The 68,324-nt window shown below is 32.7% G+C and overlaps 3 protein-coding genes across 3 annotated transcripts; all 3 read right to left on the reverse strand.

The window, feature by feature from the left end:
• Nucleotides 1-10,679: 10,679 nt before the first annotated feature.
• Nucleotides 10,680-17,582, reverse strand: LOC132740229 (mucin-5AC-like). The gene is made up of 5 exons (XM_060728089.1): nt 17,209-17,582; nt 15,559-15,616; nt 13,430-13,585; nt 12,518-12,627; nt 10,680-12,172 (listed from the first exon to the last, which is right to left on the reverse strand). Exons 1-5 carry the CDS (start codon nt 17,209-17,211, stop codon nt 10,718-10,720), a joined length of 1,782 nt encoding a protein of 593 aa, XP_060584072.1. The 5' UTR covers nt 17,212-17,582; the 3' UTR covers nt 10,680-10,717.
• Nucleotides 17,583-31,965: 14,383 nt separating this feature from the next.
• Nucleotides 31,966-39,503, reverse strand: LOC132740230 (E3 ubiquitin-protein ligase TRIM71-like). Its single transcript, XM_060728090.1, has 2 exons — nt 39,026-39,503; nt 31,966-33,529 (listed from the first exon to the last, which is right to left on the reverse strand). The coding sequence occupies exons 1-2, from the start codon at nt 39,364-39,366 to the stop codon at nt 32,182-32,184; spliced, it is 1,689 nt and encodes a 562-aa protein (XP_060584073.1). The 5' UTR covers nt 39,367-39,503; the 3' UTR covers nt 31,966-32,181.
• Nucleotides 39,504-46,326: 6,823 nt separating this feature from the next.
• LOC132740231 (uncharacterized) lies at nt 46,327-59,194 on the reverse strand. Its single transcript, XM_060728091.1, has 2 exons — nt 58,848-59,194; nt 46,327-48,582 (listed from the first exon to the last, which is right to left on the reverse strand). Exons 1-2 carry the CDS (start codon nt 59,186-59,188, stop codon nt 47,247-47,249), a joined length of 1,677 nt encoding a protein of 558 aa, XP_060584074.1. The 5' UTR covers nt 59,189-59,194; the 3' UTR covers nt 46,327-47,246.
• Between the last annotated feature and the right edge of the window lie 9,130 nt (nt 59,195-68,324).

Raw genomic sequence — 68,324 nt, forward strand, 5'->3', positions numbered from 1 at the left:
GACACCTTAAAAATTGCTGGTGGATAGATGCCAGTGCTTTTAAAAAATAGCATAATTATCTTTTATATACCGGTACATGTGCACTAGTCAGTAGTAATCCTGCCTTCTAAGGTAAAACAGATATTTTTACTTTAGATAAACTGAAGAAAAGCCCTACAAGGTCAAGATTGTGAAATCTTCACTAGATCACAGTGAATATACAACTATATTTAGCTCCATGACTAAATACAGCCACCCACAACCTCCCACTCCCCCCCACACACACACACTGCTCGTCTTCAATTTTGACCTATCCAATACAAAACAAAATCACTTTATTGACCTGAAATATTAAACTGATGAAAATAAGAACCTTCACCCACTTTTCCCTCTATCTTCTGCACTGTCACAGGGGAGACAACTAACTGGTGCATTTTTTTTAATTACTCCAAAGACAGATCACTGAGTTGTGTATTTCCAAAAATGGCATTGTTTATCATTGAGATCGCTATATATATCCATCACATTGTAGTCATGGCAACCGGTGCAGTCTAATATGGCTGTTGCGATTAATGGCGAGTCAACTGTTTCACAAGTCTTTGATTGCTGACTGTATTGATTTACAATGTATTTAGAAACTTTTGTTAAATATGAAAGTGAAAAGATTGGCAAAAATTGTTACCAACAATGTTACAAAATTTATTATTTATATAATATTGTGTTTTCATTTTAAAACTGTCCTTTATAGTCAATTGTAATCATGGACCCTCCGTCCCAAGGGACAAGTGGACTGTTACAATGTACTTCTGTTCGGCTGATTAAGAGACTGTCAGCTGTTTAAATTTGTTGTTTTGGACACATCCCTTGCCAGTTTAGTACCAAAACAAAAGTACCCCATTGCTGCCCCAGCAGTGCTAGGACAGGCACAAGGTGAAATGGTATTTCCCCATTTCTTCTGCTCTGTCCCAGGGATTGATGGTTCATGGTTGTTACAATTGACTGCAGCGTTGCACATGTACATGTATTTGATATGAAGTGATATTAAAGTTGTTATTAATAGTCAATTTTTTTAGCCTTTCATACCAAATTTGTCTTGTTTTGAATATTTGAAACATACCTTTGCTAATGTTAATAATTTGATATCAAAATAACAAGACTGAACAGTATTTACAGTTATTCTTGCTACAAAAATTAAAACATGTATAAAAGTAAATTGTAATTGATTGACATTACGGAGCCATTTCTTTAAAATCGACTTTCATGATGTAAATTAAAAAATATATGTAAAACTATGGTAAAAGTAGAATAGCGAGGAACCATACAACATTTACAAAGTTCCGACAATCCCATTTCCAAAGTGGACAATACGTTAAATTTTTTGTTGTTGTTTATAACATGATTACAAACACATAGCTCTATATGGCACACATTTTGTTGTTAACTTTTTCCAAATTTATTTCTTATCATTTGTTTATTGGTATTTGAAAATGAATTATGATTTTAGAGGATAGGTTTTTCCAATCATTACTATTGAGTACCATCATACTTGTACACCTTATTTTCCTCCCAATATGAAGAAAAATAGCCTGTGTTACATTATTTTATACAATGCAAATATAACACCTTCTGGCTTTGATTATGTGAAACCCCTGTTTTTGGAGAATGATGGGGGGGGGGGGTGTCCCGAATGACCATCTCACTTATACTGTTATCTTTTTTGCTCTGTAGAAAGCTGTGTTAATCTTGTTTTTACATCCCTATTATAAGCAATGGAATGCTCTGATTAAACATGACAAAATAGTCACACAAAAAATAAGCAATGAAATTAGAGTGAAATTTTGTTTTTAAAGTGGCATTATGCCCATCCAAGTGTAAATAGGGAAAATACAGGTGAAAGTCCAAATAACTTTACATTTTTTTCATAAATTTATTTGGTTTTTATTAACCAAAGTGACTTATACAAAATTCAATATGTATTATTAACTTTCATTAAATTGAGTGGAATTGTCTTTAATAGACAGTTTTAACTTTATATATTTTAAATTAAATATTTTTCAATATCATTTGATAGTCAATCACCATAATGATAGTCAATCTTTTCTAAAATAATATATACATGAAGACTTAAATTGTACTTTAAATTCATTTATAGATTAAGTAAATGAAATTATAAATATCTTATATGACAAAAATGATTTGGTAGATCAATTATGTTTGAATTACACTTATTTCATGATTCTAATAATTGTCAACTGTATGATATAAATTGTTACTGTTAATTTATACAATCTTTTTAGACATTGAAGAGTTATCTTTCCTTACCAAAACCAAGATGTTTGGTATAGGCACAAAACTTAAATGAGCCACGTCATGACAAAACCAACATAGTGCGTTTGTGACCAGCATGGATCCAGACCAGCCTGTGCATCCACGCAGTCTGATCAGGATCCATGCTGTTCTCTACATGTTATTGGGTCTGTAAGCGAACAGCATGGATCCTGATCAGACTGCGCAGGCTGGTCTGGATCCATGATGGTCGCAAACCCACTATGTTGGTTTGTCGTGACGCGGCTCAAATGTTTATCTAGTAAAAGGATTAACTCAATTTGGTTTTTTTTTGTGTAAAACAAACATGGTTAACACTAAACTTAGTATGTGTACTTGTTATCGATAAGTTATACACAATTTGTTAATTTCTTTGAGGATACATCAAGCTGACACTTTCATTTGAAGTATAGATCCTTTACTCCTGTGTTATATTGTGGATAGTAAAACATTGCAGCTAATGCTGATAAAAACATAAAAAAAAAATTTGTTTTTAGACGCATTAGATGATTCTCATTACTTTTTTGATTCATTTGAATTGTAACTTATAGTAATTTACTATTACATTAGAATTGAAAGTTTCTGTGCAGTTTAAGGTCTTTGTTTTCTATATATAAAGCACAGTGATGACGTGTAAAGGTGTATATTCTTGTATTGAAGTATGTTAGTGCATATTTGTAATAAACCATGATGAAACCATGTTGTATTTTATTATTTGAGCAGCGCCATGACAAAACCAACATTATCGGTTTGCGACCAGCATGGATTAAGACCAGCCTGCGCATCAGATTCCATGCTGTTCGCTATCAGTTTTTCTAACTGTTATAGGCATTGTAAGCGAACAGCATGGATCCTGATCAGACTTCACAGATGCACAGGCTGGTCTGGATCCATGCTGGTTGCTTCCTGTATTCACACAAAAGTTAACTAACCTACTCATCCGTGTGTATTTACGCTGGTGTAACACTTTGGTAAAGGTTGCCTTGCCACTTAATATCTCACAATTTATTAACTCTTTTTTTTTTGAGATCATAGATCATATCTAAAGGTCACTGTCAAATGTCCAAAACTCTAGCATTGAATTTTGAAATGTATAGCCAGTATAGCCCTTTTGTGAACTAAGTGAAAAAAGCAACAAGAATCTTCACAATTTCTGAAGACAAAAAATTAAAACTCATCACTTGTTTTCAGTATCATAACTGGAGATTACTGTTGCTTGACAATGCCTTTTGGTGAATATTGACCGAATTTATGCTCTTCGTTAACTTAAAAAAATCCTTGTTCAACTTTTTAAAGTTACATTCAATTTTAAGCTATAAAACAATATTGGATATTCACTTAAATGGATACTGAGGCAAATTAATGGCAAACATATTAAAATGATCTTTTGTGCTTAAATCACGCTAAAATGACATTTTTAAAGTCCCAGCACGAATTTCTGTATCAATTCTGTATATTTTGGGTTTTAAGCGTAACTATATACATCTATATATGTTGAGCCGACAGAATCAACGAGTAGTTTAAAAACAAGGCATGTGACTTGAACAAACCCTGAAAATTATAATAACAGATAGTGCGATATTGTATAATCGAATCAAGTCTAAGTCATTCATTTGACATGTTCTTTTAACGTTTCAGAGTTCACTGTGACAACTATTGTGATCTTAACGCCTAACCCGACTCACATGGGTCACCACCATTTTATTCTTGACAAGAAAAAAACTTTTGTTCTTGTGACTGCCTAGTGTATTCATTTTGAGGACATTTCCTAAATAATGAAGGAAAAATTCAAAACGAACAAATGATTATAAGCATTTTCTGAGGCATAATGGGCCTTTAAAACTTACAAAATGTAACAATTGGTGTATGGTCGAGGATATGAACAACTGTGAAGATCAACAATCATAATTATATCTTTAATCAATTTTGGGTGATATTCCAAACTTTGTTCTCTGTTACAGTATAGAAACGATATACATGTATTAGGAAAAATTGCGGCGCTAATTTATACTTGTATTTATCTTCTTATTCCGGGTACTAATTAACGAAGTACCAAATGCTTTTGTTCAAACAAAATTTATTTGTAAAAAGATATCAATTTTATAGCATGCCCATTTTATACAAGTACATCATCTTTTCTTAATATAAAATATGTTTTTTATTTATGTCCATGAAGACTTCTGGTCATTATTTAAATCTATTTCAGTGCTTTGAATGAGTTTATGAATTCATCTGTAGGGTAATCACGTGGCGCGTCCTCTGTCCTTTAGCAGCACGTGGTCTCACTCTTCTGTCACGTGCATCCAACGTGGAAAATACCATAGTGTTATACTTATTTGGTCTTCGGAACCCGTAGTTTTCACTAACAAAATTACCTTCAATAGCATTTTCGATTTCCCTGTCTAACATTTCCAGAGGACTGATGTTTGAATCTGATGGCAAAGTTGCTTGTCTCAAGCGATCATATATATACACCGGCTCATAATCTTCACTTTCCGGGGCCATGTGTCTGCTCCATGTATTTATAACTCCCCAGTTGTATGTTGATTTTACCCGAGGCGGACCGGAGAATATTTGTGGTGGAACATTTCTTGATTCGCTTCTAAGCCCGAAAGCAGCATCTAGATCACAAAACCCTGTCGCCAATGGGATCTTGCTGTCATCGGTGCAAGAGCTTTTTGCTTTAACATATACCGATTTCGATTCGTTTGGACTGAACTGTCTGATTTTCTTACTTAAGTTTGCCACCAATGTTCTTTCGTCTGCTTTTGTAGGGACCCATCCTTTCATTACGAACAAAGATGAGTTGTCCCAAAAGTAATAAACAACCCGCTCAAAATCTGGTCCTGGCTCTTTGCTATTTCCGGCGGCAACGATATACATATATAAAAACATGTATTGACATACCGTAAGAATGGCTCCATCTTTTGGCTTCATTTCTGCAAATCTGTCAAAATCTTTTTGTGGAACGACAAAGTTAAATTCTCCTCTGACTTTTTTATTTAATTTCCACAGCTCGTTAGAAGTATCGTTTTCTACAGGCCTATGGAAACAATTTTTCAACAAATTCAATAGATTTGGAGGCATTTTTAGCGGTTCTGTGCGAAATGCGACAGTTGTTAATGATAGTTACGACGTCATCTGTTTTGACGTTACAGCGTTGACAACGTTATGTAATAGAGACGTCGGGTTAAAGGTCACCGTAGACTAATTGCCATCCAGTGCCGTGCTTGAGAAAAATGTTTATCACATAAACCGCGGCGCAGGAGTGTAATAAAGCCATTTAATAAAAACGATATTACACTAGTGTAATAACACTTTGACGTGATGTCATTTGCGCTATATATAAACATAGCGTTAAAGCGCGCTAATGTTAGCGTTACACTATAGACGCGTCGTTGAAAAATTACTCATTTTAACAGTTTACTGTTCTTATTTTATAAATGTGATAAAAAGAATATTATATTCGTGTAGATTCAATACTAAATTTATTGAACTCGTTGAATAAAACAATATTATGCTCGCCAGAGGCTCGCATAATATGATTTTATTCAACTCGTTCAATAAATTTAGTATTAAACTACACTCATTCAATATCCTCTATTTACTAATAGTTGGTTCGATAAAAGTTGAATGCTATTTTATAATAGTATATACACACGGGCTATTAATTTCATATTTCTTATATTTAAAGTGTTCATGTAATTTCAACGTCTGTACAAGCTAAAGTAGAGTGCTGAGTATGAAAAGTCGGCATTTTTATGAAGTTACGTTTAAAATCAATTTTTGTTGAGAACAGGTTCTTGTCGTCATTTTGTTTAACTGCTAACATCTTTGTTGTTATTTTGTTTAACTGCTAACATCTTTGTTGTCATTTTGTTTAACTGCTAACATCTTTGTTGTCATTTTGTTTAACTGCTGCTAACATCTTTGTTGTCATTTTGTTTAACTGCTAACATCTTTGCCGTCATTTTGTTTAACTGCTAACATCTTTGTTGTCATTTTGTTTAACTGCTAACATCTTTGTTGTCATTTTGTTTAACTGCTAACATCTTTGTTGTTGTCATTTTGTTTAACTGATGCTAACATCTTTGTTGTTATTTTTTTTAACTGCTAACATCTTTAATAAAATAAAAAATTTCAAAAGTTGGAAAAATAATCTTTTATAACTTTTTTCACAAGCATACCAAAATGCCCAAGTTTGCCGGGGAAAACATTTACTTCCCCCGGGACCGCTTCAAAAAGATCACCTCCCAAAATTTATTTAACAAAAAAAAAAGCTCTGCGGCCCCCAAAATTGGGGGCCCCTTTTTGGCCAATTTTGGGATTACAAATAACTTAAAAAATAAAAAAAAAATCAAAACAAAACAATCAAAAACCAACAAAAATGGGAGGCCTAATGAATCTCTAAAAAAAGTGCCTATAAAAATTTTTTATATTTAAAATTTTTCTCTTTTTCCCCAAAATCTTTAAATTAGTTTTTTCCGATATTTAAAAAACCAATTTATAGTTACGCAATCATAATTTATTTACACGGGACAGATTTAATGTACTTTATAATTAGAAGAGAAAAAAAAAAGAAACGCGTTCACAGCCACCAACAAGTTTTGACAATCCGTTTCAGTCTGTGGTGTGATTTTTTTACTTTGTATCATTTTTTAACTTCAATTACACACTGGGTGTTCAAAATTGCAATTAAAATGTCAAATAGTTTCTTATTTTCTCAATATCCTGTAACAAAAGGGCGTTTCACTTTGGTATTTAACTCGTGCAAAACCCACTATTAAATATACAATGGAGGGCAATGTTTATCAGATAATTTACAACAAAAAATATACAATTTACTTTTGACACTTATTGAAGTACAAGGAGCCAAGTATCAAATATCGCCAAATATTGTCATTATAAATTGAATGATAAAAATATCATGTGAGAATTTTACACGGTAAAATCATACTACTGTTTTGTTAATATCACAAGGTTTTCACCCTCAAATAATAATGTATTAGGTTTTTGTTCCTTGTTTTCTTTAGGCCGATTTGAACTGCGTATTTGAATTAAAGACGCACGCATCCACATTTTGTTATTTTTTATGAACATTTAAAATTACGTTCTGCATTGTAACAACATTGTCAAAAATAAACATATAAGATACTTAGCTCTTGAAACAGATGAAAGTTACCTTTAAAATGTCAAAATATGAACCAACATTGCCCTATTTCTGTTAGTAATGGGATGACAAAATACAGAAAGAGTGGCATCGTGCGCAAAATATACAATATGCATCTAAGATATTGTGAAAAAATATATTCCTTAAATCCTTAATAAACAATTCGAACGTAATTTAAAGTAGATTGTTCTATAATTGACACATTTTTCATTAGAATTTAAATATTGATATGAGCCGCGTCATGACAAAACCAACATAATGGGTTTGCGACCAGCATGGATCCAGACCAGCCTGCGCATCCGCGCAGTCTGATCATGATCCATGCTGTTCGCTTACAGACCCTATAACAAGTAGAGAAACTGATAGCGAACAGCATGGATCCTGATCAGACTGCGCGGATGCGCAGGCTGGTCTGGATCCATGCTGGTCGCAACCCATTATGCTGGTTTTGTCGTGACGCGGCTCATATCATCTAGATATTCTTATATAATATTTCTTGAAAATATGTTCTTTTTTAAAAAAAATGTTTATATTAAAAGTTTTAAGTGATGAACATTTATATGATGAAAAATTATATTTTTTTCTAGAACATGTTATTATCTACTATATAGAGGATATTCAAGTTTTTACTATAAAAACATGATTTATTTTCATCGAGTGGTATGAAAATAAATATTTCATGAGTGGCGGTAGCCACGAGTGAAATATGGTAATTTTCATGCCACAAACTTGAATTTTCTGTTTATTATATACAATTTTCTTTTTTTTTGACATTAAAATTTGAAAGACTTTCCCTTAAATTTTGTGAACTGGCAGAATTTAAAAGAAAGTAGTCCTGCAAGACACCAGTGAAAATACGGAAAATATGTTTCACTGCAGTGAAAAATAAATTTTTACAGTGAAAATACGGAAAATGAAAATACGCATTTTATTTCATCAATATTTCTCAATATTTCATTTATAAGTATATAATAAATACATATATATAATATCGGACCATGTATCTCACAATGCAAACAACATCCATATACCGGTATAATTCCTTCATGGTTTGTTGTTATTTCTGATACTTAATACTATCGACATTACTATTGACCTCCATTATATATCAATTTACTCGTCTGATGGCGCGCAGCTTTAAAACACCAGAATGGATTCCTTGAAATGAATTGCTTTAAGCAAAATTTCAATTTTATCCAATTTTTTTTTTAAACATGGTGAATTAAAAATCATTTTTCAATTAAAAAAAGACATGTTATTGAAAGATTTTGTTCCGAAATTTTTTAACTTAAGTTTTCCCTTTTTTGTGGTATGACCTTTTTTTAACCCAAAAAATTACAAAAAGGAACATCTAAGTTTCCATTGGGAAAAAAAATATCGAAATTTTTTTGGGTTTTTTCTGCTTTTAGTTTGGGGTTACCAACAAAAATTTTTTATACATATCCGCAAAATTTTAAACCAGTGTTTCCAAAAAATTTTTATTTTAGAATAAAATTTATGGGAAATTTCAATATAATGGCTTTACTTTTCAAAAATTTAAAAAAGAAACAGCAACAAAAAAACATGAAAAAGGGGGCACAAATTTTTTTCTTAAGTAAATTTTTTTTAAAACTTTTAAAAATATTTTTTTCATTAAAATATCACTAGGTTATATATATAACTTGTCAATTATATCCCTGTTTTTTGATGCCTCTTATTACTCCAAGTCTACTAAATATCTATCCAATTGTACATGAATATGTTATTTAAAAACGCATATTCGTTATCATCAACATTTGAAACAGTTTAAAATTTTATTATGTGAATTCTGACCCTGATTCTCATTCTTCATTCTTTGTGAACATGCGGACCAAATGGCTTCTTTTAAGGTAGTATTCTTTTAAATTATTTGACCCATACTCTGTGTGATGTGAGTCCTAACGCGGAGTGAAAACAGTCATGTGCCCGACCATATGCCGCCCGTAATCCAATTGTTGAAAAAAGTAAGGCCTGTTCCAGTCATTTGGCTCTGAATGGAAGAATTTCTTCCTTAAAAATCTGTCTCGATGTATCGTCAAACCAATACGGAGTATTTGGAATTCATTGTTCGTAGATTAAAAGGGACGGTTCAAAAAGAAAACACCCTTTTTTGAAAGGCAGCTTTCCGGGGGCTCTGACACGAAACCAAAAACGGAAAGGGTGGGCGGGGTAGCTTCCGGGGGAGCGACTTTAAAATTTCAAAATGTTTTTTTTTTTGTTTTTCCAGTTGCCTATACATTCAGAAAAATACAAATTTTGAAAGATTTAAACAATAAGGTTTTTCTGTTTAAAATTACTGATAAACAAATTAAAAAATTAATTTGTGGAAATAATTTTATTTTTATTAAAGTCTCAGAGGGATTTTTAAAACATAGGGAACTTATTTTGATTTAGTAATTTAAAAAATTTTTTTTTTGTACATTTTAATTTTAAAATTTTTGTATTTTTAATTTTAAATTTGATCCCACCGATTCAAAGGGTTTTCCCCAATTTCCCGGTTTGGGCTCCGCCGACGACGTTTGGGAAACCTCGACGTTTCTTTCCTTCCCAATTTTGACATTAAAACCCAAACAAAAATAAAGTAAGCAACACCAAAAGGGAAAAAATTAAAACTAGACATTTTTTATGTTTTTAAAAAGGGGACAAACTGAAAAAAAAGGAAAAAAAAGGTACGAGGGTTGACCGCAAAACTGTTTAGTCCGGTTTTGTTTATTGCAGTTTTGGGGTCAACCCTGGATTAGATTTTTTTTCAATTTCATTAGAATTTCATTAGAATCTTACCATATCTATACATGTACAACATGTACAACATGTATATATGCAAGAAATTAGATTGAAATAGAATAGCAATGAACTGCAGTATTTTGTTTGTTATTCATGGCATGTAACTCAGGTTATCTGAAATAGTTTACTTTTAAGATATTCGATCTACATGTATTTGAAATAATTGTCTATTTTTAACTATGATTTCACAAGAAAGGTTGGTGTGTTATCAATCGAATTAAAAGTCAAATACATGTGTATATAAATATATTTCAGCGGTTATAAAAGAAAAAAAATGTCATTTATAATAAAACGAATAGCTGGGATCATAAACTTGTTAAATGACATTTAAAACTCAAAGTATCTTAGTTTGGAACCAAACGATTTATGGCATTTGGTTGATAACATTGCGTAACACCGAACCTTCAATAAACAGCTTTTATATTAGATAAATAACATTACTTACAGGCTCTGGAAATAAAAAAAAATTATGTGTGTATTATTTTTTGAAAATAAAGTCTTACGAGTTTCACCACTTTCGTTTTCTGAAGAAACTGTAGTAGTCGTAGAATTAGTTGCAACATCGGGAGTCGGAGTTGTAACTGTAATACGGGGTGTTTGCGTGTTTTGCTTTGTGGCTATTAAAGAAGATGTACTGGAAGATGTTGAAGTTATTGGAACCGGCATTGTTGTACTTGTTGAAGACAGAATTTTAGTTGAAAATGTAGAAGTTGAACTGGATGTAGTTGAAGCTACGGTAGATACAGTTTTCAAAGTTTTGGCTGCAGTTGTTGAACTTGTTAGAGGCATGTCTGCAGACGTTAAAACTGTTGTATCAGGGCTTGTCGTGGATGTTTTGGTTGTTATAGGTTCAGTTGTAATAGGACTAGTAGCAGTTGTAGTAAGTTTTGTTGTTGTCGATATAGAAGTTGAATCTGTAAAACCGGAAGTAGATATAGTGGAACCGGATACGGAAGTAACTGGGACGACATTGGTCGTAACGAATACTGTTGTAGGGGAAGTAGACATTGAGGTAGTTGTAGGGGATGAGGTAGTGGTTTCTATTGCAGATGTGGAAGTTGGTTCAGTCACCACAACGGAAGTTGGTACAGTAACAACGGAAGTAGATGTAGTATCAGTTGGAACTGTTGTCACTATTGCTGTACTAAACTGGCCTCTATCAACAGGAGATGTTTGTACGGAAGTAGATGGATGTGAGTTTGTTGTTTCTATATCTTTTGTTACTGTTGTTGAACTTCTACTTGTTGTTGTTGATTTTGTTGTGGTAGATGACTTTGTCGTTAAAGGTGTTGTTAAAGGTGTTGTCCCTAGACCGACAGTGTTAGTAATTGTTTCTGTGGATTTTCCGCTTGTAGGTTTCTCACTTGTTGCACGTGTTGAGGTGGTTGACGTGGATGCAGTTACACTAGTAGTTGTCCCTACATGTGGTTCTGTCGTCATTGTTGTTGTTGTTGTCAACTTACTTATTATAGGAGTAGACGACATGGTAGACGTTGTCACGGCAATGGTTGTGTTGGGAGGGGTGGTAAGTTCCGTTGGTTGAGATGTTATTTTACTGGTTGTTGTTGTTTCAGATGTTTTTGTAATAATCGTTACACCGGAAGTTGAAGCAGCGTTTATAGTTTCTTGTGCAATTGTAGCGGAAGTTGTTGTAACATTGTCAGGCAATACACTAGCTGTTATGGCACTGGTTGGCGTATTGTCAGAAGTTATTTTAGCACTAGTTGTTGTAATGTTTGACTCGGTTGTTAAGCCGTTAGATGTAATGATATCTAGCTTTGTTGAACTCCTTAAAAGCTCACTTGCAATTTTAAACGTTGAAGAAGTCACTGACGTCGTGGAAAGGGTTGATGCCTTTGTAGACGTTTTAGAAACTGATGTTACAGGTTGATCAGTCTGAACGAAACAGTTAAAGGACAAAAAGTCATGTGTTTAAACATACGTCAATGTAGTCAAATACATGTTTAACGTAGCAGTAATGGCGACATGTGAACTAACATTATCGTGATCCCAATAGGGCTTGGAACCATGATCCCTGGTCTAAGAAATAGAAACCTTGACCACTAAACCACCGTTCCCGTTAATGTGATGATTACATAATTATTGGTGAAATGATTATATTAACCTTTTACGGTAAAACAAAAGTGAATGTATTATATGATAAGCTTATTAATAGAATTAATGTTGAATTCTTTATCTACACAATACAGTTATTGGTCAGTTATGAAATAAAAAAGATACTGTAGATGTCAAAGGTAAAGTTCCGCATGTCTCACAGCATGTGACCTCGGCATCTGTATATTGGTCACACAAAAACTTTATACACACCGCACGATCTCCATATAAACAACCTGGAATTGAAAGTTTGTTTTTGAAAAAAATAGATAGATAAATAAGTAAATAAATAAATAATGAAAAAGTAATGAAAACATGCTCTTACATGAAATCTCGAAACAGTCAGAAATTAAATGGATATGCATTGTGTTGACAGTGTGACAAAAAAGCACCTCCACTCCAAAAAGTCCAGTATTGTATTACGTAATAGGAAGTAAAGTGTACGTGATCAGAATAGGACTAGGCTTGAGAATAGATTTAATTATAAGGTAACCGCTCCACTTCTTTTTGATATGACCCCAAAACGCAATTTCCCACAGTATTGAATTGCACGTGTGGTATATAAAGAGAATAAAAAACGATCAGATTAATATTATTCAGATTTATATGTATTTAAAAGGGCTTCACTGAGGTCAAGCATAAAATTGGAATTTTTTACAGAGATAAACTAGGGTACTAAACAACGGAGAAATATGCAAAAGTACCTCGAATCACCCAAAAATAAAATTGTTTTGAGAAATAAAATTGATAGCATAATAGGCATTTAAGGTGGTAAACAGTGATAGGTACAGTTGACTCAATTATTCCGCGTAAGTCGAAGAATTTCTAAAGTCCCTTCAAATTTCCTTCTTTATCTTTATACTAACTCCGCTTAGGTCAAACTTTGACTTACTATAGTCGAAAGGAGTCTTTTGTCTCGTCAATTGAAGTCCAAAATATTTGCATCATGTATATCAAAAGGAAACAAATTTAATGTAACAACTCAAACTTTCAAATCAATTTAGGACCTTTTTCCGTTTTTTTCTCAACAAACATTACCTGGAGCATCTAAACGAACTTGTGTGCAAGAATGACAACAAGCAGATTCTACTTCCGGTTCGTAACATTCTTTTCTCGTAGACGATTGGACCAGATTGTCACATGACTTTCCGTCTCGTGTAAAGTTCGGATCATCGTTACATGTCTCACTATAGACTGAAATAATTCACACAAGGTTAGCTTTTAAAAAGCTAGTAGCGACTCGCCTCGTAATTTCTTTCCAGGGGTGTGTTTAAATGTAAAAATGACTCAGTTCTGTTAGCTGTAGAGACTTCAGCGAACATCAAAAAAAAGTGACATATAAAGTAATGGAAGCCAGTTCTCTCAGTTTAAAACAAAGTAGGAATATGAGTATATATGAAGATTCATGTAAAAAACAGACAGAATGAAGTCACATTTACTATATGGCCTGTTTGACCTTGACATGAAAAAAAATTAGATAAGTAGAATTCATAAAAGATGTCTTGTATACGAAGTTAATTTGTAATATGTTATTTAGTTTTGGAATGAGTGACAGACACAAGTCTAAAGTAAACACAAGTTGTTAATCAATTTCAGCCAGAAAAGCCGGGATCCTATTAAAAAATAGGAGCCCAGGAATTGGCCAGTTCAAGAATATTGTTTTCAGAAAGCTGGGATCGTATCGTATTAAAACTATACGGGATCCCGGATTTGCACCAATTCAAGAATTATAGTCTTTTTGATTTTTTCCAATTAATTAGCATATTAATTATAAGTATTGTGATTTGTTAATTAATAGCTCTAAATATATCTATATCCTAAGTTAAATTAATTAAACTTTCATTACATACAAAAAAAACTTTAACGTTTAATGCTTTCATTACGACAATAATCAACACAAATAAAGTTTATTAGTTTTTTTCCTCTATATCTTATACGATCCCGGATCCCGGGCGTCCCGGATCCCGGCTAGTAAATACATACACTAAAATACCGGAAAGGATGAAATGACCGAAAAAAGGAAAAAAGAAAAATGCACAGAACCCAGATGTCGTTTATGTTATTTACCAAAGGAAAACTTACTACAGAGAAAACAGGACTTGTGAAATCGCGAAATCAAAGTCAGTGTACAAATATGATTTATTGAAAAGAATCCATGAAAACAAACATTTTAATCATCATTATATCTTTGCGCTCAAAACAATACTTGCTGCTTTTTAAAAATGGCGTGAAAATTGAAGGTTTTTTGACGCTATGTAAGATCAAATTTGATTGGCTAAATAATTTTGGATCCTAGCCCTGATAGATAAATTTTGTAGAAAGCTGGAAGCCAAGCTTCGATTAAATTTTTGGATGGATTCGGAGTTTTAGGTTGTTTCTCAGTAAAATCCTTACGGAATACCGGCTCGCCGGGGCGAGCCGGCAAAATGAGCCGCGTCACGACAAAACCAACATAACGGGTTTGCGACCAGCATGGATCCAGACCACCCTGCGCATCCGCACAGTCTGATCAGGATCCATGCTGTTCGCTGTCAGTTTCTCCACTTGCGGATGCGCAGGCAGGTCTGGATTTTGTTGGTTTTGTCGTGACGCGGCTCAAATTTCTTTTAAAAATCTTAGTGTCACTGGTAAAAATATACGCTTGCCTTATTTTTAGCGTTTTAATATTTATATTGATTATTTTATTGATCAATCATTGTGTATCACTTCTTATAAGATCTACATTTACATATAAGAACTTCAATTCACACACTTGTAGGATGGGAATTGATTGCCAAATTATGCGACAATAGATAAATGTGAGGCGAAAGTACAAAAAAAAATATAATTTTAAACTGGGACAAAAATACAAAAAAAGAGTAATTTTTGTCCCAGTTTTGAATTAGCAAGAAAATATTTCTTTATCTACTATGGTGGCTGATTAATGCCATATCGTTATTTCTTTAGAGGCATTTGAATGGGCGACAATGTCATAGAGGGACAGACCACTAACTATATATTTTGTCGTTTTTCTCTTTTTTTTTCTTTATTTTCCGTTTTGTCTGCTAGATGATAGACATTATATAGATTATAAAGTGGATTAAAAAGAGACATTATAGTCTCATGTATGACAAAAATACATTAACTGAATGTGGAAAAGAAATTGAATAAAAATCCTTATACGTTACCTTTATAAAAGAACAAAACCCAGACCGAAATAATATGTGTGTTGGTCATACTTCGAATCTGAAAAATAAACTCCTAAAATGTTTGTTGAGGCGTATATCTATTAAAATGTATCCTTAAAGTAAATAAATCAGTAAGACAGTGCCAGAGAATCAAACGATATGCTTAAATCCGGTTTCAAATAGTTTGAATAATGTTCAAATTGTAATATATTCATCATTATACACTGTACACATATATATTTTATATTTAACCTAAACCTTTAACAGTTATATATAAGATGTACGTATTCAAAAGAAAAAAGTTTGAAGAAAAAAAGTTGAAAATATAACAAAATATGTAGCAATATATGTGAAATATACAAAAAAATGTGAAGGATACGGAGCAATTAATACGGGAAAATATGGGAATTATTCCATAAAATATACCATACATAAGGAGCAATTGATATGTGGAAATATGGGAATTATTCCATAAAATAAATTGATATGGGGAAATATGGGGGAAATACGGAACAATGTGAAGGATAAGGAACAATTAGAAGAATAGGTAGAATTTATTTTGGAAAACAAGGAAATATGATATACATGTACATACAACATGTGAAGGATACGGAACAACTGATATGGAGTAAAAGTGGGAAAGATACGGAGCATGCAATCTTAAAATGATACGAAGCAATTCCGAAAAATACGAAGTACTTAGTGAAAGATACCGAATATGCATGGGTAAGTTACGAAACAGGTCATGTTGTGATATAAAGCAATATAAAGTAATGTATGCAAAGATACAAAGCAATATGAGGAAATACGGAGTAATATGGGAAGGATGCGGACCAATGTGGCTAAGATAGGAAGCAATATTGAAAAATATATACATTGTATATGTATATATAATGAACAGACACGGAGCAGTATGAAAAGGTACGGACCAAAGTGTGAAAGATACGGTAAAAGTTTTGAAGATATTAGGCAATATGGGAAATATACCGACCAGCATGCGGAGAAACATTGGAGAGATACGGGGCAATATATATGATTAAAGTCGAGAAACAACGTCACGTACAGGTAACTTAGGAAATTTATATTATGCCTGGGGGTAAGCTTAAACAAATGTTGGTGCCATCTGAACATCTATTCATAATCACGTTCTAATCCAAAGATAAACAGAAAGGACCAAAAAGTTGCGTTTCAATAAGACTCAATCCCTGTCTGTCAAGTATGAGGGTGATTGTGAAATACAGTTACTGGTCATCTGGTACCGAACAGATTAAAAAAAGAAATTAAAATTTAAGATTAATTTATTAATTTATTTGCGCAGATAATGTTATGTAATTAAATAAGTAATGAATTTGTTAATTAATTAATTAATTAATTAATTAAAGATAACAGACAACTACATAACATTATCTGCGCAAATTATGTATACACCAAATATCTTATTTATTATTATTTATTTAACTTTTATTTTTAGTTTTTCTACAGTTTATATCGCAGTGTAAATATTCTTAAAAAAACTATTTTGCTCACACAGTTTCCGTTTTGAAATATATCGAATTATAATTTATAAAAATAGGAAAAGAAAAAAGAAAAATGATTTCTCAAAAATAACATGTTTGTTTTAATTAAAAGACCATATGAAATTAAACATACCATTTAAGTTCAAATATATCCAAAATTTACAGTTCTATCCACAACTTCAGTTGGTATCGCATTACAACAATGTTTATTTTACCTATTCTTTACTCCGCCACTTTTAAAAGTTATACACGTTTTTTTCCTGTCATTTTATTATAATTCAAAATTTCAAAATTCGCCAAAGAAAAATGTCCATAATATCAAGCTCGTCCCATATCATATTTCCGCAATATCATAACAATTTAAAATTAATTTACCTGAAAATATGAGCACCTTAGATAAATAATGCGATAATTGAAATCTCTAAAATTTGAATAAGAACGCTTAACCTCGACAACCCTCGCACATACATCTTACAATGGTCTAGCATATTAAGTGAAGTAAAGTTAATTGAATTTGTTTTTTCTTTACAAAGAACATACTGTCATCACACTCCATTATGATATAATTATTTTGCCTTTCTATGGAACGCCATAGTGGCTTTTTATGTAATTTTACGGCTTTTGAATATTAACAATTTAAGTACAATAAAGCCTCCAATAAAGTAAATTAAGATAAAGTTTCGGAATGAAAATTATGCTACCTTCCCATTTAAGCAAACAATGGACGTTTATGGTTCTCTGATCTAAATAAATGGAATAACATAATAATTATATATAAACTTTTTAGCACGTGATATTCTCTCTCCTATACATGTATTTGCCAACATATTTTCATATTTGCTTAGATTATCATACAAGACGACCCCAACAATTATAGGGCAATATCATTAACTTCAACAATCCTGAAAGTGTTGGAAAAAAACTCACGTCAAAATTGAATATCCAACAAGGGGGTTTTCAGGAGCAGTTAGGTTGCCTTATGACGTCATTTTTATTACGCAAGTGTGTGCATTATTCTCGATAATACAACAGCAAACTGTATGTGTGTTTTCTAGACGGTAGTCAGGTTTTTCATCGAGTCTGGCATGATGGAATATTGTATACGCTGATAGAGGCTCGTGTCGACAACACAATCATCATCACTAGCATTTAAGGAAATTCACCGGAATATTTTTAGTTATGTCCTGAAGCGGGGATACATAATTATCAGACTTTTCCCAATTTTGTAGGGAACCAGACAAGGAAGTAAAAGTTCACCAGTATTTTATCTTCTTTATATAAATGTACTTATTAATGAACTTGAATCAAGTGGACTTGATTTCTGCATGTACAATTCGAATATATCTTCACCAGCAGTAGCAGATAATATGGTCCTTCAGTGTTTTTTTTCTTTATACAACTGCTACCCTAAAACGATACTGTTCCCAATAGAAAATAGACATTAAAATTCCCAATTTCCAAAGTTGAAATTCCCAAAATGGCTGTTCAAAATTTCCACAAGGCCAAAAGATTTCTGTGAAATCATTTAAATCCAACATATTCATATAAATCATCACTCAATAGTTCTACCTGGACAGTGGAAGCTGTTAGCTATCTTTATTCATGATGTCTATCTTATTTGTAGCTGAAAAAATGCATTAAAAAAATTCCCAATTTAAGTCAAAATAACGCATTTTTTTCCCAATCAGTCTGGTACTGGCACCATTCCCAAAGTAGAGAAAAAAAACACTGTCCTTGTATCATTCTCAAAGCATGGACTGGACATAATGTTATCAATTTGAAACAGATATTCCTTAAAGTGGTTTCGAGTACAATGCCAATAAATAATTATACAGACAGTGATATTGATATTTCCAATCTGGAAAAAGCGCACCGATTCTGCCTTAAAAAAACTATTCAGTCATTTGCAACAAGCACAAGCACGCAATCCACCTTAATTAGCTGTATTGGACATGAGTTCAATAGAATTAAATGTTGAATTTATGAATTTGACGTTTCTACTTGGCTGATATTTTGTTAATGACTAAAATATTGTTTAATTGAAGGTTTAAGTTATGCCACTGACGAAATATTTGTAAAATGTTGAGAGAAATTGCCAAATATTATTCCAAAAAATCAGACTGACTTTCAGGTTTTCATTGAATTTATCTTTGCTTGACTATGTTTGTGGTAAGTGTCTGCGGTATCAATTCTTGTAAATCTCGGTCTTCAGGCTGAATAGTCTTTTCAAATTTTATTTTAAAAATTTAATTGAAGACAATGCTAGAATTGAATGCGGTTTTCCAATGTATAGTCAAAGGCTTTCCTTGTTGATCTTGTTTATCATATTTTACTCTATTTGCAGCACTTTGATTTTAATCATTTCATCGGAAACTTTCATAATATTATTTTAGTGATTCTCATCTCATATTTACTTTTGTGTCACGGTTCAGAACTGTTCACTATTTCGGGGAGAAGATGTGTAAGCGGCCGGATAGCTCAGTCGGTAGAGCCGCGGAACGGTATTCCGAGGGTCCCGGGTTCGAGTCCCGGTCAGGCTGCACATTTTTCTCACCCTGTGACATTTGGCGCCCAACGTGGGGCCGTGACTGCCTCTAGCTCAGAGTTCAATTAGCATTGCTCTGTAGCTTTGTGAAATTCGAGGACGAATTTCAATATTGTGGTGAAGTATGTCACGGTTCAGAACTGTTCACTATTTCGGGGAGAAGATGTGTAAGCGGCCGGATAGCTCAGTCGGTAGAGCCGCGGAACGGTATTCCGAGGGTCCCGGGTTCGAGTCCCGGTCAGGCTGCACATTTTTCTCACCCTGTGACATTTGCATACAGTACACACGCACAGGGTTATAAGAAATCTTTTATTCACTACGCACACAATTGAACACGCAACAGCCACTACATTTTCCGTGCACACGCAATACCTGTCGCGTGTGCATGATAAGGTATCGTGTGCGAACGTAGTAAATATAAGAGATGTTCAACCAATCTTTTTAATGCCACCGAAATATTCGAATAAAGAAAAAAATAATTATGAAAATAAAATAGATTTAGTGTTCTTTGACTCTACTGTGTCAAGCGCAATATTTCGGTCACTCCATAATCGGTAAGGTACTCCGAATGTCTAATCAGTGTCATTTGAATGCATTCTTTCGTGCGTCCCGGAGAAGATTAGATTAAAAATGAAACCAGCAATAGTTGCCGATGAAATGTTTCCCGAGGGAGCAGGCCCGTACATGGAAATAGAAGAGGTTTGTATTCCACGAATAACGATAGGTTTAGTTAAGACAGAGTTAAAATATTAAAATGTTATTGTTTTCAAAATTATTCGTCCTCAATAAATTTCAACCCCAATAAACTAATCCGGGTCCACTCGGCCCTAAAACTAACCACAGGAACTGGAAAATCTATCAAATAACCAATAATATGAATAAGACAAAGTTAAAGCGAGCTCTTTGACAGAAGTTATAGTACATTATTATTAAAAGACATCGGCAGCTACACAATTTATGTTTTCAATACACTTAGAAAATCAACTGCACACTTAAAAATTCGGCCGCACAATTTGCAACACCATATTTTACATTTTTCGTTTTAAAACTGCCATTTGTTTTTAGCTCACCTGTCATAAAGTGACAGGGTGAGCTTTTGTGATCGCTTTTCGTCCGGCGTCCGTCATCCGTCCTTAAACTTTTACTTTAAATGACATCTCCTCATAAACCACTAAGCCAATTTCATCAAAACTTCACATGAATGTCCCTTTGGTGGTCACCTTTAAAAATTGTTTAAAGAATTTAATTCCATGCAGAACTCTGGTTGCCATAGTCCAATATATTAGATGTTACAGGCTTGTTATAGTTTTACAGTGTTCGCGTTTACTGAGTAAACATATCAATTTACTCGCTAAAATTGCCAGGGAGGAAAGAAAAAAAGGGCTGTTGAGTCCCTGGGACGAAACACTTTTTCCCCGATAATTGGTCAATTCTCTCTTAAGTTTTTTTGCTCTGCTTGAAAATGATTTTCTATTCACTTTAAATAAATTGTATTATAAGAACTTGACTTTCACCTCATTTTCATTTGTTCCTTTCTCATTAGCAATGCAGATTTATATCCCAAACGTAGACTAGGAGCAAGTGCTCGGCCTCGTTTTGGGCCAACCTATCAATGGTATCCGCGAACATCAACAGTCACAAATTTGATTGTATTATGAAGTTATGCAAACATTGACATTTTTGTAATTGAGGACTCGTTTCATTTGAATTGGGACGTAACAGATCTATTAGCACTGAGTCCCAGGTACTCAGTAAAGTTAGGGAAAATCGCTAACACTGGTTTTATGTTGGTCAAGCCTGACGTCTTATAGTTATTGCTCATAAACACGTAGCATTTTGAAAAATTAAAAAAATGTCTGTTGACTTGCATTTCAAGCTTTATTCAAAAGCTTATCTTCTGTTCTTTCAATTGCATGGTCTATCATTAACAAAAACTCTCAAACTATGTACTTATCAATTAAAAATAAAACATAAATATCAATCTATTTTGCTCATCGGCCATACTGGTTAAGTAAAGCGTTTTACAGATTGATTCCAATTTTTTGAACGGAAAAATATATTCAAACACACTGACGGTGCATAGGTAATTATTTCGTTGAAAAAATATTCCGTTAGAAACTTCTGGACTCATTTAAACGCTTGCATGTGAATTAGCCAATCAGATTTCGCGCACTGTATGGCGGCCATTTGTATATCGGCTGTACAAGGATTTTAATTAAATGAGAGGATTTAATCATGACTTTTCGGATGTGACAGTTAAATTATTTTGTTAAAAGGTAATCATTTTTTAGTTTTGTTCATAAATAGGTCAAAATTAATGTAAATACACGCTGTTTTAATTGTTTAAATGCATTAGATCTAAATCGATGTCTAATGTCAATTTTTTTGCTACACGATTTTGCAAAGATCTGTTAAGACCTAACGTAACATGGAAAATGAAAAATGTAAAATATCAGATTAATGAATGATAAATATGAAATAGGTTACGTATAGGTCTTATAATAAGGACTATGGTTGCCATGGCAACCGAAAGAAAAAACTTTAAATATCTTCTTTTAAAAAACCCAAAGAGCTAGAGCTTAGATATTTGGCATGAAACATCTTCTAGTGAGTGTCTACCAAGTGTGTTCAAATAAAAGCCCTTTGGTCAAAATTGGCCCCGCCCCAGGGGGTCATTGATTTTCCCTATATGCATATAGTAAAAACTTAAAAAATCTTCTTTTAAAGAACCCAAATAGCTAGAGTTTAGATATTAAGAATGAAACATCTTCTAGTAAGTGTCTACAAAGTTTGTTCAAATAAAAGCCCTGGGGTCAAAACTGGCCCCGCCCCAGGGGTGTCATTGTTTTTAACTATATGTATATAGTAAAAACTTAAAAAATCTTCTTTTAAAAAACCCAATGAGCTAGAGCTAAGATGTTTAGCATGAAACATCTTCTTATGGGTGACTACCAAGTTTGTTCAAATAAAAGCTCTGGGGTTTAAACTGGCCCCGCTCCGGGGGCCTATATACAGGTGAGCGACCTCAGGGCCATCATGGCCCTCTTGTTTATGCATTGCTTCTGTTTATTGGGTTCGCTGTCCTAGTATGCTTCTCGTAGAAGTGCACGGGAGACAAGTCTAAGCATCCGTTTTCAATTGGAATTCCTCAGATTTTATTGTTATCTTGTAATTTGAAAATTTGCGATTGGTCAACTACCCATAATTTTGCAGTACTTCGACGAAAAGTTTTAAAAACCATCGCTTTCTAACAGGTACTTGCTTTTCCGTAAAGCTCGCTTTGCGAGCAGGCCCTTTTGCTCTTCGAGCTCGATATTAATGATAATATCCAAAAATACCCCCTATATTGTTAAAATACAAGGAATGAAATGCTTTTTCCCACCCCAATATAATTTAACTAAACAACAGATCAAAATAATATATCAGGCCATTTCGATGTAGGGTAATTTATTTGAAACATCAAACATATTTTGTTTAGGTCACTGTCCAAGGCTTATAATTCTAGCATAAATTTTGAATGAATTACAGCCCTTGGTAATTTAGGAAATAACTGGTAAAATTTGGTATGTGAGATAAACTTTATAACCATTTGATGCCACTATTTGACTCAATAAATTAAGGAATTACAGCCACAGTGGTTTCAAGTTGTTTTTATAATATTATGTCATTAAATTGGTAAAATTGTATACTCTAGTCTCTTAGATTAATATATTTTTTGCTTGTACTTTAACAGGCTGGAGGGTCTAGTGCTTTGCTGATGGATCTGGCAGCTCAAGAAAAATCTGTACATGCAGATTTTTTCAATGGTAAGTTACATGTATTATAAATGTCAATTTATCAGTTATATAATTATGATTTACAGTTGTTCTAAACTTGTTAAAGCAGCCTTTATGAAAATTTAGGAAATGTTCTGGATAGTAAAAATAGATAAAATGTCTGATGGGGCTGCTGTATCTACCAATATATAGCAAGCAACCAGTGCAAACCAATATTCAAGCCAGCAAGCTCATGCATTCTGTTCATGGTCTGCATTGTTCAATATTTATAGGGACATACTTAAATCTATTTTTAGAACAATAGGCTACTTTTGGAAATCATTTAAATAACGTGACGCTGATTAGACACATTTCATATACTCTTTACCTTTAAAAAGGGTAGTGCATGCCTGAAACTAGTAGGTTTTTGATAAATTTTTTCAAACTTATTCTGACATTGTTGAGTTCTTCTCATATTTGTTTCTGAAGTTGTTCAATATTCAGTCAGTCAACATACATATTTTGAAATTTTCCCTTGAAAAATTTTAAATGGTTTTGCCCGGATTAAAAGGCAGACAAGTCCATTTAAGATATATAGTGTACTAACTATTTGTGGTGCTCTTGTTTAAGCTAGGACAGATGTCATTTATATTTCCTAGTAACTGTATCCATAATCCATACTCACTATTTTAATACAAGATTCTGTTGATTTTCAGATTTCGAGGACTTGTTTGATGATGAAGATTTGTCATAGCTGTTTCCATGGTTACATTTTCAAAGCTGACAGTGCAAATATTATTTTTATTTTGAAAGAAAAGATTGATATTAATGATGTCTGGATATAAATCCTGTGCTATGTTTTGGTGCAAGTGTTCCACATCCACAGAAAAAAGTAATGTGCTAGTTTTTGTGATACTATACTTGTGATGAATATTATAGAGACATATGAATAGAATAGAACTTCTTAAAAGATGAGGGCAATTTGTAGATCTTTCAATCCAGGTTCTTTTGAAGTGCAGAATAAAATATCATCCATAGCCTCTAATGTTTTGAAGATTGTGTCATTCCATTTGAGAATACAAATTTGTACTTGTTAAAGTATTGCAAACAACATGTACAAGATCCATCTCAAAAACTTCTAAACACTTTACTTTTATATATAACTATTTATAAAAGTACATTGTACTATTGAATTTGAATATTGGCACATTAAGTTCCATACATGCAGCAGGTGTTCCATTTGCCACATTTCATTCTATTTGAGAACTCAAATTTGTACTTGTTTAATACCATTTACAAGATCCATGTCAAAACCTTCCTAACACTTTACATTTAATTTATCACTACTTATAATAGTACTATTAAATTTTGGTACATTAAGTTCAAATATACAGGTGTTCCATTCTTCACAATTCAGGAAAATTGAGTTCTAAACACTTTTCCATTAAGTTGCTGAAGTTAATTTTTTTGAGGAAATTTCGTTACATAGAACATGTTACGCTTTTCTTAAATGCATTTTAGAAAGTATTTATATTTTTGGTGTAAGTTTTAACATTTATCAAAAGCTTTTTTTTTCTAGAAATTTTAATTGAATTTAAGTACATTTAAGTTTACAACCTAATCAGTATTGGCAGTCTAATATTAATGTTGAAATGCCTAGGAGAAGCATGTAAAAGTCATATGTAACATATATGATAACTGAAAGCTCATAAATGTACATTTAATATTAAACTTTGCAAGGGCATGCTTGAAAATTTGAGTAATTAAACACAAACTCAGAAAAAATAATAACCCTTCATTTTCTTCTTCTTGTTTGATTTCAAGGATTATTCTAGAGTTCTGTACTTTTATACTTCAGTAAGCTCTCTTGCTTTCTATAAAAAGGCGAAATGCTGGATTTTGAAAACTCATTTTTAGAGTTATTTTAGCTCACCTGTCACAAAGTGACAGGACGCTTTTTGTCCGGCGTCCGGCCAGCGTCCGTAAACATTTACTTTAAATGACATCTCCTCATAAACCGCCAAGCCAATTTCCTCCAAACTTCACAGGAATGTTCCTTTGGAGGTCACCTTTAAAAATTGTTCAAAGAATTTAATTCCTTGCAGAACTCTGGTTGCCATGACTCTGGTTGCCATGGCAACCGTAAGAAAAAAACTTTAATTCTTTAGAAAACCTAAAGAGCTAGAGCTAAGATATTTAGCATGAAACATCTTCTAATGAGTGTCTACCAAGTTTGTTCAAATAAAAGCCCTGGGGTCAAAACTGGCCCCGCCCCAGGGAGTCATTGATTTTCCCTATATGCATATAGGAAAAATTTAAACAATCTTCTATTAAAGAACTCAAACAGCTAGAGCTAAGATATTTAGCATGAAACATGTTTTAATGGGTGTCTACCAAGTTTGTTCAAATAAAAGCCCTTGGGTCAAAACTGGCCCCGCCCCAGGGAGTCATTGATTTTCCCTATATGCATATAGTAAAAATTAAACAATCTTCTTTGAAAAAACCCAAATAGCTAAAGCTAAGATATTTAGCATGAAACATGTTTTAATGGGTGTCTACCAAGTTTGTTCAAATCAAAGCCCTCGGGTCAAAATTGGCCCCGCCCCGGGGGTCATTGATTTTCCTTATATGTGTATAGCAAAAACTTAAAAAATTTTCTTTATAAAAAACCCAAATAGCTAGAGTTTAGATATTAAGCATGAAACATCTTCTAGTAAGTGTCTACAAAGTTTGTTAAAATAAAAGCCCTGGGGTCAAAACTGGCCCGCCCCAGGGATGACATTGTTTTTAACTATATGTGTATAGTAAAACTTAATTTAAAAAAAAAAAACCAATGAGCTAGAGCTTAGATGTTTAGCATGAAACATCTTCTTATGGGTGTCTACCAAGTTTGTTCAAATAAAAGCCCTTGGGTTAAAATTGGCCCTGCAGGGGGGTGGGGGGGAAGGTCATTGGTTTTCATTTTATGTGTGTAGTAAAAACTTAACATCATGAAACATCTTCTGATGGGTGTCTTCAATGTTTGTTCAAATAAAAGCCCTGGGGTTTAAACTGGCCCCGCTCCGGGGCCTATATACAGGTGAGTGACCTCAGTGCCATCATGGCCCTCTTGTTTAATATATAACTTTCATTGATAATCCTAAGACCAAGCCACTTCTGGAAATATTATTATTATACTGTGCTCACTGGTAAATAACATTCTCTATGCTACAGTGAATGCAATTTTTTTAAAATCATATCCTGTCACTCTTCTACCATTCACTTCATATCTAGAAGCTAAAACGATGATCTGATTTGAATGAAATTGCAGTGAAAGTAACAAATCTCCTTTATGTCATTAATGGCATGTTATTTCTTCAATTTACCATTTTATATTGTAACATATTGTGTTGATTGTTTGTATATATGTATGTATGTTTACATTAATAAAATCTAGGAACTACGACATATTCCTTGTTTCAAATCTGTAAACCCATAAACTGATGAGTTAGTAAAATGGATTTGCCTTGCATATGAATTTGAAACAGTATATGTTAACAACAGAATACAAAAAGAAAACAACAAAAAAAAACTGCGCTACCCAAAGTATCTATAGAGCCGAAGTGAAACGGTGGTCTAGTGGTTAAAGTGTCTGCCTCTCAACCCAGGATTCATGGGTCCGAACCCTACTCGGCTCACAAAAGTGATGGTTATGAGTTGCAAGAATTTGTTTCATTATCAAGATAATAAATTTGTTTAAACTAAACTATAGAGTCAGATCAGACTGCTGGGATGTAGGTTTGGTCTGGCTGTAGCTTTACTGGTGGCAATGGCTAATTCAATTTCAGTTGTGGCAGGTTGTTGAGTAAATGCATTCAGCTATTTTGGTCATATTATCACAGTGTTATACCTGCATTTTTATAATATGAGCCGTGTCACGACAAAACCAACATAATGGGTTTGCGACCAGCATGGATCCAGACCAGCCTGCACATCCGTGCAGTCTGATCAGGATCCATGCTGTTCGCTATTAGTTTCTTTACTTCGTCGTGCTAGTATAATAAGGTCCTAAGTGCCATTATGTAACATTGCGGGAAATCGAGCTTTAAAATTTAGTTAACAGAAAAATGTTACTGGACCATGTAATGATGAAGATTTTTTGAATGAATCATTAATATGTTCTATCATAACTTGCAAACAAAGATTTTACACAATATCTTTAGAGATATTTTCTAAAACCTGATTTTTCATTTTGAGATAGAGCTTTTTGCTTATTTGTACTTGCCGGAAGCTTAGAATTATGTTGCACCCGGAGATAGAGCGTTTTAAAACTGCCCAGGATAGTATGAACTAGGATATAGGATATTTTAAAACTAATAAATATGTTCAATTTTAATGAAAACAAATAGGATTATTATGGTATTTGTATAAACAAACTTAAAATTCTGGTCAATAATTGTATTTTTATCTTTCAGATACACATTTTGATATAACTTGTGACAAAGAAATAAATTTGAATAAATTATTTCACCTGTAGGCATCAGTAACATACAAATTTTGTAATAGATCGCAATAAACTACTTGTACTTTACCTGCAATGTGATTTTTTACAAAACTGAAACAAAAGATTTCAACACAATCACTTTAAATATTTATCATATAACAATAACTAGAATCTATAAGGCAATAGTTTTTCCAGCCTAAACAAATTCTGCAATGTTAACGAACAAAAACACTTTATTCACTTAGTTACAGACAAAAACTGAATATAAAATCAACTCTCTGATAAAATGGAAATTTTAACATGTTTATCTGCTACTTTGTCTTGAATTAGTTCTTGATTTTATCTCTCTCTGTTAAAAAGACCAAAATGTTAAAAAAATGCCCTCGATAGATTTACAATAAAAATGCAACAACTCCTGTCACAATTTAATAGGCAGCACATACTACAAAAACATAATTATAGATTGGAGGATTTGCAAAAACTTCTTTCACCTGAAAAAAAACTTTACTCATTTTGAAAACTATGAAAGGAACAGTCAATGTAAGCATTTGCAATAAGTTCTTTAAACTATATGTGATCCTCCTTTTCTGCCAATAAGAGTGAAAATAAAACAAAGTTTTAAAGGAACTTGATTGTTCACCTGATAACATTTGCATGAGAAAAAATATATACTAGTAATTGACAGTAGTTGATGACAAAATCTAATCGCAGGAAAATCGAAGTCGTTTAAGTTTCTGCAATGTGAGACATTAAGTTTTATTCTAGATGTGACAATTATAAAATTGGACTGTCTGAAATATCTAACCAATATGTTGATATACAGTGACTGAGCGAACTAAAATCATTGGTAAAGTTTAAATGTTGAACAAGATGAATATTCATGGAATTAAAAATAGTTTAAGCCCACGAGCATGTTGGAAAATATTGTGGATGCCTCTATCGTTTAAGCTAAATGGAAAAGAAAATTCAAAATTTCTCATAGAAGGCAAAAACATTAAATGCGCGGTTGTGGAGTCTTTAACATGTTAGTGAAACACTGTCAAGTAAAAATTCTAATGGAAGAAATCACAAAATAAACACTGTCTAGTATATGTTCTGGCATCTGCATTCAATGAAACACACTCTAATCTCTGAAACAATTAAAGTATCTTATCCTACAACAACAGTTAGTTATATAGACGACAGTATATTAAAACAAGAAACAACTATAACCGAAATTCAATCATCCGAATATATCCATAGTTCAAAAGTTATATTTTATAAAATTTATAACGACTTTTTTCACGATACCTTATTAAGTTTTTTTGATAACTCAAATAGATGATTAAAAATGTTTCAGAATAAGTACATTAGCCTTAAACAACACTGCCTTCTATTTATTGCCATATTTTTGAAAAAATATTAAAACAAAATAAAAATTTTCTCTTCAGAATTACAATACCCTATCTCCAGGAGTAGTGTTTATAACCATTTATATTTATAGGCGGTAACCATATATAATGGCATTATCTCTTTTAAAAGAATGAAAGGTTTTGCTTTGACTTACTGGTAATATTTCCTAGCAATTTATCAAATAATTATGATACTAAAAAACAAACTTACTTCTGGCAGCCAGTTTAAGCAATGGTGTCAATGCTTTTTGACAAAGCAAAATCTGTCACATGACCTCGCACACAATCACTGAATGGCTCATGGACATAGAGCAACATAATAATTAATTCAACTATTATTTTCGAAAATGGAAAATGATATACATGCTATTATATCAAGCAGGGTAACCTCATACATAAATTGAAACCACCTGGAGATAGATCTTTCAATTCTGAATCCAGTGGTATATCATACTCAATTTTCATGAAAATGGAGATAGGACCTTATAATACTAGCACGACGACTTGTTATAGGGTCTGTAAGCGAACAGCATGGATCCTGATCAGGCTGCGCGGATGCGCAGGCTGGCCTGGATCCATGCTGGTCGCAAACCCATTATGTTGGTTTTGTCGTGACACGGCTCATATTATTCTAACCTGTATTACAAGTCTCAGATATCATGTTTTAGTGGTGCTTCAGGGGGACTTTGTGTAGCTATAATGGTCATATTCTCACAGTGCTATACCTGCATTTATATAATATTATTCTAAACTGTATTCCAAACCTCTGATATCACATTTTAGTGATGCTTCAGGGGGCTTTGTGTGCTTCTGCTCTGATACCATATAGTACCTGAATTAATGCATAGGGGACTGGAGGCACATGAGGTCATCTTAGAAGGCCATATACGACATTTATCGTGAATCCTGACTTGACAAAATTAAGTTTGTCTTTTACGCCCTTGCTCAATAGCTCTCATGAGAAATAAAGCAGTTAAGGTTGCTAAAGCAATTCTACAAGCTTTAATTTTTAAGTGGAAATTAATTTTATATGACACTTTTTAAACCAAAAATAAAGAGAAATAAACATATCTTTAAAAGGTGGGTTTCCCTTGGTAATAGATTTTTATACTCCTACAAAAAATCCGTGATTATTATTTTTGCCGCCGCTTCATTCGTCCAGTACCTCTGCAGTTCTATCATGATAATATATACCTACATATTCTCATTGTAACTTCATTTATTGGTCTACCTGGTATATCGTATATACTTTGGATAGTCCAATACATACCAAGGTCACCAATGCTAAAAGTAGATTATTACTCGCCAGTGATAAAAAATAGATTACTACACTTTTTAGTCATACAGCATTTATTTAATAACCGATGCCTCCCATATTTGGAAGGAATATACCTTTGTATTGAGTTTGAGGATCTTTGAGGTCAAGATCACCAGTACAAACATCAAACATACAGAATTGATCATGAGTATTTATTTCTCGGAAGTAACTATTATTAAACGTCAATTTAAATAGCACTAATCCAGTTATCTTTTTTTTTGTGGTTATTTTCATATTAATATGTAAGTCAAATATCATATTTTCATAATAATACAGTAACATTTTATGTGAACATTTATATACAAAACAATTGTGAATTTGAAGAAATAGCAAATAAAATGGTATTCTTCTAATGATAATCAAAACATAAATAATTATGTTAATAATTACTTTTCTTTTACAGGAAATTTTACATAAGATATAAAAAATATGTCTATTACAATATAAAAATATACCTATGTTACATTTGCGACAACAAAAAGGCAAATGAAGTCTGAAGGAAAAAAAACCCACAAAAATACATATCTGTTTGGCATTATCTCAATATATTTTACATGTATTTAACTTAATTGTTTTGATTAGCCTTTCTTGGCATAAATTTTCAACAAATAAATTATATTATGAAGCCTCTGTACTCATATTGAATATGACTTTTCACATCCTCTTGAAACTACTTATTTCAAAGTATTAAATACAGACTCGGGACAACCTGTTTGATTTCCATTTTCCCAAACCCCTTTCAAGTTAGTACCCAACTATTTCAGAATTCCTTCAAAAATCAAATGCACCATCAACAAAAAGTCCAATATGAAAACAAGCTCAAAAGTATTTGTCAATGCAATTATTGTACAAACACAGCTTTTAACAATGTACATAATTATACTTTTATAATGATATTCACAAATAAAAAACATGCCATAAGGTAGTTTTCTTAATTTGCTAAATGCATTTATTTAACTTTTTAAAATTCCCTGATCTGTTTTACTTTCTACTTTTCATTTATGAAGTGACAAATATTTGTATCATTTCCAGAACACTTTAATCACAGATATAACTTTAATTGGTACATAGTAAATTCCTTTTTAACAATGTATTCTAATTTTGTCCATGATCCCTGTAATAATTTTCAAAAGCTGAAAACAGTACTCTTTTCTCAGAAAGTGCTGTTTCAGCACTGAACTTCATCAAGTACCAGTAAACATTTGAGAACCAATAAAAAACTAAGCAAACATCAGAGAATGTTTTGGATAAATATTACGCAGTCTCTCAATCGGAGCACCTCGGCTATTATTCATAATAACTTATCCGAAATTTGACAAAAAGGGACCGAGATGATGCGATTGGGAGTCTCTAATTACCTGAACATTTTTAATTAAAAAGAATGAATTAGATATAAAGCATACAAAACGACAGCAAACACCGATCAGATAATTGAAATTAATATTTATCTTATCATCAACTATATTTTTGCAGCAGAGTGTTAAAACATTTTTTTTTCACCAGACAAAATATTTTCAGTGACACATACCTTCCATATTTCACAAACGGTAATTTGATCAAATTTCAACTCGAAAACACTCTAACATCACACCGTTTGTTTTCCTTATAGACAAATTAATAAGTTACTTTTAAAGTATAAACCATTATTTTGTCACTTGTATCGCTGGAGACAAGAAGCCTAGACCTTTTGTAATCGAAACACAGACCTATAGGATTTTTTATACCATTTTTTCCTGTCAATAGTTCTACTCGATCCTTCCCGTCATGTGACATCAAAAGAACATTGTGTGATAAATTAAAAGCAACACAGAACTGACTCTTGTTTATCTTACAGATACCTTCAGCATGAGAGAATACGTTGTTATCTACATTAATGTTTGTCATGCCTCGCGTTTTGTCTATGAGAAAGATACCTTTATACGCGTCACTCACAAAAATATCCACTGTCGAAATCGGGAATGCTACACCTACAGGACATTTTATCTCACCATAGTATGATGTTACCATTTTTCCAGTAAGTGAATATACCTCAATATGACCAACACCTTCTTTACGTTTTTCTGATCCGCCACAACAAACATAGATCATCCCGTCATTGTAAGCAATACCCCGACATCTATCACCGACTTTGAACGACTGTTGCAACTCCATTGTATCCTTTTGAGAGATAAACTGAACTTTTCTATCATTAATCAGTGTAACGGCAAGCAATGACGTTCCCACTTGGCAAATCCCATAAGGGTTGTCAGCGACATTGAGTGAATATACGACCTGGAATGATTCATTCATTTTCTTAATCCTCTTGTTGTTGTAATCAGTCATAACAATACAACCGTCTTCACACATACACATTTCAATTATATCGCTCTTCTTCTTGTCATCTGCTATCCGTACATTAAATTCAGTACATTTTCCTACTTCAATGGCTGGCAGATGAAGTATGTTTCCAATAGTGTTGCATTTCGAATCAGTCCCACGTCGATATGGATCAAACCTTAATTTGCCTGTCTCGTTTGCCCTTTTGAATTCTTTTAAACAATCGATAGTATTTTGATATTTCTCTTTGACAAGTTGTATCTGTACATATTTTTCTGATTCGTTTTCATGTTTAGCAGTAGTTATCTTCTGAAGACTTTCTTCTAGTATAGCAATCCGCGCATCAACTTTCTTCATGCTTGACTCTAGATGTTGCAATTTGATCTGAAAAGTCGCATCGACTTCTTGAAGAAGTTCCATTTCCATCTTGTCCAAACGGTCGTTGATATTTTTCCTTTCTGATTTTATTTCTTGAATCAATTGCAATTTTTCTTTCCTTGCACTTTCCAGTTCCCTTGCTTTGTTTTGTTTTAACGTCATGAAGCGGGATTCTAGTGTGTTTATTTCGGTTTCGAGGATCTTTATTGCCTGAGTGGTGCCAGTTTTACATGCTAGGTCAGGTATGAAGGTAATGTCTTTACAGCCACTGCAATGACATAAACAATAAAAATAGCAGTTTTGACAGTTTTTTTATGGGAATACAATGTAATTTCTTTTCAATGCATTTACTACTGTAACAATGTAATGTTTATCAGTGAAAACCTGACTTTAATCAGCATGAACTAAATATAAAAAACACTTTCTGCGTTAAGCTTTGCCAAATGTTTTGTTGGTGTGCAAACTACCTTCTTGATTGATACGTTTTATTGAAATACATTATTATCATTTCACTAAAATTGTAAAATTGTTGTTACTATATGATGAGTGAAAACGTGATATTCTAAATAATATTATATAATGTTTGCGCAATTGGGCGTACAGCCGTTGACGGCGTTACATTAATTCAACTGTCTTTGTTCCCGCTCTTCAATAAAATCATTTAAATATTATCCATTATTAAAGTTGTTTTTATTCTTCAAAATTATGTACATTAAATGTTTCTCACAGTGAGGTAAGAGCGTACCAACTTTTTCACTCGCGTTGAGGTATATTCATATCATATTCACTAAAAACAATTGGTTACTTAAAATTTGTTGCAAAAAATGAAGAATGAATATATTTGTGTAATGTAATCTTGTAATTAAAAACAACACACGTGTGCTAAATATCTATCATGGTCTTACAAAATTCAATATCATAACATTACACTGCGGATTTATGTTTGATTGTTTGTATTTGTAGATTTTACGCCGATTTTAACACTTGTTTTTTCATATCTGGGCGGTTGATCCGCTAACCGGCTTTCCTGGATAACCAGTCATTACCAATCTCACTGTTAGTGACCGACTACTTATACCAAATGATATCTTAAACAGCGGCGAGAGAAAAATTATTGTTATAAGCTAGCAGACTGGTGATTCTAATAAAGTTTATCATGAATGTAACTGATTCGTGTGATTAATCATGATAAATGTTGACATAATAACTAAATTTTATTTTATGCTTTTCAGTGGATTACTGATTTATCGGTGAAAATTATATTTGATAATTTCACAGTGAAAATTATCAAAATATAATTTCATTTCACTCTTTTCAATGACGAAACTACTTTTTTAAGATTTTCCCCATGTGGTACCTCAATTTTATTTTTGCTGACAATTCTGACAATCTCAGGCTGTTTAAAGAAAAAGCAAAGCTGAAATTGATAAATAACTTAAATGTCAAAAGTAATAAAAAGAAGAAAACTTACTTCTATTCATTCAAATTCCAATCACCAAATTTCGTCTCTAAATTTTTTTGTTTCATTTTTACAGTCTGAAAAATACGTTCCTTCCCCATGCAAAACTGCTCTTGATGACATTTGGGCATATTAAAGTATCCTACGAGCAATAACTGCCGTATGCTTTATGAAAAATTGAAAAGCATTGACAGCCATCACTCGAAGAATAAGTAAAACAACCCAGCGTTCTTGAGCAAGCTTCCAAGTTTTCCATTTTCCTAGCTCCTTTTCTGAATGTTTTCACATCTGTCAACACTTATTTTTTGTCTGTTACAATCCTCAAATAAGTTTTCTTTCTTTTAAAAAGGTGTATGACTAACAAATCCAAATGATATTCCTCTGAATCAAACACAATTATTTTCCTCCCGTGAAATACAAAACTTTAAAAAATGGCTGCCGCTTACATCTTACAAAGCTATGTCTGATATAAATTCGCAGTAAGTATCAGAAATATGGATGGATGGTTGGACTTTTTCTCCTACAAGAATTGTTTGTTTTTATTATTAAAACAAGCGATCATTCATATTTTTTTAATAAAATGAATAATATTACCGTCATTTAACGTCGATTGTCGGACTTATTTTTCAGCTCAAGACTTCTTGTTTTTAATGAGAAATTCCGACTAAATGGGGCTCTCAAAGGGGAAAACAGATTTTAATATTAACGTTAATATTATGGAAATTTCGTTTTAACTTGTTTTTAAGCATAAAATAAAAAGAAAATGTGATTGTTTGTTGTGGAAGATGTAATATTTTTTCATCTCGTGAACTTTAAAAACAGTATTCTCAGTCGTGGCTACGCCACTCGTGAGAATACTGTTTTTAAAGCCCACTCGATGAAATAAAATTTCATCTTACACACAAACAAACAAATATGCTCTATATACATGATATAGTATGGTGTTAATGGACTCTGTCAAATCTGGTAAAAAATCTTTATAATCATTCACCCCGTGTCTGTTCTATCACATATTTAGTTTTCTGTTATACTTGTACGGCTATTAAAAGTTCTGGATAAAATTAATCTCTCGGAAGTTTAATATTTAAATATAATCTTATTTTTTGTTTCAACAAGTAAAAAAAACGTTGCTTCTGTGGTAGGTCTGTCTATGAAAGTATTTTTTCATGCAAAATATTTTTCTATTTAACATAATTTCTATTTAAATATTATATATGAGTTTTATGGATTAAAGAAAAAAAAGAAATTGTGCAGCGTAAGCATCTGTTTTAAGGCGAAATCATGTTGTCAAAGTATCATCAACATGTATCCCAGTTTGTTTGTTTACAATGCTAAATGTTACAGATTCTCATTGAAACTGTTTGGCAAAAATATATTATGTGTAGCAGTGATTTTTGTGGGCAGGAGACGGCGATATTTTATTTAAACCTTGTACTTACCCTCGACTGTTTTGAAACTATAAAAGGTAAAATGAATTGAAAAGATATTTCAAAACCAATGCATATTTTGTTTCACCTCGAGTAGAATTGGAACCGGTGCAACCTTATGGATTCTAAAACGCATGACCGGTAACACATTACTAAATTTTAAACATTGAAACTGATCTTGCCTATTATTTAATAGCCCACCAGGTGGAAAGAAAAAAGTGACACTCAATTATTCACTCACACAGTATTTGATAATGTGTACAGTAGAACCTTATTGTCAGTAACCCATCAAATAACGGTCCCACGCAAATACATCCCTTTTGTTATGGTATTAACTATGCATGCGTCGGAAAAATACCGGACCAAAAATTATTTTCTGTCATTACTTGTGAAACATTTCATTATATTTTATTTTGTTTTATTAATAAAAGAGTCTGCGCATCATCTCTTTGTTAAACGCATATGCATGTACACACAATGTTTCCTGAGGAAAATCTTCGTTTTTGTAAAGAGAGGTTAAAAAACATTCTATCTACGTACATCTATGTTTGTGATTTAGAAATGTATTCAAGACAAAGTATATACGCAAGGTATTTGCCTGCGGTGGTCATTTTATAATGGGTTACTTAATATAATATGCGGGTGTAACATTGAATTTTGACCCCGTTGAAAATTGACCCCTTGTGTCATTTTTCAACGGATTTTGATCAATTTTCAACTTTGAAAATTGATTCCTTCCCGTGATTTAATGACACACCGACGCGTGATTAAATGACCCTCGCTTAAAACTGACCAAATATGACTTCATCATTGATAAGTATTATAAATCAAAATAATATTTTCAAACATTACTACTTATAGTCATACACATAAAACAGTAATAAATCTGTATTCCTTTCAGACCTTTAAGAAATGAAATATTTATTCATTTTAATTGAAAAAGTCCTGAAGCTTATAACAATTTAAAATCCATCATCACAGCTATATTGTACTTATTTGGTGAACTATGATATTACACTGCATGCAGGGTAATGTATTTTTTTCACTTGTATTTAAATGATTTCCTCCTATTATTATTAAAGTTGAAAAGATAACACATTAATTAAAATCCATCTACCCCTATTTTAACCCTTTCCCACATGAGCATATTGTGAAAAATGCCTGTTTTCACTGAAAAGCCTCCTGTTACAAGTTCAAACTGCTATGAAACTATGGAAAATGCTTCAATACTAATCAAACTTGGCACAAATGTTGACTGGACCATTGCCTTTGTAAAGACATGCTCAGTCTGACATTTCCTGTTACCATGGCAAGGAGGGGACATCTCAAAATTGCCAAAAATCACTATTTTGCCTCGATTTTTTCCATTCAAATTTATTTCAAAGTGCTGCAACTTCTCAAGGGATTGAGATAGAGTCAAAGGCTTTTCAGCGTTGGTTACACGTTACTTTATGATCGACCTGGGGTCATTTTTAGCCTCTCACAAGTCCAAAATTTTCTTGGCGATGAGGGGGACTCCGCCCCCATTCAAACCCCCCAAACACAAGGGGGCACATCCCCCTTCTGGCAACCCCCTGATGTATCTTTTGAATGGGGGGCGGCGCCGAAAAAGTGCTCACCTTTTTAAGGCAACATTACTTAAACGAAAACATGTGTTTGGGGCCTAAATAGGACATTTTTTCATTATTTCAGGCCTAAAAAGGGGGAGGGGGTCGAAAGTGCGTTGTTTCGTATATATGAGGTAAAGGGTTAAAGGATTTACAACAGTCGTGTTATCTTTTAATCAGCCGTGTTATATTTCAATCTACATTCGTATTACAGTTCATTTTTTACTGCTGAGGGGAAGGAACCGCTGCGAGAAGTTTAGTGTTTCTCCAACGGTTTCTTCCCCTGATACGTACAGAAAGTAAGCAAGGTGCGAGCAGACGAAAATATTTACTATTATGAGATTTGAATTTAGAAACAAAGTGCACTAATTTATCCCCTTAGGTCTAAATATTGTCGCAATGTAAAACTAACGGTTTTAATTAAAGCTTGGGAAGATATTAATTCATTATTGGGTTTAGATCGGTTTGTTTAGAAACACCATATGGAAGATATAAGAGAGTATTTCTTAAAATCATGGCTAGCTATAGTTATTATATTTCAATTCAACATTTGATTATACTAGTTCGTAAATACCTATTATCATGGTTTAAAACCTTAATTTGAAAAGATCCTTCCTATGTAGATGACTCGATTGAAATGTCTGATTCGGACCACATAGATCCATCTGTTGGAAACCATGGTCTTCAACTTTCGTAAAACAGTTCCAACATACAAATTATATTGCCTTTCTTGAGGAAGTGCTAATAGGACGCATGTGACAGAATTGATCATGTTATGCTTGTATAATCATTTTCATGACGCCCTTGAGAGATTCTGTTTCCCTACTTAAAAGAGACATTTAACTAAAATTTAACTCACTGTTAAAATTGACTCTTATCTGATAAAAATTTAAGGATTGATTATTTCTCGACGACTGTTTGATCAAACCGAATGTTGAAATGCTGGTAGTGTCACTTCTGAACGTTGAAAAATGACCCAAGTTTAAGTTCTCAACATTAAAAAATGATCCATGGTGTTAATTTTCAACGGGGTCAAAATTTAATGTTTCACCCTACGTACACCTTATCCAATAAAATATTATGAAATATTAAAAAAGGAAAAAAAACGCTAGACCTACATGGAATATTTTAAAAATGCAATGAATCACTGACAAGTTGTAGTTTTATTTTTTCCCTCATCAATTATTATTAATTTAAACTGAATTTTGAATGACATCACCATGGACACATTTGTTTGCCATTGAAACCGAAAGTAGAGTTAACTTTCCTACCTGTGTCCAACAGTCATACAAGTTGAGCAGCCAACCTTATCATGGCAAGGGCAGTAGACATCTATCAATTTTCCTCCATGTTTTTCACATTTTTGACTTGGTAATTCTTGCTTTTTCCCGCTCGGATGTTTCACCGTGTCTAGTAACTGATGACCTCTCATAGCTGAAAACTTATTGTGATCACCAACACATTTTTGACAAAGGTTTTCACCACATTCCACACAGTGTTTGATAGCAGCTACATTCTTCCCTTTTTTAGTGCACGGTACACACGGAAAATCATGTTCTATGTCAGAACCTTGACACAAAGATTGTCTCATTTTACGACCGTCTACTGCCATGTTCTCCTTCTTCGCTTGTCTCACAAATCGTTACTTTTGAGATAAAATAGTTTAATTTGCATTATAATATACACTATTTCTAAAGTTTCATTGTTTCAAGTGAAGTGGTAAAACTACTTGATTTAGTATTTCCTGTGACCGGCAATAGTATCGGAAATCAGCCAAGTGTTCCAAATGAATAAATGTAGTAATTTAAGAGCATCATTTAATGACGCTGGATAATTTATATTACTTTGTTTGTTGTCTAATCGCGACAATACGAATTTTAATGAATTCAGCTTGTTTGCGGTTATACATTGTTAAAGATCTCAATCGCACTCATTTTGACAAAATCAGGATGTACTTACAAACATAAGCACGCATGCAAATCGAATTAGATGTTCAAAATTATAAACCAATATATGATAGACGATTTATATTGTCACGTTCTTTGCTTTTATTGTTATAACCTCATTTAGATAACATATTTTAACAAAAACTTACAGAAAGTTTTATCGGAATATATTATTCATGTATTTACACGGAGTCACAGCCCCAAAATGTTTTGAGCTCTGTATAAGTAGGTCGAAATTCAATTTCTAGCTAACTTTGAACTACGATCAGACTCTGACATAGGTTTTTGTCAATTAAAAGTAAACAATATATGGAACATGTTTTGAATTTCGAGTTAGCTCTGAGTTTAGTAAGATTGATCTTGTAAAATTGATATACATTGGCGAATTTCCCGCCAGCGAATTAAGAGCCAGTTCTCTTTCAAAAAACAATGTCAATATAATTATCCTAAGATAAGAAATACGGCTATGTCACTTGTTCATGCGTGCGTGTGTCCGTGTGTCCGTGAAACAATTTAACAGTATCTTTTTCACTACTATTGGACATAATTGTTAATGTTTCAAATTTTCGGGGATAGTTATTATAACCGAAGCCTAGCTTCAGTCTGCAGGAGGATATAAAATGATTTGATCTCTACATAGATTAATAGTATTTTCTACAAATGACTACTGCTAGGGATTTGTCATTCGACTGCAACTTATGTTTGTTTTTTCATTTAATTAACGATTCATATAATCAAATATATAATAAAACTAATAGGCTATCCATTTCATCACTTCGCCAAATTTTGGAGGTATATACGAGTATCAAATTGTTCGCAAAAATGAATATATAAAATAAAACTGTTGACACCACTTCAATCAAGGTAATTAGACGTAGTGACGGCTGTCCTTTTCCATGCTTCAATCGCCTTTTAACAACCTAGAAAATGAAATATTTTACCGTCAGTTACATCTTTTCTTCTTCTTTTTTAAATGAAAACGTGAGCCATTGCCTTTTAAATTTCGGACCAGATAACCGTTTCAAGTTTCAGAATGCTTACATTACACCTGGTATACATATAAAGCTGATAAGACTAATATTTGATCCTTGAAATCTTGACATATAATAAGAAAACAATTGAAGTTTAAATTTCCGAAATATTCAAGTAGTGAAAGGTATTGTTTTGGTTTAAGGGCGATGATTTAAAGAAATCTTAAAATAAGTACAGTGAAAATGTTACACGGAAATAAAGCACCTCCCCCAGGAAGAAAGGATTGAATTGTCGCTACAATTTATGGTAAAAATACACATTCGTACATTTTACATCTTCCTAGAAAAAATAAACTTTAACACATATAAGAGTGGTATATTATGCTTGTCTTTTCTTGCATTATTTTTCACTTGTTATCAATATTAATATTGTTGCTCTGAAGATTTTTGAAATGCTTATATTGTTTTAATGTTACGTTTATGATTCAATTATTATAAAATAATGCAACAGTAATGCACTGTATATACACTGCTGACGATTGTAAACCTTTATACGAGTATGCGGTAATTTGAGATAACATGCATGTATGCATATATATTGTACTGTTGGATTCTTTTGTAATAATTGAAGCATAAACGTAACATCTGATGTTAAGCATTTGATGTTTGAGAATGACACCAAAAATGGCGACCAGTGGAGGTATAAATTGCTATGTGAAAACATCTATTTATATTACCCTCTAAAAATAAAAAAATCTTATTATTTTTGTATTCAACTTCTCAGTATTAAGATGTGATGTTTTGATGAATATATTGTGCAATGAATAAGCAATTACATGGCTACAATCTTTATTTTTAAAGCGCACGGCAACTGAAATGGCATGAAATATTATTGATATTAGATAAAAATGTATTACATTTTTGACACATTTTTGATAGCACGTAATACGTCAATGACACTTGACATTATAAGGATTATTCCAGAGTTCTGGATTTTTATATTCCCAAAAGCTCAATACAAAATAAATTACGTAAAAATCAGACGTAAGTTTAAATGTACGCAAATCCTAAGGTATGTACGTTAAAAAACGGGCCCCGATACCTTTCCCTTCTTGAAAGTTTTATCATCCAGGGCTCATTTCTATGTAAATTTTCCAATACTACACTGAAAGTAACAAATCTCCTTTATGTCATTTATTGCATGTTACCTTTTTCTATTTAAAATTGTGTATTCTATCATATTGTGATAATTTTTTGTATATATGTATGTTGTTAACTTGTATAAAATCTCAAAACTATGACATCTTTATTGTTTTAAATTTGTTAACAAACAATCTTTTATGTAAGTGTTATGGATTTGCTCTGCATTTGAGTTTGGAAAAGTTAATGTTTACGACGTATGCAAACATTGCGCTACCAACAATAAACAGCAAAAGTACAGCCTTAGCCTTGTGGTTTAGGTGTCTGCCTCTCGACCGAAGGATCTTGGGTTCGATTCCTTCTCGGGTATGACACCAGTACTAGTTTGTACAATGAAGCGGACTCGAAAATAATGTTTATAAGTTGCAAGAACTTTCTTCGCAATCGAGATAAAATAAATATGTTTAAATTAAACTATAATTAGCCTGATAAGACTGCACGGATGCAGATTTGGTCTGGCCATAGCTTTACTGGTGGTAAAGGCTAATTTACTTTCAGTTGCAGCAAGTTATTGGCTAAATGCATTCATCTATTATGGTCATATCATCACACAGCTATATCTCTGTGTATTATTGTAATCTGCTTTATAAGTCCCTGATACCATATGTTAGTGTTGTTTCAGGGGTCTTTGTGTGATTCTGCTCTTGTAGCAGATCGTACCTGAATTAATGCACATGAAGTCATCCTTCAACAGTAATGCTAGAATTCCACATATGACCTTTACAATTAATTCTGGCTAAAAACAAAACTTTGTCACGTACGCCAATTGACCAATAGCTATGGTGAGAATTAGGTTTCGGTCGCTAAGGCAATGCTACAAGCTCTGTTATTGAATGAAGCGTTTATATGATGCTCTTCAAACCAATCAATAGAGAAGAAAACATTCCTTTAAGTATAGGTTAGAGTGCATATTGGGTGTTCTTCGTAAATGAGAAAGCTAAAAAGGAGCGGAGCTTGCGAAGCGACTGTAGCTTTCTTATTTACGAAGAACATCCAATATGCACTCTAACCGGCTTAGTGCTCCGCCCATTTTTTCCGCCCAACACACTGCGTGACGTCACACAATAGCCTAAATGTGAATAACCATATTTGGAAGACGGTAATACTCATTTTCGGGTCACGTGTTTTGCATAGCTAATTCCCGCATTCTGTCTAGGTATATAAGACAATATCACGGTGCATATCCATATCGGTACCCTCTTTGCGAAATATTCTCAAACGTTACCCTCTTTGAACATGCACAGGTCATTCTCTGCTAAAAACAAACCAGCGATGGATAACATTGCAGTAAAGTTTCATTGTAAGAAGGAAAGGGGGTATGACACGTAGAAAAGATGTATACCATGGAAAACAAGAATGTTTTATTTATGTTCTGATTTGTCATGTGCCCGATTTCAGGTACTGCAACTTCACAATAAGCTACAAAAATACGACATGTCTTGCCTCGCCCGTCACTTCGACATATTTTTCGGGCTGAAAGGAACCTGTGGCTTGATTATATATGCATCATACATATTTAATATATTCATATACATATCATCTTCGGGCAAATGGCAGTATATTGTCAAAAATAAATGTAAAATTCATTGAACACCCTACTTTCGGTTTTGCAGCCCCACGGGCTACCTCTCTTCATTTGAATTTTTATAACACAGGTACCCTGTCATAAATATTGATTAGTAGGAGGAGTAAACAAATGCGTAAATTGCACTTTAGCGCTCTTCGAAACTTAGCTCCGCCCACTTGCGTTTTATAATATAAAACGTCCAGTTTATATAAAATCTGTTCTATTAAGATTTGAGACCTGACAATTTGAAAAATCCTCGTCGGTGATTGGCTTAAAAAAATTGGCGAGCACTAAATGAGGTTTTTATGCCCCAACAAATAATCCGAGAACATAAAGCCGCTGATTTGTCCCTCTGTTCTTTTGTACTTCTTTTGCGTTTCTTCATTTCTCTTTCATATTTGGAAGGTAGTTACTTTGGATAGTCCTATATAATATACATATCAAGGTCACCAGTGCTAAAATTAGATAATTACTCGCCAGTGCTAAAAGTAGATTTCTACTCTTTTAGTCATACAGCCTTTATTTAATAACTGGTGCCTTTCATATTTGGTAGGCATATACCTTTGGATCGAGTTTGAGGACTATAGGGGTCAAGGTCACCAGTGCTTAAAATACATTATCCAATTCTATCATACAGTCATTATCAATTACCTGATGTCTTTCACATCTGCATTGATCCTCAGTTTAAGTGGAACTTAGAAGCAATTTGCTCAGTTGAGCGCAAAAATAGGTTTTTACATTATTGCTTAAAGTCGTTTTTTATTAAAGGATTTGTTTCATATTTGGTGTGTAAATACGATGGTATTGTAAACTTTGTTGGTGTTTTATGTCACTTTTATCAAAGTCCTTACACTTGTAGGCTATTGCTTTATCTACTGACGGATATCTTTCATTGTCGTTAGGATTCTTCTTACTTTAGGTGGGTCAAGTTTATCTGTGTTAAAACAAATTTTTACATGTTTGCTTTTTACAGCCTTTGTGATTTGACGAATGCATTTTGCAGGAACATACTTTGTGTAGGTCTTTTTGCTATCTTAATATGTTTTGTTAAAATATTTGCTATAATTAAAGCTATATCTTTAATTTTAACTTATGAATGGTTTGGCTATAAATTTGAACATAAGAACCTTTTGGACAATACAATTTGATGTATCAAGTTACCCTTGTCATTCACTCATAAATGACATTGACCTTGAAGGTAAAATTAATAAATTTTGCTTGTTTATGCTATCATTGGCTAAAACTGTAATTTATAAATGAATTGCCTTCATACTGGAGCATAACTACCTAGAGGACAATGTCTTATAGAAAACCACTATGACCTTAAATCATAAATGACCTTTACTTTGAAGGTCAAATTAATGTTGATTTATGTTTTTTTGTGGCTATAATTGGCCTTATTTTTTATAAGTAATTTGTAATGAGGGTCGCTGACAGGACTGCGCTTTGGGGTCGTGCGGGAACTGGCTGGTGTAGTAAGCGCCCTATACGGACACGCATAGTTGCTGGGTGGGATACGGGTGTATGAGTTTCTTATCAGTGACATCCAGTATTCTCTTTGTAAATGATTAAGCACTGAAAAACAAAAAGTCCAGTGTTCAGTTTTTCCCTTTATTTTCACTTTGATAGAATAATGATAATTTCTCAAGCTTAATAATTGTCCACATATATTTAATAAAAGCTAACACCTAAATTATCTAGGTTAAGTTTTATTGTAATAGGTGTTACAAGTTTTAAAGTTGTAATTAAGACTTGATGTTATTCGTCCGGTCCGAAATTTAAAGTAGGACTTATTAAAATATGAAAATCAACAATATTAATTGAGAAATTATAGTCATAGTAATTAGGCCTATATTAACAATAAATGTCATTAGATAATCATGTATGAATTGTTGTATAAAAAAACTAGGAAAAAGAAAATATGCCGTAATCAAATAATAAAGTATTATAATAAAAAGGTGATTTGATTCAGTAGACTACTATGACATATTTATACAAGAGTTTGGAAATTAATCAGTTGAGAATCTAAAAGTAATTTATATAAAAATATTATTTTATTTTACATGATTTTTGTTTCAAATTTATAAATAAGCAAGATAAATTAATAATATTGAAATGATTTAGATTGTTTATATAATTAATGCATTTCAGGCATTTTGACAAGGAAAATGCTATGTTACACGTCACCTTTTTTTATAAAATGTTTAGTCCTAAGTCATAGTCGTATTTCATAATGAATACAATAAAAAGAAACATATACAAATATACAATCCCGCAAACAAATCGGAATTCCTCAATTATGCAATCAAACATACAGAATAGATCATAAGTATTCATTTCTCGGAAATAACATTATTTGAAACGTCAATTTAAACAGCACTAATCCAGTTATCTTTTGTTTTTTGGTTATCTTTTATATTTATATGTAAGTCAAGTATCATATTTTCATAATAATACAATAACATTTTATGTGAACATTTATAAACAAAATCATTGTGTATTTGAAGAAATAGCAATTAACATGGTATTATTTAAATGATAATCAAGACATAAGTTATTATGTTACAAGTTCATAAACTTGAACAGGAAATTTAACATTAGATCTTAAAATGTGTATTATACAATGTAAAACAAGTAACTATTTTACATTTGCGACAATAATACGGCAAATGAAGTCTGCAAAACACAATAAAATATCTGTTTGGCATTATCTCAGTATATTGATAATTATATGCTTTTCTTGGTGTAAATTTTCAACAATAATTACTTTTATTATGAAACCTTTATATCCATATTAAACATAATTTTCACATCCTCTTTATACTATGTATTTCAAGGCATTACATGCAGGCTCGGAACAACCTGTCTGACTTTCATTTTTCCAAACACCTTTTAGGTTAGTACGCCAACTTTTGTTCAGAATTTCCTCAAAATTCAAATGCACCAGTCGGCTTTTCAAATCAACAAAAAGTCCAATATGGAAACAAGCTCAAAAATATTTGTCAATGCAATTATTGTACAAACACAGCTTTAAACAATATACATTATTATAGTTTTATAATAAAAAATGTATTCACAAATAAAAATATGGCATCAGGTAGTTTTCTTAATTTTGTTAATTGCATTTATTTAACTTCTTTAAATTTCTAAAGGTTTGTATTTCTTTCTACATTTTTATTTATGAATGGCTAAATACATGTATTATATTAGAATCACATATATAACCTTTCAATCACAGATATAACTTTATTAGTACATAATATATTCCTTTTCAACAATATGTTCTAAGTTTGTCCACGATAACATAACGTTATTGTAAAGGACAAAGCAATTCTATTTTTGCAGAAAATACTGTTTCAGCAATGTACAAGTACCAGTAAACAAATAGGAAACAATTAAAAAATGAGCAAACAGAGAATGTTTTTCGGACCACCTCGGCTATTATTCTTGATAACTTATCCGAAATTTAGCGGAAAAGGACCGAGATGATGCGATTGGTAGTCTTTATGCTCGTAATCATTGGAAATCATCCAATAATTTGCCTGAACATTTCAAAATTAAAGACAAAAAAGAATTAGATATATAGCATATAAAACGACTGCAAAATCACCGATCAGATAATTCAAATAAATATTTATTTAATCATTAACTATATTTATGCAGCAAAATGTTAAAATATTCCATTTTTTTACCAGACAAAATATTGTCAGTGACACATATCTTCCTCATGGTAATTTGATCTAATTTCAACGCGAAAACACTCAAACACTCAAATATCACAACGTTTCCTTATTAACAAATCAATCCACTATTTCAAGGTATAAACCATTATTTTTTCTCTGTTATCACAGGAGACAACAAGCCTCGATGATTTGTCATCGAAGCATATATCCATAGGATTTTGTATACCATTCTTTCCTGTCAATAGTTCTACTCGATCCTTTCCGTCATGTGACATCAAAAGAACATTGTGTGAAAAATAAAAGGCAACGCAGAACTGACTCTTGTTTACCTTACAAATACATTCAGCACCCGAGAATACTTTGATATCCACATTAAGTTTTGTCATGCCTCGCGTTTTGTCAATGAGAAGGATACCTTTATACCTGTCAGTCACAAACATCTCGTCTGAAGAGCGTAGAAATACAACACGTAAAGGACATTTTATCTCACCATAGTATGATTTTACCATTTTCCCAGTAACCGAATATACCTCTAGATGACCAACTCCTTCTTTAAAAGTCTTTGATCCGCCACAGCAAACATAAATCATCCCGTCATTGTACGCAATACCCCGACATCTATCACCGACTTTGAATGACTGCAGTAACATATTCTCTTTTTGGGAGATAAACTGAACCTTTCTATCATTAATCAGAGTAACGGCAAGCAATGTCCTCCCAACTTGGCAAATACCGACAGGGTTGTCGGCGACATTCAGCGAGGATACGACCTGGAATGATTCATTCATTTTCTTAATCCTCTTATTGTTGTAATCTGTCATTACAATACATCCGTCTTCACACATACACATGTCAATTATATCGCTCTTCTTCTTGTCATCTGCTATCTGTACATTAAATTCACTACATTTCCCTACTTCAATAACTGGAAGATTAAGTATGCTTCCGATAATGTTGTATTCTGAATCAGTTTCCTGCCGGTATGGATCAAACCGTAAGGTTCCAGTTTTGCTTGACTTTTCAAATTCCTTTAAACAATCGCTTGTATTTTTATATTTCTCTTTGACGCTCTTTATTTGTACAAATTTCTCTGATTCGTTTTCGTGTTTAGCAGCATTTATGCTCTGTAGACTTTCTTGAAGTATAACAATCTGCGCATCAACTTCTTTCATGTTTGTTTCTAATTGTTGCATGTTTTTCTGAAAGGTGGCATCCACTTCTTGAATAAGATCCATTTCCATTTTATCCAAACGGTCGTTAATTTTCTTCCTTTCCGACTTTATTTCTTTAATCAATTGACTTTTATCTTCCCTCATGTTATCAAGTGCTGTCACTTTATTTTGTTTTAACGCCATGAAGCGAGATTCTAGTGTGTTAATTTCGATTTTGAGGAGATTTAGTACATGAGAGGTGTCCATTTTATATGCTAAGTCTGGTATGAAAGTAATGTCTTTACAGCCACTGTAATGATATAATAAAGAGATCGTAAAGACATTTATTAGTGAAGTTCATGCTATCGTTTAAGTGAAATATGGCATATATTTTCACGAGACTGAACGGTGTGTAAATGTAAAAGAATTCTATCATATTATGTTGGAGTATATTTCATATTTCAATAAAAACGCAAAAATAGCCGTACATTTTTATTTAATTTTATCTTCAAGGAAAAAAAGTTTATGGATACACCTATTTGACAGCAAATGCACTTCTTCAGTGGTGCGCATTCAATGCAAAATTCATCACAGTCATCTTGAATATATTCCGATAATTCCATGATAATAATATAAATTCGTGCAAATATTAAGAAATGCCTGAGAAAGTAGTCCCCCAAAAGAAAATCGAGTCTTGGCTCTGTCCACTTTCATATTAATTTTTCATATTTGTCTTTTGTTGCACAAATATGATATATGGTATATTTGGCTGATATAGCAACATATTTCATGGGTAAAATTAAATAAAAATATGCAATTCTTATTGCAGACTTTGGTTTATATATTTCACATTTATTGTTTTTTTTATAATAAACATTATTTTTTGATAGCAGTGATTTATGTAGGTAGTAAACAGGAGGAATTATTTTCATTTTAGAACACAACATTGACTCTTTCGAAATATGAAAACGTACAGAGACATCCAAAGTTTTTTTTCCAAAAGTGTAGCATGGTTTATTTACCTCGAGTTAAATGAATTGATGTAAACAAGTGAATCATTCTTCAACGCTTGAACGATAACATAATACTTAAATTTAACAGAAACAAAGGCATCATTGTCACAAAATATGCCCGTTATTAAAGCTTCTGACAGAGAATCAGATTTGGGCATTATGATGTGCATATAGGAGAGGACCTTCACCTTGCAAATATTAACCTAAATTACATGTGTCAAACTGATAGTCATGATTGTTATCATTTGGGATCAATTCATAAATAAATGACGACATTGGTTGGAAATTAAGATAGATCTGGAACATCAAATAAAACCGGGTGATGGTTCCGCCGGTGAACCTTTCTACCTTAACGTTTTGTTGTTTCACTAAAAATTATATGTATGCAAAACATTTTGAGTAAATAGATATATAATTTGTAAAAAAGAAAAAGAGAGAAAATTGGGAGTGGTCATGTACGTGAATAGTATCCAAGCCACACACCGACTGCCTGTGATCCTTCAGTGAGTAACCCATAAAAATACCTTTTATTATGATATTACCTATTTGTGCGCGGGTAAAGACCGGATATCATTTTTTTTAATAATATTTATTGATAAAAATGTCCACACATTATGTCTTTGTGAAACCCATATAAATTTACACAGAATATATCCTGTTAAAAATCTTTTTTATTTTTGTAAAGAGAGTTTCTCCAAGCATGCATCCATGTTTGTGATTAATAAATGCATTCAAGAGAAAAAAGGCCAATGGGATTTGTCTGTGCAGGTCATTTATAATGGGTTACTTATAATAATGGGCGGATATAAAATAGAGAAAACAGAATCCCTTAAGAAAGCCCAACACGGCAAAATTGTAAAATGTTGGAGGCTCGGTTTGATTGAGCCTGTTCATGGACGGTACTGGAAAGTGCAAGTTACCGTCCACGCCCCCTAGCACCGGCTTAAGCAGAATTCAACATTTAAACACGAAAATGGTGAAATTTTGAATTAAGAAACATGCGCAGATGTGTTCATACGGCGGTTATCATTGAACCTTCAATGTGACACAGTAGTGTCATTCCACGAAAAGCTGCGTATGGTCCCCAGGTAAAAAAAATGTGTTCCCCTTAACGAGAAAACAATGGGCGGAACTAAATAAAATGGAAGTTTGAAAGGTAATCCGAGGTTATGAAGCCTGAAAATCACAGATAAGACGTCAAAAGAGACATTTAAAAAGCAGGCAACATATCCTAAAGGTGATTATACAGTATTCAGGAAGGAATACTGGAACCACCCATGTTGAAATGGGCCAAATACAAGAAACTAAAAATACCATCTAAAATGCATATACAACAAAAATGTTGTGCTGAACAATCTTTAAGGATCGAAAATATAACATCATTGATTAAATGTACGGGGCGACTTTTTACAGCCGCCACACGGCACAAATAACACGGATGTGACAATAAAATAGAGAAAACAGAATCCCTAAAGAAAGCCCAACACGGCAAAATTGTAAAATGTTGCAGGCTCGGTTTGATTAAGCCTGCTCATGGACGGTACTGGAAAGTGCAAGTTACCGTCCACGCCTCCTAGCACCGGCTTAAGCAGAATTCAACATTTAAACACGAAATTGGTGAAATTTTGAATTTAGAAACATCCGCAGATGTGTTCATACGGCGGTTATCATGGAACCATCAATGTGGCACAGTAGTGTCATTCCACGAAAAGCGGCGTATGGTCAACACTAAATTTTGACCCTGTTGAGAATTGACCTCATGAATAATATGAGGACTGGTCAAAAAGTTCTCGGCCCGATATACATCCGGTAGTCAAAGAACCCAACCAATGGTTTTTCTTTTTAATATAATCGCCCTCTACATCAATGCATTTTGCCAGCCTGTGCTCCATCTTATTTTACCCTTCAAAAGAGAACTCTCTATTTTAGTCCTCAAAAAAATCATTGACCGCCTAAATGACACCTTCATTACTTCCAAAATGTCTACCACGAAGCTTGGTTTTCAGTTTCGGAAACAAGTTGAAGTCAGAGGCCGCCAAGTCCGGAGAATATGGAGGATAAGGAAGAATTTCAAAGCCGCAGAAAGTTGTAGGTGCCATCGCAACTTTAGTTGTGTGAGCTGGCACATTGTCGTGCAGGAGCAGAACGCGTTGAGTCAGTTTGCGCCTCCTTTTACGTGAGATTTCTTGACGCAGACGTCTCAATTCGTGTGCATAGTGTGCTCAAGATAGTCAGTCATGATTATCTCCTGACTATCCCCATAAATTGAAGTAATCATCTTCCCTGTTGATATTACCCTCTTGCATGCTCTGGTTGTTGGATTCTGGGTCGAAGTTGTGGACCCATGTTTCATCTTGAGAAACGATCCGGTAGATAAACTCAAGTTCATCCTCGTAGCGAGACAAAAGATATCTAGAAATATTAAGCCTAGTCCGTTTCTGGTCGTCTGTCAACTGTCTTGGGACCCATCAAGCGGAAACCTTTTACATGCCATAGAATTCAGTCAGAATTGCCTGAAATGAATAAATTCTAATACCCACTTCCCAAGCGAGGAATGTTTCGCATGTCTCGCCCCTTGTCGCACATGACCACATGATCGTGCACAGCTTTGGCAGTTTCATCGTTGGGGGCCTCTTTTGGCCGCCCAGGCAGCTCATCATCTCCAATGCTCTCCCTGCCCTTCTTAAATTCAGCAGCCCATTTTTCACAGTGCTATAGGGAGGGGACTTTTTCCCAAGTGTATCCATGATATCTTCCCTCTACTGATCAAAGTGTGTTTTATGTCAGTAATCTTCAATAAGATATCAGTATCGACGTATCGTGTGTAAATGTCAGTGTAGTTGCTAGAAGTATATCGGAACGAAAACGTAATGATCATACCTCGTATATTTGTATTCCTTTCAGATCTTAAGTGAAGAAATTGTATTTATTATATTCAAGTGGTCCAGGAGGTCAGAACAATTTGTTAATCTATTGACACATCTTTTTGGTTCTTATGCAGGATAATATATTTTTTTTCAACGGAAGTCGCCTGCTAGAATAAAAGTGACTTCCTTAAGCTTCTACTGTTATTGTTATTAATGTTTAAAAGAACACATCCTTATTGAAACCCATATAACACTCTTATAAAGGATTTGCAACAGCTGTGCGGTCTTTGAATCTGCCGCATTATATTTCAATTTGGTTCGTAATTTTAACTGCTCAGGGGAAGTAACCGATGCGAGAAGTGTAGTGTATCAGCAACGGTTACAAATGTACTTCCCCTGATCAGTAGAAGCTCAATGAAGTTGTTGTATATTTACCGGTATAAGATAAGGAAACGTTGACATAATATATGTATTTAGGGTAAAATAGAAATGTTGAGTACGTTTAGAAAACAAGTCATAAATCAAAGTGCGCAAATTTTGTTCCGTGCGGCAATGTAAAACTATCGATTTAAAGAGTTGGAAGATGTTTACTTCTTAATGGGTAAAGAATTCACCATAAAGAACATATAGTCTTTCTAAACACAGTGTAAAAGCATGGCTATTTATATAAATTCTTATTAATGTCAACACTTGATAATACTAGTTCGAAAAAAAAAACATTATCAGAGGTTGAAAAGATGCTTCCTATGTTAAATTCTCGATGGGCACGTCGTACTCCGAACCACATAGCTCCATCTGTTTGAAAATCATTGTCTTAAACTGTTGTAAAACTGATCCCTGTCTGCTTTAAAAAATTATCTTGCCTTTCTCGCCAAAGAATTAATAGTTCGCATGGGCCCAGACTTGACCATGATATGCTTTTGGTATCATTTTTATGACGCCTGTGAGATATTTTTTTCTTCTGAGGTTTTATCTACTTCAAGCAAATTTAAATTAAATTTAACTCATCGTTAAAAATGACCATAATTTGATTTAAATTTAAAGATTAATCATTTTGCAACAATATTTTGATCAATACTAATGTTGACTTGCTGGCAGGGTCCATTCTCAACGTTGTAAAATGACCCAGATTGAGTTCTCAATATTGAAAGAAAGACCCATGGTATGGAAAGCGTTCGTTGCCAAATTCAAGACATGTTAAGTGTTCCTTTTGAAAATGCGAACGTGTATGTCTAGAATTTTTGATTGTATTCGTGCATAGCACATAATATGCCCCAAATCCAATCTTTTGATTTAAGGCACCCGCTTTAAAATAACAAGTTTGCATGTAGATTTTAACAACTGACCTGCATGGAAAACAACAACAAATTTACATGCTCTCGTATTTTACATTGCATATAATACAGATGCAAGATCTAAACTGGAAACACGTTTTCGCGTTTTCCCCGTATATTCAATCACAGATGTTATATTTCCGATCCTTAAAGATCGTTCAGCACGACATAATTGTGTTTGTTGTATTTTTAGTTTTAACGTTTTGGCATTTTCTAGTTGGGTGGTTTCAATATTCCTTCCTGAATAATGTTGAATCACTCTTAGGATATGTTGCCTGCTTTTTAACTTTGTCTTTTACTTCTTTACGGTGATATGCAGGCTTCATAACCTCTGCTCTTCTTTCAAAATTCCATTTTGTTTAGTTTCGTCCATTGTTTTCTCGTTTAGCGGACACGCTCTCTATTACTTGGGGACCATGCGCCGCTTTTCATGGAATGGCACATAAGTGTCACATTGAAGGTTCCATGATGACCGCCGTATGATCACATCTGCGGATGTTTCTAAATTCAAAATTCTACTATTTCATGTTAAAATGTTCAATTCTGCTTAAGCCGGTGCTATGGGGTGCGTGGACGGTAATTTGCACCTGACAGTACCGTACAGGAACGGGCTCAATTAATCCGGGCCTGCAACATTTTCAATTTTCCGTTTTGGACTTTCTTTAAGAATTCTTGTTTTGTCTATTTTCTTTAACTCTATTTTCGTTATTCGATCTTTGTCAGAATAACCATACAGTTTCTCTCTAGATATTTTTTACAGCGATACATTGAAGAGAATCATATTTCTATGAACAGTTTACTTTTTAACCTGGTTGCTGTGCGTATAAACGTTATCTACATGTAAATGTCAAATTGTTAAGCTAGCAAATATTTTATGATCATGCGAGTTTTGAGAAAAATTTACATCATTTTAGGGAAGACACACTTGTACTGTGTAGCGTTTTTTAGCTCACCAAAGCCGAAGGCTCAGGGTGAGCTATTAGTATCAAAGGGGGATGTTCCGGCGTCCGTCGTCAATCGTCATGCGTCAACAATCGTCTTCTCTGAAACTACTGGGCAGATTTACTTCAAAGTTGGTCTGTAGCATCCTTGTGACAGTCACACTTGAATTGCTCATGTCATTCAAATTGGCCCCTTTTAGGTCTCAGCAGAGCTAAAAATAGAAAAACCTTTAAACATCTTCTTCTGCAGAACTAATTGATGGATGATCACCAAACTTTGTCTGTAGCATTCTTGGGTAGGTTTTATCCAGTTTGTTCATATTAATTTGAATGGCCCCTTTTAGGGGCCGTTAAAGCTTAAAATAGAAAAAAAAACTTTTAAACATCTATTTCTACAGAACTTATTGATGGATGATCACCAAACTTTGTCTGCAGCGTTCTTTGGTAGTCTTTTATCAAGTTTGCTCATATGAATTTGATTGGCCCTTTTAGGGGCCGCTAAAGCTACAAATAGAAAAACCGTTAAATGTCTATTTCTAGAGAACTAATTGATGGATGATTACCAAACTTTGTCTGTAGCATTCTTTGGTACTCTTTTATCACGTTTGCTCATATTAATTTGATTGGCCCCTTTTAGGGGCCGCTAAAGCTAAAAATAGAAAAAACTTTAAACGTCAATTCTACAGAACTTATTGATGGATGATCACCAAACTTTGTCTGTAGCGTTCTTTGGTAGTGTTTTATCAAGTTTGCTCATATTAATTTGATTGGCCCCTTTAAGGGGCCGCTAAAGCTAAAAATAAAATAAGTTAATTGTCTATTTCTAGAGAATTAATTGATGGATGATCACCAAACTTTGTGTGTAGCATTGTTGTGTAGTTTTTTATCAGCTTTGGAATTATTATTTTGATTGGCCCCTTTTAGGGGTATCTAGGGCTAAAAAACAGTAAATCCTTTAAACATCTTCTCCTACAGAACTAATTGATTGATGATCACCAAACTTTGTTTGTAGCATTCTTGGGTAGTCTTTTATCAAGTATGCTCATATGAATTTGATTGGCCCCTTTTAGGGGCCGCTAAAGCTAAAAAAAGAAAAAACCTTTAAACGTCTATTTCTACAGAACTAATTGATGGATGATCACCAAACTTTGTTTGCAGCATTATTGGGTAGTGTTTTATCAAGTTTGCTCATATGAATTTGATTGCCCCTTTAAGCGGCCGCTAAAGCTAAAAAATAGAAATACCGTTGAATGTCTATTTCTACAGAACTAATTGATGGATGATCACCAAACCATGTCTGTAGCATTCTTGGATAGTCTTTTATCAAGTTTGCTAATATTATTTTGATTGGCCCCTTTAAGGGGTCTCTAGGGCTAAAAATAGAAAAACCTTAAAACATCTTCTCCTACAGAACTAATTGATGGATGATCACCGAATTTTGTCGACAGCATTCTTGGATAGTGTTTAATCACGTTTGCTCACATTAAAATGATTGGCCCCTTTTAGGGGCCGCTAAAGCTAAAAAATAGAAATACCGTTGAATGTCTATTTCTACAGAACTAATTGATGGATGATCACCAAACCATGTCTGTAGCATTCTTGGATAGTCTTTTTTCAAGTTTGCTAATATTATTTTTATTGGCCCCTTTTAGGGGCCGCGAAAGCTAAAAATAGAAATACCTTTAAATGTCTATTTCTACAGCATTAATGGATGGGTGATCACCAAACTTTGTCTGTAGCATTCTTTGGTAATCTTTTATCAAGTTTGCTCACATAAATTTGATTGGCCCCTTTTAGGGGCCGTTAAAGCTAAAAATAGAAAAAACCTTTAAACATCTCCTACTTCAGAACCAATTGATGGATGATCACCAAAGTTTGTCTGTAGCATTCTTGGGTTCTCTTTTATCAAGTTTGCTTATATTAATTTGATTAGCCCCTTTTAGGCGCCACTCAAGCTAAAAATAGAAAAAAACCCTTCAAACATCATTTCCTACTGAAATAATTGATAAATTATCACCAAACTTTGTAGCATTCTTAGGTAGTCTTTTACCAAGTTAACTCATTTTAATTTGATTAGGCCCGTTACGCTTAAGCTTAAATGCCCAAGGTCATGGCATTTCTTTAAATTATTGTTTAAACATATTCTATGCTCAAAATATGATTAACAAGATCGACAAGTTTAATATGAGAATATATTGACATTCCAACACTGAAAAACATTTGTTTCTGGTGTGCGACTCAGGGCCATCGTGGTCCTCTTGTTTTTTGTGTTTTCAGAAGAAAATTTGTTGTTTTGAAGGGAGTTTTGTTGATTAAATGGAGTTTGTGGTTATCTTATTTGATCAGGGTTCATTAGTTGTAATGAGTTGTTTTGGTTGTTGCATCATATTTGGTTGTTGAGTTATATCTGTTTGGGGAGAAATATTGGTTGATATTTGTTGAATGTTTGGAGTGATTTTGTCTGGTCAAGATTATATTAGTTGATACTTTGTTTTTGAAGATATGTTGTTTTAGATTTAGTTGTTTTCTGATGCTGATTAGATTAAGTAAAGTTAATATTGTTGATTGAATGTTTCTGGTTTATACTGAACAGGCTCAATCAAACCGAGCCTGCAACATTTTCAATTCTGCCGTGTTGGGCTTTCTTTAGGGATTCTTATTTTCTCTATTTTATCGCCATATCAGCGTTGTTTGTGCCGTGTGGAGGCTGTAAAAAGTCGCCCCGTACATTCAATCAGAGATGTTATATTTCCGATTCTTAAAGATCGTTCAGCACGACATTATTGTTGTGTTTGTGGTATGTTTAGTTTAATTATTTGGCATTTTCTAGTTTGCTGGTTCCAATATTCCTACTTGAATAATGTTGAATCACCCTTAAGATATATTGCCTGCTTTTTAACTTTGTCTTTTGACGTCTTATCTGTAATATGCAGGCTTCATAACCTCTGATCCCCTTTCGAAATTCCATTTTGTTTAGTTCCGCCCATTGTTTTCTCGTTTAGGGCACATGCCTTTTATTACTTGGGGACCATACGCCGCTTTTCGTGGAATGGCACTACTGTGTCACATTGAAGGTTCCATGATAACCGCCGTATGATTGTCTGTAGCATTCTTGGGTACTCTTTAATCAAGTTTGCTCATATTAATTTGATTGGCCCGTTTTGGGGGCCGCTAAAGCTAAAAATAGAAAAAACCTTTAAACGTCAATTCTACAGAACTAATTGATGGATGATCACCAAACTGTGTCTATAAGGTTCTTGCGTAGTCTTTTATCATCTGCGGATGTTTCTAAATTCAAAATTTTACCATTTCATGTTTAAATGTTGAATTCTGCTTAAGCCGGTGCTAGGGGGCGTAGACGGTAATTTGCACTTGACAGTACCGTCCATGAACAGACTCAATCAAACCGAGCCTGCAAAATGTTCAATTCTGCCGTGTTGGGCTTTCTTTAGGGATTCTTATTTTCTCTATTTTATACTGTATCTCAGAGTTGTAAAATATATCTTTTTTTTTGTCATTTTGCGGCGATTTTTTTTTATTATCAATTGTTTAGAGCCTGGGCTTGCCAGCTGCCAGTATTGTTTCGTATAAAAGACGTAACGTGAAAAGATATTTTGTATAAGTGGTTGATCAATGATGTGTGTTTGTTGTGGGTGTAAATAATGATCAGAGTTCTTTGTTTTGGGTTTACATAATGATCAGAATTTGTTGTTTAAATGGACTAATTGAGCTAGAAAAAGAAAAAAATAACTAAAAATAGTGTTAACTAAACAAGTAGATACTAGTTTTCAAACTGAGAATATTTCAATTCTAAGTCAAGCGGTGCTGCCCAGCCCCATATCTTGGAAATTGGTTCTATTATTTATTACTAAATCTTTCCTTAGATTAAATAGCACCAAGGTAGTCATTCTCCTGACAAGATTTACATTTCATTCACGTATTCAGGTACAGATAGATCTATTTAAGTGTGCAAACTTGCATACATGTATGTACTGTATGCAATGGAAGATACGAACTTGTCAATTTGTTGTTGATCTCCATGTTAGGTAAGTTGTTACGATCTATATGTTGTTATATAACTTGTTATGTAAAGGCAGGAACCTCAAATTAAAAGATTGGATTAAGAAGCATATTATGTGCTATGTACGAGGTAGGCATACAAGTTAGCATTTTATTATTTATTTTTAAAAGGAACATTTTACCTGTCTGGAATTTTGGCAACCAACAATCAATAAAATATAATGAAATATTTAGAGGAGAAATAATTTATTATTTTTTAAAATGCTATGAATCAGTGTTAATTTTTATTTCTTTTTATCCATTAACTATTAATTATGATTTTAACTGAATCTTGAATGATATAACCAAGGAGACAACATTTGTTTGTCATTGAAACCGAAAGCAGAGTTAAATTTCCTACCTGTGTTCAACAGTCATACAAGTTGAGCAGCCAACCTTATCATGACTAGGACAGTAGACATCTATCAATTTTCCTCCATGTTTTCCACATTTTTGACTTGGTAATTCTTGCCTTTTCCCGCTCGGTTGTTTAACCGTGTCAAGTAACTGATGTCTTCTCATTGCGGAAAACTTATTATGATCACCCACACATTTTTGACAAAGATTTTCGTCACATTCCACACAGTATTTTATGGCAGCCACATTCCGCCCTTCTTGAGTACATGGTAAGCACGGAAAGTCATGTTTTATATCTGAATCTTGATACATAGTTTGTCTTAATTTACGTCCATCGACTGTCATGTTTAAACGTTGTCTCTCGCCTCACATACGTCGTTAATTTTTAGATAAATTGTATCAAAAATTATCAGTATAAAATTTAGGTCAAGTTAAATTATACATAAAGTTTACATTAGATTTATCAAGCAATAATAATTAACAAAAGAATGGGTATTTTTTTTTCTTTTTCGATCGATAATATAAATTCCTGTTCGAAAACTGTCCTAATTGCGAGGGAATGGACGAATCAAGGCGCTCTCACATAATGGACAGTTTGAAAATTGTTTCTTAAAACATGTTCATTTTTGTCTTAATAATGACCAGTTATGTTATTCCTCATAACCACCATGCAATTATTTAACAACACATGTATATAGTGGTAAATTATTGGCCAATGTTGTTTGAGCGAGGGGAATGGACATAATGGACAGTTAGACAAGTGTCCCTTCAAGATTATTCTTTATTGTCTTAATGATGACAAGTTATGTGAATTCCCATAACAAATAGGTTTAATTTAAAAAGCTTATAGTTTGCATTTTTTACCAGTCAATATGATTTCATCGCAACACTTTTTATAATTTCACTTAATGTACGAAGTTAATTTCCCACCTTTGTTCTATTGAATAATTTTAATGAAATCAAAATCCGATAACATTCGCTTCTTTATTTAAGGGAAATAATATTATACATAAAACAATTGAAGTAGGTCCCTTTATGGCGTACATTGCCATTGTCGATTGTATTGAGCAAGAAACAGAGGACAAATGTTTATAACTTGAGATATACATTTATTACTTTAAGTTGTATAACATGAACATTTTAATCTGAAATTAAGACAGAATTACATTTGACATTACTGTAATTAATCCTAATCAACACCAGGACATGAGCATCAATATCATTAAGACGTTTAACATTACCAAAATAGTCGGAATAAAATATCAACAGTATATAGGAATCAAACTTATTCTCCTTTGAACAATTAGGACTTTTTTGATTCACTGTTATACATACTTCATTCTTACTTAAACAACTGCAATTATATCCCTTCATCGTTATTTTGGAAAAACATATGCATATTCTATAATAACTATTTTAAGCGATAGTATTAAGAAAATAATCGATTATAATACTAAGAAATCTCGCAATTAAATAAAGTGTGTTTTCTTTTTATCATTTTGAATATTATACGGATAAGTAAGTAGACTTTTCTATTTGTTAGATTTAAAGGCTCTCAACAAAAATGTAAATCTTTATGCATGCAATTATTATAAGTGATATAAAAATTGATTGAATTAATTTAAAAAAACCCAACAACATATAATTGAATATCGTTTATCTATTCCACACCGGTACAATATTTTTACACATATTTTTAATCTGTCAGTACAATAGACATATCAGTAATAAGATAATGACAACAATATATGACGTCACAACATATTGTGATAACAAAATAATCAGATACAAGTACGTACATGTAATTTTAACAACGATGATAAACATGTAGTAAATTTTTTAAACTATTTCTTTGTTTTAAATCTGCTCAGCAAATATTATGTTCATGTTTATATATTCCTTTCTTTAGCAAGCCGATATAAATCTTTTATTTATTTGGTCCGGAAACATTAAGGTATAATTTGAATCATTATCAATATTTATGTTTTGATGCATTTTAAAGCTATAAAAATACCGTAGGTCGTCATCTTGCGATGTATAGGCAATGACAGGTTTAATATGACTCGAAGGGAATTAATTTAGTAACGAACATACACTTGTTCAATCAGCGGTAATGCTGAGGGTTGCATCATTACTTCAGACAATTTAATGTTTTTGTCTAGATAAGAACTCATAACAAATTATTCAAAGCATCAACTAAAACTATTAAGCCAAATATTTTCTCCTTTTCCATATTATTATATCATTATTATTATCATTATTATTATTATTATTATTATTATTATTATTATTATTATTATTATTATTATTCGACTGCAAAGCAGAAGAGTATAATATGATTTTTAATAATGTGGAATTACACGATTGATTTGCAATCATTATTACTTAAGACAGCTTACTTTTATATTTAAATCCTAAGGAAAAGCATAATGTATTTTATACCAGGCAAAAAAACGAAATGATACAGAGAAATCTAATACATGTAATAACTAAAGCTCAAAGGCGCTCCTTCTTTTGAATAATAACTTATAATTTATAAGTGCTCGCGTTAAAGTTAGTTATGAAACAAAAAGTATGAAAAAAATGAATATCCTTAATTTACTACTTATTGTGTAGTGTTTTCTATAGAAACAAACATACTCGTGGAAATCATACGGAATAAAACTGACAAGAGACATCCATTTTAGGGGTTTATATGAACTGTATGATAATTGATAAATCATAAAAAACGATATGAAGTGCTCAATTATATGAATAGTCTGATTCTTTTATACATGACAAAGATTTTTATTAGTTTTTATGCAGATGATAGCATTTTGAGACAGTTTTTTCTATCTTATCTTAAGCATATGATGCTTTGGGAATTACAGTTATAATGGCGACCAGAGGAGGTAAAAATTGCTAATTGAAAAACATCTATTAATTTTACCCACATAAAAATAAACAAAACTTATTAATTTTGTATTTAACATAAAGAATTGTGATGTTTTGATGAATGGTATTATGAAATGAAAAAGCAATTACATTACTGAAATCTTTTTTAAAAAAAAGCACAGTGCTCAACTGAAAAAAACATAACATATAATTGAGTGTGTTTTATATATTAGGTTCAAAATCTATTACATTTGTGACACATCTTTGATAGTACGTAATACGTCTTTGACACTTTACGTTATAAGAATAATTCAAGAGTTTCTATTTTCAAATTCCCAAAGAGTCAATACAAAACAAAACGCTTTTACGAAAACAATCAGACTAAAGTTAACACTTAGTAAACGCAAATCTGAAGGTTAGGTACGTTAGTAAAACGGGCCTCGAGATCTAGCCCTTCTTGGAAGTGTAATTATCCAGTGCTGACGTTTATGTAATATTTCAAATTCTTCACTGAAAGTAATAAGTCTGCTTTAAGGCATTAATTGCATGTTACCTTTTCAATTTAAAATTGTGTACTGTTTCATATTGAGATAATTATTTGTATACATATCTGTTGTTTACATGTATACAATCTTAAAACTATGACATCTTTCTTGTTTTTAATCTAACAAATAATATTCTATGTTTACAATATTCTATGAATACAAAGATTGCGCTACCAACAATAAATTTAAAAGGGAGTGGTAGCCTAGTGGTTAAGGTGTCTGTCTCTCTGTCTCTCTGTCTCTGTCAATCCCTACTCGGACCACAAAGCTATATCTATGTATAATGTTAATCTGTTTTACAAGTCCGAAGTGCTGTTTCATATTTTTATCGTACCTAAATAGATACACAAGAGACTGGATACACATAAGGTCAACTTTCAACAGTTATGCTGAAATGCCACATATGACCACATATGACCTCCACAGATAATTCTGACTAAACTCAAAAGTTGTTCAATTACGCAAATTGATCTATTGCTATAATGAGAATTATTAATGTTTGGTCGCTTATGCAATGCTGCAAGCTTAAAGTCATGTTACTGAATGGAACGTATATGTGACGCTCTTTAAACCATCACAAATGAGAAGTTAACATTTCTTTAATGAGGTTTTTATGCCCCACCAAATATGCCGAGAGCAGAAAGCCGCTGCTTTGTCCTTCCGTTCTTTTGTACTTCTTTCGCGCTTTCCTACATTTTCTCCTTGCAGTTTCATTTATTCTTCTTCCTTGTATATTTTTCATATTTGTAGTTATATACTTTGGATAGTCCTATATTTCATAGATATCAAGGTCACAAGTGCTTAAATTAGTTTATTACTCGCAAGTACTAAAAATCTGTAATTGATGTTTTCAATATTTGGTAGGAATATGCCTTTGGATAGAGTCTGAGGATAATGGGGGTCAAGGTCACCAGTGCTTAAAATAAATTATTCACTTTTCTTATACAGTCTTTATTTATTACCTGAAGTATTGCATATCTGCATGGTTCCTAAGTTTTAGTGGAGCTTAGAGGCACTTGGCCCAGTCAAGGTAATGGTATCCGGTGCTAAAAATATGTTTTTACATTAATTTATGGTTATACAGCAATCATCTATCAAATGATTTCTTTTATATTTGGTGTGTAAATACGATGGTCTTCTAAGCTTTGTTGGAGCTTTGGGTCACTTTGTTTAAGGTAAGGGATTTTGATATCTAAAATAGTTGGAGTTATCGATCGATTAAATCAAGGTAATTTGTGCTAAAAGCAAAAGTTTTACATGTTTGCTTTTAAAGCCTTTATTACTTGACAAAATTTATACATTTCGCATGAACATATCTTGTGTAGGCCTCTTTTCCTATGTTAATTTTACTTGATATTGGCTATAATTATTGTTACTTATGATTGGCTTTTAATTTAAACATGATAATCTTTTGAACAAGACCTTAAATCAGACCAAATTGGTTTTGACCTTCACTCATCGATGACCTTGATTTTGAAGGTAAAATTAATGAATCTTGCTTGCTTTTGATATAATGGGCTATAACTCTAATTTATAAATGGATTACCACCATACTGGAGCATAACATCTTTGAGGACAATGTGTTGCAGATAATTAAAATTATTATGTTCTGGACTTTTACATTGAAGGTCAAATTATTGTAAATTTTCATTTTATTTGCTTTGCATTTTAATTGGCCTTAACTTTGTAAGTAATATGTAACTGAGGGTCGCCGGCTCCTGCACTTTCGGGTCATGCGCGAAATTAGACTCGCTGGACGTAACATCCAGTATTCCCTTTGTAAATGATTGTATATTAAAAACAAAAAGTCCAATGTTCAGTTCTTTCGTTTATTTTCACTTTGATGAAATAATGATAATTTCTCAAACTTAAAAATTGTATATTTAAAAAAGATAGCACATGAATTAGTTTAGTTATGTTTAAATGTTCTTGGTGTAACAAGTTTTTTTGTTGTAATTATGACTTGATATTATTCGTCCAAAATTCAAAATAAGACTTATTTGAAATATGAAAATTAACAATACAAATGGAGAAATAATACACATAGTAATTAAGCATTAAGCGATATCAGCAATAAATTCAATTAAATAATAAAAATTTTTGGCTTGTTTTATAAAAGGGGCTAGGAAAAAGATAATATGCCTTAATCGAGCCTTAAATTATACAAACTAAAAGGTGATAATTTAGACCACTACTTGCCAAGTTTATACAAGAGTTGTGAAATTAATCAGTTGAGAATCTAGAGTAAACTAAACAAATTTTTTTTTAAATGAAATTCTTTCCAAAATTGTAAAAAAATGAATAAGATATAAGATTTATCAATAATATTAAATGATTCAGATTTTTTGAATAATTATTGCATTTAAAGAATTTTCACAAGGAAATGCTATGTTACACATCACCTATCTTAATAAAATGAGTGTCATCAGCCATAGTCGTATTTCATAATGAATACAATAAAAAGAAACATACACAATCATGCAAACAAATCGGAATTCCTCTTTTATACAAACAAACATACAAAATTGATCATACTAGGCTAAGTATTCAATTCTTTCTCTCAGAAGTAACATTACTTGAGACATCAATTTGAATAGCACTAAGCCTTTCATTTTTTCCATTTTTTTGTGATAGTTTTATATCTTTATGCAAGTCAAATATTATATTTTTCATAATAATATAGTAAAATTTTTATGTGCACATTTATATAGAAAATCATTGTGAATTTGAAAATTGAAAAAAATAGCAATTAACATGGTATTCTTTAATGACAATAAGTAATTAAGTTCAAAATTACTAATCTTTTACATAAAATTTAACATAAGGTATAGAAAACATGTCTTTTACAATCTTGTAGAAATAAATATGTTACATTCGCGACAACAATAACGCAAACAAGTTTTCATTATTATATCATGGTCGGAGAGATTTGAATCATTGTCTGAATTCATAAATGGTACAACAACGAATGTGACAACACTGACATGTTGAATGATTTAAGTATGACCTTGATCTGTGAATGACCTTCACTATGAAATTTGAATTATATGTTGTACAAGAAAATTATGTTTACTTGAAAAAAGCGAGCATTGTTCCCGCTTGGAGGAGGCCTTTGTTTTGAGTTACATTGTTTTTATTGCACATACTTTAAGATTATTTTCGAAAGAACTTAGATATTTGTTATAGATACTGGTACTGAAGGCATATGTGCAAACTGTTAATCGAAGTATATTTGTTTGTGTAAAAAAAAATCAATCTAGATATAACGTGCGGAAACATTCTTTAACAATGTACATAATTAGAATAATATTCACAATAAAATATATGGCAACAAGTAGCTTTCTTAATATGGCTAATTGCAATTATTTAACTTCTTAAAAGTTCTTAAGGTTTGTATTTCTTTCTACATTTTCATTTATTAAGTGCTCAATATCTTATTAGAACAAGTTTAAAACATTTTTATAACAGATATTACTTTATTAGTGCATAATTACTTCCTTTTCAACAATATATTTTAAGATTGTCCATGATCACTGTAACACAAACTGTAATTCAAAAGCTCAAAACAGTACTGTTTTTTACAGAAAGTGATTTTTTCAGCATTGCATTTCATCAAGTTCGAGTAAACTTATGAGAACCATTAAAAAAAAAGCAATCATCAGAAAATGTTTTTGATGAATACAAGATAGTGTATAATGATTTTTGTAGTCTGTCAATCGGAACACCTCGTGTGAAATTTGTCGGAAAGAACCGAGATGATGCGATTGATAGTCTCTATGCTCATAATCATTTGAAGTCGTCTATTAAATTACCTGAACATTTCAAATTAAAGAAAAATGAATTGGATATATAGCATATAAAGCGACTGCAAAAACACCGAACATATAACTGAAATTATTATTTATCTGATCATTAACTATATTTTATTTTAAACTATATTTTTGCAGCAAAGTGTTAAAACATTCAACTTTTTTCACCAGACAAAATATTTTCTTTGACACATATCTTCCTCATTTCACAAATGGTAATTTGATCTGATTTCAACGAGAAAACACTCAAAATTGTTATGAATATCACAAAGTTTGTTTTCCTTGTTGACAAATCAATCAGTTATTTCTAAAGTATAAACCATTATTTTGTCACTTTTATCGCTGGAAACAAGAAGCCTTGACCTTTTGTAATCAAAATACACACCTATAGGATGTTTTATACCATTTTTTCCTGTCAATAGTTCTACTTGATCTTTCCCGTCATGTGACATCAAAAGAACATTGTGTGAATCATAAAAAGCAACACAGAGCTGACTCTTGTTTATCTTACAAATACATTCAGCACCCGAGAATACATTGTTATCTACAATAATGTTTGTCATGCTTTTCGATTTGTCAATAAGAATGATACCTTTATACCCGTCAGTCACAAAAATTTCTGTTGAGTTTGGAAATTCCAAATTCGAAGGACATTTTATGTCACCATAGTATGAAGTTACCAATTGTCCAGTAACAGTAAATACCTCAAGATGACCAACTCCTTCCTTACGATCCTCTGATCCGCCACAACAAACATAGATCATCCCGTCATTGTAACCAATACCCCGACATCTATCACCGACTTCAAATGATTGCTGTAACGCCATTGTCTCTTTTTGAGAGATAAACTGAATTTTTCTATCATTAATCAGAGTAACGGCAAGCAATGACGGTTCCACTTGACAAATACCAAAAGGATTGTCAGCAACATTCAGCGTAGATACGACCTGGAATGATTCATTAATTTTCTTAATCTTCTTATTGCTGTAATCAGTCATAACAATACAACCATCTTCGCACATACGCATGCCACTTATCCGACTCGTCTTACTGTCATCTTCTATCCGCATATTGAATTCACCAAAACTGCTTCCTATTTCAATGACTGGAAGATGAAGTATGCTTCCAATAGTGTTGCATTCCGAATCAGTCTCACGTTGATACGGATCAAATCGAAACGCGCCCATTTTGCTTGGCCTCTCAAAGTCCTTTAAACATTCGCTTGTATTTTTATATTTCTCCTTAACACGCTTTATTTGTACATATTTCTCTGATTCGTTTTCATGTTTAGCAGCATTTATCTTCTGTTTACTTTCATGGAGTACAGCGATCCGCGCATCAACTTCTTTCATATTTGACTCTATATGTTGCAGTTGTATCTGAAATGTTGCATCCACCTCTTGAAGAAGTTCCATTTCCATCTTGTCTAAACGGTCGTTGATATATTTCCTTTCTGATTTTATTTCTTTAATCAATTGACTTTTTTCTTTTTTTGCATTATCCAGTTCCTTCACTTTCTTTTGTTTTAACGCAATGAACCGGGATTCTAGTGTGTTTATTTCGGTTTCGAGGAGCTTTATTGCCTGAGTGGTGTCAGTCTTACACGCTAAATCTGGTATGAAGGTAATGTCTGTACACCTTCTGTAATGACAGAAACAAAAGATATCATCGATTTGACAGTTAATCATACATTTGCATTTATGCCAATAATTACTTTGTATATTCTACAATTTAATGTTTACCAGTGTACACATTATGATATTAATCGCCCTGATTAAAATTATATCACTCACTGTATCACCTTCTGCGACCGAAATACTTTTTTCATTTTTCGTTTGTTTGTGTATTACCACAGACGATACAAAGCTCAAGCAAAACAAGTCTGTAATTATCGTGTTATTTGTTTTGATTATTGCTTCCGAAGGATCACACTTTATCCAGATGTCTGATTACAGTAATAGGTATTACGTTTTAGATTGATTCTTTTTTTGAAATACATTATTATCATTTTACTGAAGTTGTAAGAATGATTCACCACTTTGATGACTTGAAACTTGAATAACTTATATATGTGAACCGTTCGCACAGCTGTTGACGGCGTGATGTCAACTCAACTGCGGTTTTTCCCTTGCATAATTAAAATCATCAAAATACTGTTGTTATTTTTTGGTATATCGACATAAAAAAATAAGTGATTGTTTTTTTCTGCTTTTTCGAGATTATGCAATGTTTCTCACACAACCGGAGCATCTC

Source organism: Ruditapes philippinarum, unplaced genomic scaffold, assembly GCF_026571515.1.
Source record: "Ruditapes philippinarum isolate M1 unplaced genomic scaffold, ASM2657151v2 ctg5218_1_1_1_1, whole genome shotgun sequence".
Classification (NCBI taxonomy): domain Eukaryota; kingdom Metazoa; phylum Mollusca; class Bivalvia; order Venerida; family Veneridae; genus Ruditapes; species Ruditapes philippinarum.

Excerpts from the sequence above, each read along its gene's own strand:
- LOC132740229 (XM_060728089.1), bottom strand. Across the intron at positions 12,628-13,429 it reads AGTTCGTTTAGATGCTCCAG|GTTGTTTATATGGAGATCGT; the intron begins GTAATGTTTGTT and ends TTTCAATTCCAG. Across the intron at positions 12,173-12,517 it reads CTTTACCTTTGACATCTACA|ACTGATCAACCTGTAACATC; the intron begins GTATCTTTTTTA and ends TGTTTCGTTCAG.
- LOC132740230 (XM_060728090.1), bottom strand. The coding sequence starts at position 39,366 with ATGGCAGTAGACGGTCGTAAAATGAGACAATCTTTGTGTCAAGGTTCT. Across the intron at positions 33,530-39,025 it reads TGTATGACTGTTGGACACAG|TGGCTGTAAAGACATTACCT; the intron begins GTAGGAAAGTTA and ends ATGTCATTGCAG.
- LOC132740231 (XM_060728091.1), bottom strand. The coding sequence starts at position 59,188 with ATGACAGTCGATGGACGTAAATTAAGACAAACTATGTATCAAGATTCA. Across the intron at positions 48,583-58,847 it reads TGTATGACTGTTGAACACAG|TGGCTGTAAAGACATTACTT; the intron begins GTAGGAAATTTA and ends ATATCATTACAG.